At 38.7% G+C, this 72,089-nt stretch overlaps 2 protein-coding genes across 2 annotated transcripts; one reads left to right on the top strand and one right to left on the bottom strand.

Moving 5' to 3' along the window:
- Window positions 1-14,465: 14,465 nt before the first annotated feature.
- LOC107801942 (cytosolic sulfotransferase 12-like) lies at window positions 14,466-15,828 on the top strand. The gene has a single exon (XM_016625359.2). The coding sequence runs from the start codon at window positions 14,589-14,591 to the stop codon at window positions 15,642-15,644; it is 1,056 nt and encodes a 351-aa protein (XP_016480845.1). The 5' UTR covers window positions 14,466-14,588; the 3' UTR covers window positions 15,645-15,828.
- Window positions 15,829-37,720: 21,892 nt separating this feature from the next.
- On the bottom strand, window positions 37,721-41,988 carry LOC107801943 (uncharacterized). The gene is made up of 6 exons (XM_075255196.1): window positions 41,647-41,988; window positions 40,529-41,575; window positions 39,817-39,985; window positions 39,008-39,137; window positions 38,491-38,701; window positions 37,721-37,900 (listed from the first exon to the last, which is right to left on the bottom strand). The coding sequence occupies exons 1-6, from the start codon at window positions 41,986-41,988 to the stop codon at window positions 37,721-37,723; spliced, it is 2,079 nt and encodes a 692-aa protein (XP_075111297.1).
- Window positions 41,989-72,089: the final 30,101 nt, after the last annotated feature.

Below are 72,089 nucleotides of genomic sequence, written 5' to 3'. Positions count from 1 at the left end.
GATGTCTAGGCGAAGAACAGAACACATGAGATATGATTTTTTTATTTTATAAGCTCAGAAGTAATTGCCTTATCCATTTGCCTACTTATTCTAAGCATGTTAAAATCAGATCAACATTAAGTAACATAAACAGTTTCAGAGCTGCAGTATTTAAAAACGCCTTATAGGCTTGCCTACATGCTGAATAGTGGTGTCCTAAGAGCATGATAACTACGTTTGACATAGTAAAATAGTGGACAGATTTTAAAACAGACTCTTGAGTTCCTATAGGCATGCTTTATAATAGTGAATTAGGGAAATACTTGAAAGAATTCTTTTCAAGGAAAACAAACCACTAATTAGACCAGTTTCAAAGTAAACTAATCTTGAACTAGATTAACTTATTTAAACTAAACTGATTGTAGATGTATAGGCAGAATTTCTGACATTGTTCCCTATAGGCATGGTATCTAATTGTTAAGAGCTGATGTTAGGAACTTGTAGGCATGATAACAAATGAAAACACATGTAAATACTCATTATAACAGAAGTTGAACTAGATCATATCCTATAGGCATGGTATCTACTTGTGAAGTTGATTTTAAGACCTATAAATATGATTTCTATAATTGGAACCACTTGAGACCTATAGGCATGATTTCTAACATGGTAAGGCATAACTAATATAAAATCCTATAGACATGGTTTCTACCCATTTACCCCACAAATATGTAACTACCCACCCTTGTCCACTAGGCACCCTAATATTTATTTACAAATTATTACAAACCATATGAATGAATTAAATAAATAGATAAAAGAAAAGAAGACGTTACACTATAAGGATCCAGAAGCAGGCCCAAGTGATTTCTCAAGACATCCAATATGCTCAAATGCCAAATTCATAGACAATATCATTGTCTAAGTGCGTTAGAGTTCCCTAAGGATCTCAAGGATCCCGGGCAGTGCTCACACCTAGACATTGTAACCAAATTGAGTAAGTGTAGTGTGGAAGGCCCAGCCTCGGTGTGCCAGAGTTAAAAGGGTTCTCAAGAGGATCCCAAGGTAGTACACACACTGGAGGGGGGATAACCTAGTGACTTAGGAGTAGAGTGAGATTGCTTAACACAATTTGAAAGGTTTCAGTATGAAAACAGTGTTAAAAAAAGAATTTTGTTTGAAATAGTTTTGTAAGAAAACACATAGGGAGTTATTAAATAAGAAAATTCAAAAAGGTAAGGTGACTAACAATCAATCAAACCAAATACAGAACCAGAAGAAGTTCATCAGCAGTTCAATACATGTAGTCAAATAGGTGCACACATCCACTTAGGGGTAATAGGGATTTTGGGTAAGCATAGGGCACATAGTAAGCACAGATGCATATAGGTACAGAATCAGAGGAACCTTAAAAGGGGTCAAGGCTTTTAAAGTATAACATGAACTGTAGAGTTAATACATAATCAATAGGCTTAGGATATCCAATTACTTCATACAGGAAGGTGCATGCCAGGGATCAGAGAAACATAGTCACATTGGGTCATACTAGAAAGGATCCATGAGCAGGCTAATTCTAAGGGTTATATTCAAAAGCATGCAGTAAAGAAGACACTGAAGTAGGCATGTTAATTACAGGTTGACCAATAAAACCATAGATAGAAGCATATTAGAAATATGACAAATTGAATTAATAAGAGAAGCATATTGTTTTAGGACTCGTATTGAAATTATAACATACCAGTAAAGGGAAAGTAAACACAAAGTGAAAGAGAACCCGGTAGTTAGCCTTGGCTTGCTGCCGGCTGACATTAGACAGTAGTAAGTAACATAAAAGAGAGCACAAATATTTTATTGTGAAAGAGAGAGTTTTTGAACCAATGTGTTCGTGTCTGTGTTAATGAGAGAGTGTGTATATATAGTAGTTCGAAACTAGGTAAAATAAGGCAAGAATAACAATAGTATAGTAATTATGGAACTCAGAATCAATTAGAGCAAAATCAGTACATGCACTCCCATAAGTTAAGGGAATTAGTTCAAACAGTAAGAACAAATAACAAATAAGAAAAGAAATCAATGTATGACCAATAAGGAAAGATTTCAGATTCAGTAAGTATAGGGTAAACAATTAGGGCTAAGTTCAGAAAACTCTAATTAAGCAGATAGTCAGTAAGAATAAAGTACTAAAGCAGACAAGGTAGGTGAATCAATCAATTTGAATAGAAAGGGTAGGAATCGAAGGTTTAAAGGAAGGTCTTCCAATCAAACCATGAAACAGTGAATCCACAATCAATTAAAGAGAAGGTCACGGGTAAGTGTTTAGCATATACATAGAGTAAGATAAGAATAACAAGGCATAGCAAGCAAAGAGGCAAGTTTTGAACAGTCAAGATGAATAGAAGCATATAGAGCTGATGTAAGTTAGGCTAAAGAACTCAGTAGAAACATATTCGAGGCAAGATAATCACAGAAACTCAAACGAGAACCGGCCAGTTACAAAATCAAACGAAGAAACCTAGAAAATTAGGGATTTCAACATAGAAGAGTTAAAGGTGTAGTAAAATCAAAGAATAAACCAAAATATGCAAGAAATAGATGTTTAAACACAAAGAATCAGTTAAACAAGGTTTTAAAAGAAACTTCAAAACCCTAATTTTTAGAAGAAGGTGAAAAACACTTAAAATCATCAATTCTTGAAAAAAGTTCCAAGGATAGAGTAAAACATCAAAGAAAAAAAATCACATCATCCTAGATCGGTACAGATATAGGAGATATAGGAAGAAATTAGGGTTTCAAAAGAAACCCATACAGAGATGAAAGAACCTGTCTAGAATCCCAAAGATTGTAACAGATAAAGCATGATCTTGCTCGAAATCACACTGGTGCAGCCAAGAATAGACAAGTGACAAACCTTATATGCAAGTCGGCATGGCACTGGGCCCTTGAAGACCTTAGACAAGGCAGGCATAGCATGAGAGAAGCCATTGGAGGCTTACGAGATGATGCGAGGTCACCTGAGATGACTGGAGAAGAGAGGTCAGCAGATGAAGGGCTAGGGTTTGGTTGAGAGTTACCGAGAGAGAAGAGGATCTTAGGGTGGCGGATTCTGGGAAATGATTAGGGTTGGGGTGGTTTAGGATTAAAAAAGGCAAGAATCAATACAGGCCGTTGATCTTTCAGATCAACGACCATGATTTAATTGGTTCTAGGTCAGCTAGGTGTGTTTTAGGGTTTGGGTCGAGTAATTCGATTAGAAATTGGGCTGGGGTTGGGTTAAAATTGAGGCTAAAATTGAAATGCAATCTGGCTATGTTTTAAATAGCCAATTTAATCTCATATAATTTATAATAAATAGTAAATAATTTCTACAAAATAATTTCGTGTACTAAAATGATTTAAAATAGATATTTAACATTTTAAAAATATAGAAGATCAATTTTATGCATATAAATGTAATTATACATTAATAGAGCTAATATTACAATTATATACAAATAAGATATAAAAATGCAAAATGCAATTACAAAAATGAACTAAAAATATTTTAACAATATTTTGGCATAAATATAGAATTTAGATGACTAAATTACCACAAAAATAATTTGAGGGATAATTATTGGGGATTTTATGAGTAAAAGGGGGAGTAAATAAATTAATTTAAAATCTTTAAAATTATAGAAAAATTGTAAAAACCTTGGGCATGCTTATATATGCACATATATGCTATTTTGAAAGTATTTATGCATATTAAAAATATATAGGGAAAATTGGGTATCAACACCACCTCACCTACTCTCTCAAGAATCTCAATGGGTGTGATATACCTAGGGCTTAACTTGTCCGTCTTTCCAAACCTCATCACACCCTTCATGGGTGAAACCTGGAGCAATACCATCTCTCCAATCATGAATCGACATTACGAACTCTACGGTTGGCATAACTCTTCTGCCTAAACTGAGTGGTGCAAAGTCGATACTAAATAATCATGACTTTATCCAAGGCATCCTGAACCAAATTGGTACCCAACAACCGAGCCTCTCCCGGCTTGAACCATCGAACTGGAGAACGGCATTGCTTCCCATATATTTCCTCATAGGGAGCCATCTGAATGGTCGACTAGTAGTTGTTGTAGTAGGTAAACTCTACAAGTGGCAAGAATTGATCCTAAGAACCCTCAAAATCCATATTATAAGCGCGAAACATATCCTCCAAAATTTGAATAGTGAGTTTGGACTACCCGTCTATCTGAGGGTGAATGATGTACTCAACTCAACCTCTAATGGCCTGACCACCACCGCTAGCTGCCTGAACCCTGCCTCTAGCTAGCTGAGTGGGTAGTGGAGAAACGACTGCCTGGACCACGGCACAATAACTCTGTTGTGGCATGCTGCCCAGAAATCTCATATAGAACCTCCTAATGTGACCAGTACCTCTAAACTAAAAAACACATCCTACTAATGTGGCTGCTAAAGCTGAAGCTGAAGCTAACTCAAACGGATCAAATAACCACGATGATAGCTCTTAATCGGAGGCACACTAATAAGAGTTGATGATGCACTGTAGGCTGGCTTCCGAGAATGAGGCACATAAGGCCCACGACTTCTTAAAGCACTTTAAATGCCTGAAGTGCTGACTGAAATGGCCAGGGAGGCGGCCTCTGCATTTCTGAAACCATCGAAATGACGAGGCCTATTATCAAACACTTGCCCCCTCTCCTAAGCACGAACTATCTCGATCCGTCTAGCAATATCTATAGCCTTCTTGAAGGTAATATCATCTCTAGTCTCCTTGGCCATTTGTAGCCTAATAGTGAAAGTGAGCCCATCAATAAATCCCCTCACTCTCTCCCTCTCAGTAGGAAACAAGAAAATGACATGGGGATCTAGGTCCATAAATCGAGTCTCGTACTGGCCAATAGTCATACTACCCTGCTGAAGACGCTTAAATTGCCTGTGGTAATCCTCTCTCAAAGTGACAGGGATGAACATCTCTAGAAATAACTGTGAAAACTGATCCCAGGTAAGTCAGGAGAACCAGCTGGTCTAGTCAACATATAACCTCTCCACCATCTCTTGGCAGAACTAGTCATCTAAAACACTACAAAATCGACCCCATTGGTCTTAACTATACCCATGTTTCGCAGCACCTCATGGCAACAGTCAAGATAATCATGTGGGTCCTCAGAAGGTGCACCACTAAAATGAATAGGGAAGATCTTGGTAAACTTATCCAACCTCAACAAAGCCTTTGTAGACATACTAGGCTTATCATCGGCCTATGTCGTAACAACCGGCTGAACCACCCCAACTGGCTGGGCTGCTAGAGTCTGATACTAGGGAGCCACCTGCTCCGGTGTATGAGTAGTGGGAGTCTCTGCTCCTCCCCCAGCCTGAGAGATGGATGGTACCACCAAGAATGTGCCGGTATGGGCCACACTTTCCATAAGGCCCACCAAACGGACTAGAGCGTCCTGAAGCACTACAGTGGCTATGAACCCCTCTAGGACCTGAGCTGGTCTGACGGGTATAGTTTGAGTTGGAACCTCCTCTTTGGAATCTACTTGATGCTCCACTACGGGTGCTGTTGATCGAGACCTAGGTTGAGATCTACCTCTGCCTTGGCCTCTGGCGCGACCTCAGCCTCGACCTATTACCTTGCTAGTAGCTTCCATAGGGGGCTCTGGCTCCTATACAGCTGTAAATGCAGTATGTGCTCTCGCCGTCTGCGATAGAACAAGAATAGAAGGGTTAAATTATCAATTATAGAATAAAAACACACGATAAAGAAGGAAATAAGTGAAATTTTTCCTAAACTCCATATCCTCTAAGTACAGACGTTTCCGCGCCAATCCTCTACACTGTACTAAGCTTGCTCATGACTCATGAGACCTAGGCAACCTAGTGTTCTGATACCAACTTATCACGACCTAGAATTCCTACCCTCGGGGCCGTTATGGCACCTAACATTTCTAACCATTTAAAAAACCAATTAAATGAGACAAAGAGACAAAAATAAACTAAAATAAAACTAAAATTGAGTGAATAAGCTAAAATATCATCGACATCTAGCTACAATCCCAGAACTTGTGTTACAAGTACACGAGCGACTAGAATAATACAAATAATGATTTGAAAGGAAATAAAACTTTCTAGAATGAAATAAACAGCTAGGATTAGGTACAATGGGACATAAGGGCTTTGAATGTCGTGCAGTTGTACCTCAAGTCTGCAAAATCTACACAAGAAGTGCAGAGTGTATTTTGAGTACAACCGACCTCATGTACTCTATATGTGCCGAGCCTAACCTCGACGAAGTAGTGACGAGGTTAAAGCGGGTCACCTGCAATAACTTGTACGTAGTATAGTAATAATAACACGAAAGAACCACAAATAAAGTAAGGCAGTTAAATAATGAAAACAACTCAATCTTTGAAATTAGTAAAACTAGAAACATCGTTCCTCAGAACCTCGCATGAAAACACTGAAAGCTAACACAATGCAAAATTGGATACAAAATACACAATCCATTGTGGCACGCAACCCGATCCCACCGTAGAAATATAATCCTCCTTTATTTCATGATATCCAATATCAGGAATAACATGTAAAATCCTTTGTGGCGCGCAACCCGATCCCACCATATAATCAGAGTCAATATCATAATCCTCCCTTATTTCACCATATCAAGTTCACATATAAAATCAGTTGCGACGTGCAACCCAATCCCAGCAATTTAAACATCAATCCTCCCTAATTCCACATGCTTCGGCGTGCAACCCGATCCATAAACAAAATCAATAAAAGTAATCAATTCACAAGAATATCAATAAAATCAATGGGTGTTGATGGAAATGGAAGAAAATAAATTAAAGTACACTAACCTATGAATTGGTGATAAATTTTCTGTTCAAAATCGCCTTAGGCCGAGCTCTAATGAGAAAATGGTAAAAATGGTAGAAATCCCATTTTTGGGATATTTAATTGATTGGGCATCAGGCCTTCTTCGCGTTCGCGAAGCACAGCAGCTAGAATGGCCTATACGTTTGCGAGGTTCCTCATGCGTTCACGAAGGCTTCTCCCTCCAGTCCTTCGCATTCACGAGCCAGTGCTCGCGTTCGCATAGAGTAACAGCGACGCCCCCTTCCCAAGCCCATAACCCTACTTGTTCGTGGGAGGCTAGTTGCATTCGCAAAGGGTAAATCCCCCAATGCTCCGCGTTCGCGACCTAGCTGTCGCATTTGTGATGAAAAAAACCACCCCATCCCTAGTTTCCCCTTCGCGATGGCGAAGCACAAAGCATCAGGGGACAACAACAGTGAAAAACCAACAATGGCCTAAGTCCAAAAATCACCCGTAGCATTTCCGGAACGCACCCGAACCCCTAAGGCTGCAAACAAACATGTAGCAAAGTGTAATAATATCATACGAACTAGCTCGTGTGATTAAAATATCAAAATAATACCTAGAACCACGAATCGGATAACAAAACAATTGAAATTCTCAATGAAACTCAAGAACATAAAATTTTATAACTGAACATTCGAATCACGTCAAATCAACTCCGTTTTGCACCAAAAAGTTGCAGACAAGTCATAAAAACTGAAATGAACCTATACCAAGTTCCGAAACCAAAATTCGAACCCGGTAGCAACAAACACAACCTATGGTCAAACTTAGGAATTCTTTAAACCTTTAAATTACTAGATTTCAACAAATCACGTTAAATCAAGTTAAGGACTTTAGAATTCGATTAGAGGCATACGCCTAAGTCCCAAATCATGATACGGATTCATCGGGACCTTCAAAATACTGATACGGGTCCGTTTACCGAAAATGTTGACCGTAGTCAACTTAAATGAGTTTCTAAGGCTAAATTTCACTTTTTCATATATTTTTCACATAATACAATTCCGAAAAAAGACATGGACTGCGCACGGAATCGAGGAAGGTCAAACTAATCTATTTGAGGTCTAGGAATACATAAATGAAGGGTAAAACTATAAATGACCTGTCGGGTCATCATAGGACCGCTCATAAAACCCCATGCTTTCTAAGGCTAAACTCTTTGTCATTTTCCTCAAGTTCAAACTATAATCCCATTATATCTGAATCACATCCAAGGCCCCTTGGACCCCATCGAAATATACCAACAAGTCGTAAAACAAGATATGAACTTAGTCGAGGTACCAAATCATATAAAATAACATCAAAAACTTGAATCACACTCCAATTCAAGCCTATTGAAACTAATGGATTTCCAACTTCTACAATCAATTCCGAAACCTCTCTAACCAACTTCGATTGACCTTAATTTTTGAACAAAAATCATAAGTGACGAAATGGACATATTCTGACTTCAAGAACCAAAACCCGAGCATAGTAACAACAAAGTCAACTTTCGATCAAACTTCTCAACTTTCCAAACTTCAAATTTTCCATCTTTCGCCAATTCAAGCCAAAACGACCTCCGAATCAGTACCCGGACATGCTCCCAAGTTCAAAATTACCATACAGAGCTATCGAAGCCATCAAAATACTATTTCCGATTCATTTACACAAATGTCAATATCTGGTCAACTCTTCCAACTTAGGCTTCTAACCTTTGCCTAAGTATTCCAACTCATTTTAAAACATCGTTGAACCAAACTGTGATGACCCAAAAGGTCATTACTGTCCGGAATGCTTTTATGTGGAAATTTGATAAAAATGCCAATTATGCCTATAAAATTGAATATAAGTTGAATTTGGTCAACATTTTACATAAACGGACTCGGACCCATGATTTGACGGTCCCGGAGGGTACGTAGAAAAATATGGAACTTGGTCGTTTTCCCGGAATCAAATTACAAGGTCCCAAGCCCGACAAATTAATTTTTGAAGAAAATTATTTAACTGAAAGTTTAAGTGTTTTTGGAAATTTAAATGTATTTGAAATTTTATGGTATCGGGCCTGTATTTTGGTTTCAGAGCCTGGTACAGGTCTTATATGGTATTTAGGTTGAGCCTATAAAATTTGGTAAGAAACGGACTTGATATGACGTGAATTGGACCCTCGGTTGTTAAAATTTGAACTTAAGAGTTATGGAGATTTTTCATTGATTTTGAGGCTAAACTCGTAGTTTGAGGTGTTATTTTGGCAATTTGATTGCACGAATAAGTCAGTATAATGTTTTTAGGTTAGTGTGCATGCTTGGTTTGGAGCACCGAGGGCTTGGGTGAGTTTCGGATAGGCCACGAGATGTTTTTACAATTGGGAAAAGTTGCAGATTTGCTGCTCCTAATGCACACACCTTTTGTGAATTGCGATCGCGTAGTAACTCTCTCGATAGCGAAAGAGAAATTGGGACTGGGGTGGATTTGTTCTACGCAAACGCGTAACATAGACCGTGAAAGTGGAGCACTGGGAGGGCTGCTCTACGTGAACGTGACCTATTGCACACGGACGCGTATTATAAATTAGAGATGGGCTGGGAATTTGTCGTTCTTCTACATGAACGTGTACGCAGGTCCGCGAACGCGAAGGTCAAGGGGGACAACCCTTCATGAACGCGTAGCAGAACTCGTGATCATGTAAGTCCTCAACTGGCAGCCTTTTGCGAACGCGGCAGGCCCATCGCGAATGCGATGAAGGCCTTCCTAGTCTTTTAAAACAGTAGCAAAAACAGGCAAAACCCATATACTCCATATTTTCGAACTCCCAAGACCTAGAGGTGATTTTATTCACACAAATTCATCCCCAAAGTGTTGGTAATCAATTCTAAACCTTACTCTTTCAATTACCCAACTATTTTCATCACTTTTTAATCAAAAATCAAGAATCTTCATGGTAGAAATTAGGAAATTGGGTAGAGTTGGGGCTTTTTGAATAATTGGAATTTAGACATCGTTTTGTGGTCGGATTTCAAAACTAATTATATATTTGGACTCGTGGGTGAATGGGTGATCGAATTTTGGTTCGAACCTCAAGTTTTGACCAAGCGGGCCCGGGGTTGATTTTTAAATTTTAGGGAAAAATCATAGAAAATCTATAATTAAGCATTGGGTGTGAATTCTTTAGCATTTATTTATGTTGTTAAAATCATTTGGGCTAGATACAATTGAATTGGAGGCGAATTCTAAAGGAAAAGCGGTGTTTTAGGCTTGAATTGGCCATGGAAGATCGAGGTAAGTGTTTGGTCTAACTTTAGCTTGAGGGAGTAGGTATTGTGCTTTATTTGCTATGTGCTAGTGTAGTGTACGACGTATAGGTATGGTGACGAGTATCTATACGTCGGCGTCAAGCATGCTCGTGAGTCTTAAATTATAATCGTTGTGTTTCTTAATAAGTACTACAATTGCCTAAATTGTTGATTCTCCGTGTTGAGCAAGACCTATGATTATCTTGTGGTATTTGTTTATTGTTGAGCATTGGCTCCAGTTGAGGTTTTGTTTGTGAAGTTAAGTGTTGGTACAAGTTTTGTTATAGCTGATTCCCTTGCCGGGACGTACTTATTTCTTACTGTTGATTCCTATGCCGGGACGTACTTATTTCTTACTGTTGATTCCCTTGCCGGGATGTGTCTATTCTTGTTGTTGATTCCTTTACCGGGGTGTTGCTGTTGCTATTGTTTAGGTGAGGAAAGAGAGATAAAGCACGAAGGGTGATAACGTGCACATTCATATTTAAGCATATCGTGAGGAAAGAGTTATAAAGCACGAAGGGTGATGCCGTGTACATTTTTATTGATATTGATGGATATGGCAAGGAAGAGAGATAAAGCACGAAGGGTGATGCTGTGCACATTTCTAATATTTACATGGTGAATAAGAGAGATAAAGCACGAAGGGTGATGTCGTGCATATTTTCATTACTTGATTACATTGGTGACGATTGAGAGTAAAATCATGAAGGGTGATGTCGTGGACTTATTGCCTGTTCATTTTCATTTCTTGTTGTTTTCGGTTCAATTACCTTAATTGTCTTATTCCACTATTACTGTGATTTTTCACGTTGGCACTTTTCCCCCATAGCATGTTACCCATCCCCCGTTACTTTTGAATTGCTTCTATTATTGTTATTCTGCTAGGTACTGTTTAACTACAGGTTATGTTAATTGTTGTGTCCTAGCGTCGTCACTACTTTGCCGAGGTTAGGCTCGACACTTACCAGCACATGGGGTCGGTTGTGCTGATACTACACTCTGCACTATGTGCAGATCCCGGTGCTGGAGCTTTTGGACCACAGTGAGGTTGCTGATTTTAGTCCAGCGACGGAGACCCGAGGTAGTCCTGCAGACGTCCACAGGCCTTGGCATCCCCTCCCTATCTAGTTTTCTTATGTTCTTTACTATTTCAGAGACAGACATGTATTTATTTTGTTCGGACCCTATTGGTAGTATTCTTAGATAGTCCGTGAGTTTATGACACTAGTTCTAGGTGGTTATGTTTATGGATTCATTTTGGTATTAGCTTAAATTGTTAAATTTCCTTCTTCCGCATTAATATTTTTCCCTGATTATGATATGTTGACTTAAAATTGTTAAGAGGTTTAAAATAAGAAGGGTAAAAAAATTGGAATAGTTGGCTTGCCTAGCTTTCACTAGTAGGCGCCATCACGACTCCCGAGGGTGAAAATCCAGGTCGTGACACAAACCAACTACCTCAACAAGTTAAATAACAACAAATGAATATAGAATAAGAAATAAATGTAGAAACGCAATTTTAATACTCAAAATGACCGGCCGGGTTATTACATTTACCACGGCAAGTTAAACCAACCTTCTGGCACAGGCTTTTCTCTAGAAATCTCCTCCAACTGGCTCAAATCTAACCTAATAATACTTAAGGCCAAATAAATCCATAAGAATCGATTCCACATAATAAAGCTTGAATAGTTAATTTATTCTCAAAAATCCAGTAAAAGTAAACTTGGCACCACAGGGTCAAAATCCGAGTTTAGGGATAGATTTCGTTTACCAATAACTCTACGCCCAATTATATGCTTAGTTTTTAAATCCAAGTCAAAATCGATGCTCAAAACCTCAATTTATACTCTCTTAAGTTGTAGAGAAAATTCCAAAATATCACTATAAAATTTTATGTTTTAAATGTAAAAATACATAAGGAATCAAGGTATATGATCAAATCCAAGTAAAAATTACTTGCCCTCAAGATTTTAGTCAAATCGCTCTTTAAATACTCCTCTCATTCTCCAAAACTTATAAATGTGAAAATGGGTTAACTCTCAAAATTTAGCTTAAAATACCCTACCAGCGCTACCCTTTGCGATTATGGTAATAGCCCTGCAATCGCGAATCACAATCAGCCACCGCCTGTCCTCTTTTGCGATAGCAGGCAGCCCCTCACAATCGTGAAAGTTTGCCTAACTTCCCTACGCTCCCCCGCGAACACAATACCAGCGACCTCCAGCCTTCGCGAAAAGAAACTCCCCTTCTGCGAAGGCGAAACACAATAGCACTCAGCTCAATCCTTCAGTGCGATCGCGAGAATTGCTCCACGATCGCGTAGTTGACCATACACCGGCAAAACCAACAATCTCAAAGAGTTCGGGGTGGTCCGAAACTCACTCGAGTCTTCCCGGACCCGGTCCAAATATTTCAACAAGTTAATAAATACAATCCGGACCTATTTGTGGTCTCAAAACATATGCGAAATTACTACATCTAAGAATCAAGGACCAAACCGCATGTTGAATTCTTGTAAGTTCATAAGTTCTAAACTTCTAACCAAGCATCGGATCGTGCCTAAACATCTTGTATCTTAACCAAACTTCACACCCAAGATTCATTCAATAACACAACCTTGTCCTCAATACTGGAACAATAATTGGATCCCGATAATATCATCGTCAACTATCAATCAAACTTATGAACTCTCCAATTCTACAAATTGCTAATTTTTAGAAAATAAAACCAAAATCTCCTAGGAACATCCAAAACCAAATTCGATCATACGCCCAAGTTCAAATCACCATATGAACCTATTGGAACCTTCAAATTCAATATGGGATCATTTTCACCAAAGCCAAACTTACGTCAGCTCTTCCAGTTTTAAACCTCAAACTAGGAACAAAGTATTCTAAATCACACCAGAACCTCACGAAAATCAAACCACCATCCCCACGGCTCGTATAATTTCAAATGAACTTACGGAAAGCATCAAATAGCAAATGGGGTTCTAGAATTCAAACAACCGGTCGGATTGTTATAGTATTGTTTAATAAAGTATATTGCGAAGTTGAAATTTAACTTTGTTCAAACTTTTCCAAATATATTCCAAATGATCATAAATTTAAAATAAAAAAAATTAAAACATCCCACTTCCTTCCTTCCCTGTTTATAATGCCTGTCGTCTCGTTATTATAATATGCTATCATCTAGTATTTTATGTTATGACGCTTTAACGATGCAACAAAGCATTGACATATCTAATATCACCATGTCATCTTTATCAAGATCCGCTTGTGACATAATTATCTTCATATGTAATGTTATTAGTTAACATTAAGAAATAACTAGAACTAGTATTATCTTAATACTATTTTTATTTAGCCACGGGCCAGCCCGATCCATCCTCGTTCAAATCTCACGGGCCGCATAATTGGAACGGGCTGAAAAGCCTCGTTTTTAGGTAGGTTATAAATTTTTTAACACAACTCATAATTTTCTAGGACTAAGTCCATATTAACGGTTCTACTCTTGAGGTAGAAAAATTTACTTTTACTATTTTTCCAAAATACATATTTTATACTGAAAGTAGGCCACTAGACAGTTTTGTGCCAATTTTTTAAAGCCTAATGATTGTTAATTGTAGTTTTCACTTAGATATTGGCAGTTTTTAACTCATTTCTGTGTTTTTAAGCAAAAGCATATCCACGCACTCAAAATTGTCTATAACTTTCGACGAATAAATTATTTATTCTACTAAACTCAATTAATCTTGTTTAGGTACGTACGCACAACTCATGATTAGTACTCATTTTTTTACTACTCCTAATAATGGGAACATAACAAACCCGAAAATCCACTAATTGTATACTAATTTAATTAAGAACTATATGCTAAATCAACACGTTCTTCACGAAATTTGCAACTCTTTATACCCTACCAAATACCAACTAGTGCTCTTTCGACCGAGTGATTTTACTGTGTGACTCACATGGCTGATATTAGTTGTGTGAGCCTTTTTTTTATCACACACATTTGTGGACTCATATCTTATACATTTGGGTCCACAAAATTTTCGGACCATAAAGTTGTAACACAAAAAAAAGGCCTCACACAACTAGCGTCTAGCGTGAGACACAAAATAAAAAAAATCGCAACCACCCAATGCCGGAACTGTCCAAACACCTTTATATGTTAAACATACACACACATAATATTCATCAAATGATAAATTTTAAAATTCATAATTGTAAAAGTGCAGTGGCTTTAATGGTAAAATTAAACCCATCATTAAATCTTAGTCTTTGCCCAATCCCCTATATATATGAATTAGAAGATCCCTCTATATTGCATGAGAAAAATCCAACCTTGCCTTCTCCAAAACCTTCATCCAAAGTAGTCCTTTCTTCCAAGCTTTTGCAGTTTGTTTGATCCAAAAAAACAAACAATGGTTACCAATGTTTTGAAAGAAAACTCTACCACCAGACAAACTAGAAAAAGAAGCAAACAAAGGCTTCAGACTTCAAACCTTGTATCAAAATGCTTGGAGGAAAATGGATTTTCTCAAACATTCAAAGACTTGTTATCTTCTCTACCCAAAGCAAAAGGTTGGCTCAGTCCTCATTTGTACAAATACCAAGGCTTTTGGCTCACAGCATTGCACTTACAAGGTACTCTTTCCTTTCAACACTGCTTCCAAGCTCAAGACTTTGATATTCTCCTCATCACAAGTCCCAAATCTGGCACCATTTGGTTGAAGGCTATGGTATTCACTTTAATCAATAGAATGTCACACCCTATCCTTTCCCAAGAACACCCTTTGCTCACTACTAATCCTCATGATTTAGTTCCATTCTTGGAATTAAATTATGCACAAGAAAAGAATCCCATTTCACCAAATTCTTCTTTAACATCACCAAGGCTTTATTCTACTCATTTACCATATGTTTCTTTGCCAGAATCAGTCAAGAACACAAAGTGCAAAATAATCTATATGTGTAGGAATCCAAGAGACACTTTTGTATCACTTTGGCATTACATAAGCAAGCTAAGGAGTCAAGACACAAAAATGATACCGTTTGAAGAAGCTTTCGATATGTTCTGTAATGGATTAACTATGGCAGGACCTTTTTGGGACCATGTTTTAAATTATTGGGAAAAAAGCTTGGAAATGCCTCAAAAGGTATTGTTTTTGAAGTATGAAGATGTGAAAGAGAAACCTTTTTTACATTTGAGACGTTTGGCTGAATTTTTGGAGTGTCCATTTTCTTTAGAGGAAGAAGAATCAGGATTGGTTGATGAAATAATTAAGCTGTGTAGCTTTGAAAATTTGAGCAATTTGGAGGTGAACAAGAGTGGTAAGACATTGTTTGGCAATGATAATAGAGTTTTCTTCAGGAAAGGTGAAGTGGGAGATTGGAAGAATCATTTGACTACTGAAATGGTGGAAAGGCTTAATCAAATTACAGAAGACAAGTTCAATGGTTCGGGATTGACGTTATAAATGGATGCTTGAATATAATTAAGTATTTCATTATTTGCAAATAATTAAGTAGAATATAGGCAAATTGCAAAATACTCATATGACTGGTGAAATATCTCAATAAACATGTCTGAAGAGTAATTCAAGTGAAATATGATTTTCACTGCAACTTATTTTCATGCAAATGTAACAACTTTCAAATATACTCTGTTTGACTTAACTTCGAATAATCTTTGTTTTTCATATTCTACCAAATATTGTCCAAATGCCTATGCATCTTCTTGTTTTGTGGTTTTTCCATTCTTAAGTCATGCAATATTTGTCTCAAACAGGATCTGGTGCGGCTTCAGATTTTCGAGAACATGGTTCTTGATAGGAAGTTATGGTGGGCGAACATTAAGGTTGTAGGTTAGGAAGTAGGAGGCTAGCATGAGTTTTGTCTTAGGTTGTTAGTGGCTTCAATTGTGTCCATTTCTTTCTTTGTAAATACCCATGTGCACCCAATTGCTTTCTTTCCCTTCGGGAGATTGGCAATCTCTATATATGATTCTGATGAAGGGACTGTATTTCATCATTCATGGCAATCCTCCACTTATCTTCTTCTTAATTTTGGACAGCGTCTTTATAAGTGGTAGGAACATCATCAGCTACAATTGAGGTTGCACAAGCAACAGTCTCTATGAGACGAACAAGTTTCGTTATTGTTCTTTTTGGCCTACTGGTTGTTATTGATTCAAGTTGTTGTTGAGGTTCCTGAGTTGGAATCTCCTCTACTGGATCTCCTTCCAGAGGGTAATCTTCATTTGTTTCCTCCTCTGCTTCTTGTGTAGGAAAAATAAATTTTCCCTCAAACTCCACCTGCTTAGAAGCACCTTCATTTTGTTTGGTATCTTCTGTTACCTTATTTACCATAGCAGATTCATCAAAGGTAACATCCCTGCTGAATATTACTTTCTTTGTCATAGGACACCATAAGCGATATCCTTTGACTCCAGAAGTAATTCCCATAAAAATAGCCTTCTTTGCCCTTGGATCCAATTTTGACTCTGTCACATGATAATATGCAGTTGAGCCAAACACGTGCAAAGAGTTATAATCTACAGCAGACTTTCCATACCATTTTTCAAATGGTGTCTTGCCATCAATAGCAGCAGATGGTAGATGATTAATGAGGTGGCATGCATATGTAATTGCCTCAGCCCAAAATTCTTTGCCCAAGCCAGCATTGGACAACATACACCGTACCTTCTCCAGCAAGGTCCGGTTCATACGTTCTGCCACTCCATTCTGTTGTGGTGTATGTCTAACAGTGAAGTGTCGGACGATGCCATCATTTTCATAGACCTTATTGAAATGATCATTTTTATATTCACCTCCATTGTCTGTGCGAATACACTTGATCCTCCTACCTGTTTGATTCTCCACCATCGTCTTCCATTTGAGAAAAATTCCCAGCACTTCATCTTTGCTTTTCATTGTATACACCCACACTCTTCGGGAAAAATCATCAACAAAAGTTACAAAATAGTGCTTCCCACCCAATGAAGGTGTTTTGGAAGGACCCCAAACATCAGAGTGTACATAATCCAAAATGCCTTTAGTATTATGGATTACTGGACCAAATTTAACCCTTGTCTGTTTCCCTTTGACACAATGCTCACAAAACTCCAAGTTGCAAGCCTTTACTCCTTTTAACAATCCTTGATCTGATAGAGTTTTCAAGGATTTTCCTGCAGCATGTCCCAAGTGCATGTGCCATAGCTTGGTTGCTTCTGCCTCTTTGTCGTCACTGGATGTCACTATCGCTGTCCCAATAACTGTACTGCCACGATAGCGGTACATATTATTATTCTTCCGATTAGCCTTCATTACCACTAGTGCACCGGAGCATACTCTCATCACTCCATTTTCTGCAATGATTTTGAACCCTTTTGATTCTAGGGCTCCTACAGAGATGAGATTCTTCTTCAAATCCGGTACAAATCGAACATCTGTTAATGTTTTGATCATTCCATCATGGTTCTTTAATCGTATTGAACCAATGCCATATGAGGTAAGAGGGCTGTTATCCGCTGTGTGGATGACTCCATATTCTCCTTCTTGAAAATCCATGAACCAGTCCCTGTTGGGACACATATGATAGCTACAACCGAGTCCATCAACCATATGTTTGATGATGTTGATGACTCTGTTGTAACTAATGAGAAGTTTGAATCATCACAATCAGCTACATTTGAATCCATAATGGCCTTTCCATTGTTATGTTTGGCCTTATTCTTCAACTTCAGACAATCTTTCTTCCAGTGCCCTTTTTCTCGACAAAAGGCACATTCATCTTTGCTGGGTCTGGATCTTGACTTGTATCTTCCCTTCTTTGTCCTCGTTTGTTTTTGAGGACGACCCCTCACAAATAGTGCTTCTCCTTCTCCGCCCTTCTGTTTTTCTCGCTTTCTTTGTTCATAGCTGTACAAAGCCGAACAAACTTCTCTGAGAGAAACTTCGTCATTTCCATGGAGTAGAGTAGTTTCAAGGTGCTCGTACTTATCAGGAAGTGACGCCAACAACATCAAGGCCAAGTCACCATCATCATAAGTTGTATCCATATTTTGCAAATCTGTGACCAACTTATTGAAACTGGTGATATGTTCATTCATCGTGGTACCAGGAACATAGGTGAAGTGAAACAGTCTCTTCTTCATGTCCAATTTATTTTGACTATTTTTCTTCAAAAATTTATCCTCCAGTATTTTCCATAATTTACTTGCAAAAGTTTCCTTTGTGTATGGATATTTCTGCTCTCTAGTAAGGAAGGATCGAATGGTACCGCAAGCAACACGGTTGATAATTTTCCAATCTTCTTCTCCAATAATATCTGGTCTCTTTTCTTCAATGGCAAGATCTAGCCCTTGTTGAAAAAGGACATCTAGAACCTCGTCTTGCCACATCCCAAAATGCCCGGACCCGTCAAATATTTCTACCGCAAATTTCGCATTTGACACAATTCTTGTCATAAGCGAAGATGTCAATGATGACGTATTGTTGACACTTGATGTAGATTCTTCTTGTTTATTGTCTCCCATCTTTGACCAAAATATTATTTAATAGCCGACGACACAATTCAAGATTATTTCCTTTCTGGTGTGGAAGGTCAGACTAAGCTACAACCACAGAGCATACTCAGACAGAACCTTGACTCAATTACCAAGATAAATCTTTTCTGATGTGGAAGATCAGACTATGCTGCAACCACAGAGGATACTTAGACAGTACCTTGGCTCTGATACCAATTGTTGCGGAAGCCAAATGTATATAGTGTGAATAAGTCACAACTACTATACCAAAAATTATGACAGCCACCAAATAATAAATAAGACAATAAAGCAACAATAAAGGGAACACCAGAATTTACGAGGTTCGGCTAATTTTGCCTACTCCTCGGACACAACCAATATTTTATTCCACTCCAAAAATACAAGTGAAATAATACTAAAGAGAGAAGATACAAATGCCTTAAACAGATGAGAAGGCAAATGAGAGGTGTGTTTAAATCCTAAACATTATGCCTTCTTTTATAGGGGGAAAATCCCCCTCAAACTCAAGAGCCCACCGATGTGGGACAAAGAATTTGCCAAACTTCAACAATTACGTTACTGATGTTATCTTTCTTTCTTGCTTCCTCTGATATTACTGCGCCATTGTCTCTTCTTATCTTCTTGAGCCGAGAGTTTATCGGAAACAACATCTCTACTCCTTTAGGGTAGGGTAAGGTCTCCGTACACTACCCTCCCTAGATCCCATTTGTGGGATTCGAGTGAATTTTTGTTGTTGTAAACAGTATTATCACAGCGTCAAACCAAATCTAGTGTTAACTTTGTTTACTTTATTTTGTGGTTTAAAGGTAACATAATCGACAAGACAAAATTGGAAAGAATAATTGCATTAAACTTTGAGTTTCCGAAAGAATTTAGGTTCAATCACCTAGTGAACGTAAAAAGAAAATTATATTTCAGATCACACAGTAAGCTGATTAATGCACACATTTTCATGTAGAAGAACATGCAGTCATTCACAGATTTCACTTAAGTTAGGGTAAATGGCTTTGTAACCTTCGTTGAAACTTTTTTGAAAACTTTATTTGCTCTTACTTTCTTCTTTCCCAAAATAAAAGTCCATGCTTTAATATCTGAAAGGTAAAGTAATTTAGCATAATATAAATTGAGTTAGCAAAAAATCTAAAAGATGTTAAAAAGTAAAAAAGAAACTGAGAAGAAGGAAAACGTGAATTATAAGCTACAGTAATGATTTAAACCTATCTCTATTGCGTTCAACTTCCTTTTCGTTGAAAATTATTTATCAAGTGTGACCATTAAAAATAAGCATTATTATCCAGAAGTGCAATTAATGGGTTAATACTATTTTATACAACTTCGTACATACAACATTATAGAAACAAACAAAGTATAGCTGTTAAAGTGTACCAGATTTTGGATCAAAATAAAATATATAATGCTTCAAAAGTTTTACATTATGTACGACATATATAAAATTAAACGAAATATAGCTGTTCATGAAAGAATTATCTGATATTAAATCATTTGAAATTTGGAGGCACTCTAGATCCAGCGATATTTTATTTCTGTCGCGATAGCAGAGAACGAATCTCTATACTGAGTAGGTGACATTAATCCACAGCTTTGCACACCAACATTTGTTTACTGAATTAATATGAATTGTTATAGTAATAATTTTGAGGGGATTAAAAATATTATAGTTTCCTAATTTAGCAATTTACACCATGTGTTAGCAATTTTGTAGCACCGTCAAAATATCAAAATGTCTTAATACGTTTTGGAGAATCATGAGAAGAATTACCCGACCCATGACTTGAAGTTAAAGGCAATTGTTTTTGCACTAAAGATTTAGAGGCATTACTTGTATGGTATGTCTTGTGAGATTTACACTAATCGTCGTAGTCTTCAACACCTATTAGCGAAAGGATTCAAATTGAGGCAAAATGGTTTGAGTTGCTTAAGTGCTATGATATAACTGTCTTGTATCATTTGAGAAAATCTAATGTGGTGGTAGATTGCTTGAGCGGAAAGGTGGAGAGTATGAGTAGTTTCACATACATTCCAGTTGAGGAGCATTCAATGGTGATAGATGTTCAAGATTTGGCTAATAGGTGTGTATGATTGGATATTTCTGATCCTAGTAAGGTTCTTGTTTGTGTAGTTGGACACAACACACCCATCCTTGTATGAGTGGATTAAGTCTCGCCATTATGATGATCTCTATTTACTTGTACTTAAGCATATGGTGTAGTGAAGCGGTGCCAAGAAGGTTGTCATAGGTGATGATGGTGTTGTGCGACTTCAGGGTCCACTTTGTGCGTGAAATGCTTATGGCTTAAGGGAGTTGATACACTAGGAGCCTCACAATTCGCGATATTCTACTCATTGAGGAGGGGTTACAGAGATGTATCGTCACTTGAAATAATACTATTGATGACATATGATGAAGAAAGATATTATTGGAAATGTTTTACGGTGTTTGAATTGCAACCATGTCAAGTATGAGCATAAAATCGAATGATTTGACTCAAAAGATAGTTATAGGGGAGAAAAATTGGGAGCACGTCACTATGGAATTTATGGTAGGCTTGCCACATACTACAAGGAAGTTCGATTCAATTTGGGTTATTATTGATAGGTTGACTAAATTCCGTGTATTTTATACTAGTCTCGACTACTTACTCTTTGGAGATGTTGGCACAGATTCATATTTGTAAGATAATTCGATTGCATGAGATACCTATTTCAATCATATCAGATCATGATCACTGTTCACGTTTCACTTTTGTAAAGTGGTACAACGTCATTTGGGAACGCATGTTGAGCTTAGCCACCTTTTACATTGTAGCATGTTGGTCAATCCGTACGGAAAATTTAGATCCTTTAGGACATGTTGGGAGCATGTGTGATTTATGTTTGGTGTCATTGGGATTAGTTTTTTCCTTTGTTGGAATTTGCATATAATAACAATTACTAATTTATCATTGAGAATGCACCATATGAGGCTTTATATAGTTGGTGGTATCCTTATCTTATATGTTATTTTGAGCACGTGGAAGCTAAATTATTGGGGGTGCGGATTAGGTACGATATGCCTTAGAGAAGGTCAAGTTGATTCAGGAACGTTTCACATAACTCAAAGTATGCAAAAGAGTTATGTAGAATGGAAGGCTCATGATATTGTGTTACATAAAAGATGAGAAGGTGCTTTTGAGAGTCTTGCCTATGAAGGGTATGATGAAGTTTGGGAAGAAGAGAAAATTGAGTCTGAGGTTCATTGGCCATTTGAGGTCTTAGAGGGAGTTCGTGAGGTAACATATATGCTTGCTTTGCCTTCTAGCCTATCAGGGTTACAATAGTATTTATATTTCTACACTTCAAAAGTAAAATAAAGGATAAGTTGCATGTTTTATAATCCAGCATGGTACAACTGGATGAGAATTGGCCTATGAAGAAGATGCGGCGGCTATTTTAGACAAATGGATCCAGAAGCTAAGGTCAAAGGAGATTGATATGGTGAAAATGCTATGGCGGGGCCAACCAAGTGAATAGGGTACTTGGAAGATCGAGTCATAGAGTTGCGGAGCAGATTACACACTTTTTTGACAATTTAGGTATTTTAAAATGGGTTCAAGGACGAACATTTATTTAAGAGATAGAGAACATAACGATCTAACCAACCGTTTTGAGTTTTAGCACTCTGATAGTGATAAGAGACTGAACTTAAAATCTGAAACATATAATGCATCTCTCTAAATTAGGTTTGTTAGTATAGTTGTCTTCCAATGTGAGTACTTTGATATCTATTCCCCGTAGGTATTTGTGCCCATTAGCTCTTAATTATTAATTCTTTTTAGATCATTTAATACCTCCTTATGATGAGTAATATGATGTGTTGCTCCTGAATCTTTTATCCAATCACAATCAAATGCATTGGATAAAAGGGTAGTTATACATGCCAAATTGGAATAGCATTCACTTGTTGCTGGAGGGTTTTTCACCAATGTCAACAATTGATTATATTGATCCTTTACAGAGAATGCCTCTGTGAATCTCAGCAAAATTTCTTGGTTCAGCACTTGCTGCATTGACATATGTTTTGACACCTTCAGGTTGAGTTTTCTTCTTGCTTTTGAAATCAGAAGAAGAACCTATAATTTTGTAGCAATTTTTCTTCACAAAGCCCTTGCATCCACAATGATCACAAATTAAATTATGTTTCTTCCCTTTTACACCTTGATCTATTCCTGCTAACATAGTCAATGACTCTTTATTTATATCTATCAAACCAAGGACTCATTGACTTTCCTCTTTTATTACTAGAGCATACTCCTGGTTTACTGTTAAAACTAGAGTTTTTCAACAGCACTTGGCTTAGCACATGAACATAATTCTCATTCACCCCACAAGAAATTGCAACAAACACTATTGATGAAAGAGACCAAATAAAGGTTTTGACTACTAATAATTACAGCCTCGGTGAAGTACAACTAGATAATCCATCTCATCTAATAAGTCTTTCATTCTGGTATAATATATTGTAATAAAATTAATATCTTGTGTTAGAGTTCCTATTTCTCTCCATAGATTATAAATTTAGGTTAAGTTTGATTTATCAAATCATTCCTTGAATTCACACTACACTTTCGACGAGCCACAAACATAGACAATACTCAACATCAATTCTTATGACATGGTTCGCCTGATCCACAAAAAGACTATTGTATTGCATTGCTCCCATTGAGCTACTAGGTCTCCATTAAGTGAACTCTTCACACATGTACTTTCTACAAAACGTAATGACCCGACCGAACATTTTAAGAGTTGTAGCCCCATTTCCTCATTTATCGTTCATCCCCTGCTTATTGTTGTTATATCACTAGCAAGGGTAGTTGGCTCAGGTCCGGAGAGGTTTCGGAATGAATTGAGACACTTAGTCTCAAGGTTGAAAAGGTTGATCGGATGTTGAGTTATGCGTAGACAACTTCAAAATGGAGTTTTGATGGTTCTGTTAGCTCTTTTGGGTGATTTTGGACTTAGGAGTGTGTACGGATTGTGAATTGGATGTCTATAGTTGAATTAGGCTTAAAATGGCAAAAATCGAAAATTTAAAAGTTTGACCGAGAGTGGACTTTGTGGATACCAGGCTCGTAAAGGGTTTCGAGAGTTAGAGTAGGTACGTGGTGTCATTAGTGACTTACGTGAAAAATTTGAGTTCAATCGGACGTGATTTGATAGGTTCGGCATGGTTTGTAAAAGTTTGAACTCCTTAGTTTTCATTAGACTTAAATTTGGGTGTGATTCCTATTTTTGATGTTGTTTGATGTGATTTGTGGACTCGACTAAGTTCACCTCATATTTTAGGACTTGTTGGTATGCTTAGTGGAGGTCCCGGGGGCCTCGGGTGGAGTTCGTATGGTTCACGGATCGATTTTTGAGTTTGAAAGATTGCTGAAGTTGGGAGTCTTCTGGTGCAATCGCACCTGCGGAGCTTTGGTCGTAGGTGTAAGCTGGGGAGCGCAAGTGTGGACAGGAGTGAGGAAGGTTGGGGTCGTGGGTGCGAAAGATTTTTCACACCTACATAGTGGCATATGTGGAGAGGTTAGGCGCAGAAGCAGAGGCCAACGCAGTTGTGGGAAAGAGGGTCGCACCTACGTTTGTGCAGGAGTGGAGCATGGATCGTAAGTGCGAAGGCCCGGATCAAGTGGTTCATAGCATAAGCGGAAGGATTGTTGCTTCTATGATGCCGCAAAAGCGGGCATGTTACTGTAGGTGCGAGAAGGCCTGGGCGATGTATTAAAAATGACGTTGTTTTCTTCATTTTGAACATTTCAAGCTCGAGGTTAGGCTATTTTTAAGAGGATTTTCGAGGGGTTTCTTGAGGTAAGTCACTTGTGGTTAGATTTATGCAATAATTATGCTTCCCCATTGATTTTCCCGCGGCTACGGATTTGGAGACTTTAAATTGGGGATTTGGGTGTCGATTTGGTATTGGATTTTGGTAAATTTAGTATGGTTGGACTCATAGGGGAATGGGCTTTTGTCTTTTGTGATTTTATTGGATTCTGAGACATGGGCCTGGGGGCAGGCTTTTGAGTCGACTTTTTGACTTTTGATTAATAACTTAGTATTTTCTTATGGAATTGATTCCTTTATCCAATGTTGATTGTATCGAACTGTTTGTGACTAGATTCAAGGCATTTGGAGGCCGATTCACGTGGCAAGGACGTGTTGGAGTAGGGATTTGCATGGCTTGAGCTATGTAACAGTTCTAAACTTGGTTCTGACGGTATGAAACCCCGAATTTCATGCCATGTGATTAGCGATGAGGTGATGCATATGCAAGGTGACAGGCGTGTGGGTGTACAACACAGTAATTATGACTCAGTCAATTTCATGGAACTGCATAGTTGAATAATCTGTTGTTAACCATATATTGTCCATGTATTATAGAAATTCAACTGCAAATCATATTATAAATTATGCTTAGGCTATGTGTTGATACTATAGGGACCCACATAGGTCGTGTTACATGTTAAATTACTTGTTAATGCCATTTTGTACTCCATCATAGTTCTTACTTGCATATTATATCTTTGTCTCTATTGTTCTTTATTGATACGTAATATCATCGTTGTTTGGGTGATTATCATGATTATTGGGAGTTGTAGAGACTGGAGAGATTGATGACTGAGTATGGTCGAGGGCCTGGTTGTGTGGATATTTATTGGGATCCAGCTGCACGTCACAGCATGTTTTATTTATTAATGGCATAATTGGTTTAGTATAGCGCTTGGGCATAAGGAGCCCCCCGGAGTCTTCACACCCATAGTGAGCGCAGGTACCTACTGAGTGTGAGTGAGAGTGCCGTCCACGAGTGCCGAGCATTTGGGAGAATTAAGAGACTGTGAGGGATGAGTGACTGTGAGCTTGGAGTGAATGGGAGGACTGAGTGACTGTTACTCTGAGAATATGCACTTGATTTCATTACCGTGTGCTTCAGTCGGCATATATCATTGTCATGTAGTTTCTAAGAGATACTATATCGTGTTTTAATTGAACCTGACATGAATTAACTGTTCTGGCTTTAAATGTCGAACTTAAAAGCATGCCTATTTTCCTGTATTGTATTTTCTTTAACTGAACTATCTCCATGAAGCTAGTCACTACTTTCAGTCCAATAGTTAGTCTTGTTACTTACTGAGTTGGTTGTACTCACACTACACCCTCCACTTTATGTGCAGATCTAGGTGTTTTCGAACACGGCGGGTGCTGATTATCTAAGAAGCTTCATCATTCGAGATTTCAAGTTAGCTTGCCGGAGTTCACAAACCTTGACTCTCCCTCACTATTCTTTAGCTTTATATAATTAGTTTCAGCTTTTCATAGACAATATTTTCAGACATGTGTTGTATAGATGATGTCGTCCAAACTCACACCACGATTATATGTAGTAAGGCTGTTAAAGCAATAATAAAACCCAACGCGAGTCGGGGTCGAATTCGCAGGGAGTTAGAAATGGGATTAGGTATACACCTAGTGTAATTGTATAATGTGTCTCAAATTGTACTTTCACATTCTTGTTTATTGTTTCTATTTCTACTTTAAGCTATTGATTGCAAATAGCAAACTAGAAGACAATGTTTTAGGTTTTGGCTGTTTTTCAAATGATAAAGGATCTAGGGTCATGATTGTTGATACCCAATTCTTCCCTATAATATTTTTAAAGTGCATACATACTTTCAAAACTATGCATTAGCATCAATTGGTATTTTTTCACAATTTCTATATATTTTAAATTAATTTATCTCATTATTTTATTCATATAAATATTTACAAAATTGCATTATTGATGATATTAAAACATTTCTTTATTTAATATTACAATTTATGGTCCTATTAAGTTCCAATTATTTCACAAATGGCCAGATTTATACCTTTTGGTTACAATTGCAATAATTTTGCAATTATAGCCCATGCATACATTACTGCATTATTTTACCATAAATTAGCCCATTATATTTTTAAAATATTAAATAATTATTATAAAGCACCGCTGTGAATGAAATTTATTTTTTTTCATTTGTTAATTATTTTATAAAATAATATTTATTCAAATACACGGGTATTTAACAAATAGCCCTCGTATTTTTGGATTTAGCCTAATTGAACAACTCAATTTCAACCCCTAACCCACTAATACCAGGACCAAATCGGTCAAACCAAACCCCAATTAAATTTAAACCTGACTCAGACCCCCTAATCCTGGTTGTTGATCTCTGAGATCAACGACCCGTATTTGTTCTTACCATTTTAATTCCAAATGACTCCCCCTCTAACCTAATTCATTCCTACCATCTCTGCCGCCCTCCGGTCCCTTCTATCTCAAACGCTCTCTACCTAAACCCTAATCCTTAGGCGCCATCACCGGCTTAGCCCTCCGTTCTATGATGTTTCTTTGTCATCTCAGGACTATAATGGCCTCCTGCTTGCTATGGTTCATCAGTTTCCTAGACCCTTGAGAATATTTTAAGGGACCTAGGCGGTCTGGTTTGCACCTTTTGATTTCTTTGCCTATTTCAGGCCGTTTGGTTGACCATGAGTAAGAAACCTCTCTTATTTTGCTACGAATCCGTGGTTTTCTAAGCCTATATTCTCGTCTCTGTTGTACTTTCTAAAAACCCTAATTTTTATCTCCGATCTTCTCAGATCTGTATAGATCTGAGACGAATCAAACATAGCTAACATGTTTTCATTGGAAGTTTTCTTGTTTTCAACTGATTTTCTCGTTTTTCCTAAACTAGGGTTTACCCTAAGTCATCTTCTCAAAAGGTTTTCTGATTTTTTGAATACTTAATCGTTTAAGTTCATGACTGATTTATGCAAAGGTTGCTCAAATCCTAGTCGATTTATGTGAAAACTCTAACTTTCTGATATTTTGCTTCGATTCTGAGTTTTCAATGTTACCAGCTGTATTGATCAACTTTGTATCTTTAACATACACGATTTTCCTTAGTCAAATGCATTGCTCTGTGATTTTTGCCCTAATTAATCTCTATTAGGGTTTCTGAATCAATTTTCCGTCTAACTTTTATGTGTTTATAAAGTTTTACTCAGTTTATTCTATTTATAAGGATCGATATATTCTTTCTAGCATTATTGTTAATCTGGTTGATTGATTTGCTGTTAAGAATCTGTATGCATGAATCCTGCCTGTTTCTATGATTACGACCCTAATTAGTTGTTCTTGCCTTATTTGATTGTTGTGTATTTACTGATTCCTTTACATGATTTTTTAATTTAATTAAACCTCTAATTATTTTATTCTAAAGTTTTTATTTGGGTTGATTTGAACTCATTTCCTTAATTAGACCTCTGATTCTTTATTCCTTTGTTTAGTCTGATTTGAATCTCTTGCCTTAATTAGTTCCTGTCATTATCGTTCGCTAATTGCCTTAATTAAGGGAAGACTACGCGGAAATCTTTGTATGATTATATTTTAAGATCCCTTAATTTTTGATTATTGATTCCTTTACCTTATTTGCTCTACTCTTGGATTACTATATAAACTCTCTTATTTTACTTTTTGACACGAACACAAGTTCAAAGAACACACACTCACACTCAAACTCTCTTTTCTTTCTCTGCTACTTGTGATAACTCTTTATCTAGCAGGTTTTAAGCCAAGGCTAGATATTGGAACTACACCTGCTTTATATTCTGCACTCTTTTCTTCAACTGGTATGTCTCGGTTAAATTTTTGAAACCTAAACTCTATGTGTTTCATTACAGTACTAGCTCATTAGTTGTGAGTTCAATCCTTATTTTTGTTTACCGACTTGCTTACCATGTCTAATCCTGATTTGTTCAATATGCAATTAGCATGTACAAGCTATAGTTGTCCATTTGATGTTTGTCCAAGCATGTTTATTCACCCTCGTCTATTCTCATTCACTGAGGAAATCATGTCAGTTACCTAATCTTAGTGCATGTTATTAACCCTACTTGTATGTCTGATTCTGTCCACTACATCCTTGCTCCATGTCTTGATTGTCTATTATCTTGGATAACCTGTTAATTCTATAAGCCCATAAATGTTCTATGCATTTTGTTGTCTATATGCCTCCTTGAGCCCTATCATGTGAATTCTATGTGTCCCCTATCCATTAACCCCTGTGTGAAATCTGTTTGTTGAGTGTTTCTAAATCTAGGTGTTCTATGACCAATTGATTGTTTGCTAATTTCAAAAGTGATTTGGTACGCTTCTCAAACTGTTTTCCATTACCAAACATGTTTCTATTTCTGAAAACATTTTTCACTCATAGAGTCGTCTCTATACTATTTTCCACTAAGTCTTTCAAATTATGTCAAGCACTCTCACTTTACTCCTAGATTATTAGGTTCTACCCCTCTGGTATGTGTACTACTTAGGGATCTTTGAGATCAGTTTGAACTCTTGCATACAATGGCTGGCCCTTCCCCACTACACATAATCAATCCCTATTTTGAGAAAAGTCTTGGTGTGAGCACTGTCCGGTATCCTTGAGGTCCTTAGGGAACTCTGACACGCCTGGACACAAATTGTCTATGAGATTTCTAGGCATTTGAGACTACATTGAAGGCCTGGAACTCCCAGGTTTATTTTGGGCATGCTTCAGGCTCCATTTAGTTTAGTTTACATCTCATTTATGTAATTTATGTAATCTTGGTCCGTAATAATTCTTTGTAAATAGATATTGGGGCGACTAGTAAAAAGGGAGGGTAGCTATATGATTTTGTAGGGTAAACTGGGTAGAAACCATGTTTTAGATTTTACATTATTTTGAGTTGCTGTAGAAATCATATTCTAGGTTGGTGTGATGCATCAAATATCATGCTTTAGGATTTCTATGCTTATTCGCATTAAACCATGCTAAATCTGTGCATTAGATACCCTGTTTTAGGACAATCATGTTTACTGCTTCTGCATATTACATGTTATAGTTAATCGCTTCACTTCTGATTCTGCATAAGTCACTATCACTTAGAAATCGTGCTCTTAATTTAATAATACTGCTTAATAAAACGAACATCTTTATGTGCTTTAGAAATCCTGCCTCAAGACTCTGTTTGCATCTGTTTTAGATCATGTCTATATAGCCTAAATAAACAACTGTCTGTAAAAGGGCTTAAAAATAGTCCTAACACAAAGATATCACGTCCTACTGTCAACATGCCTAAATCAATTTTTGTCACTTAGATCAACATAACTATAGGGCTAAATAACTGCCATATTATGAGTACATATAGACACACGCCTAGGCAAGCTTTTGGCCATTAAATAACTGTGAAATCACATTCTATTTATGTGTAAAATTGTCCAGGGTTAGCAGGCTATAAAACCAGTAGGCAGGCTGGTTAGGATTTGGCCACTTTCCCTTAAAACAAATGTTGCATATTCTGTATCTGTAATGTTGTTCTAGACATCATGTTCTAAGGCTTTTTGAATTTCTTTAAAATCAGTTGTTTGAGATGTGTTATATATCTGTTTATGTGTGGAGGCAAACATGAGCCCTTAACTGCTTTCATATTTGACATTCCTATGTGTTCTTTGTTGTCGCTTATATTTTACCTTTTAAGTACCTTAGGAGTGACTAGAACTTCCTAAGTATAGGGGTCATAAACGCCTCCAGGACCACAAGGAAGGGACGGGTAAAAGCACGCTTAAGGTTCATTAATTAAACTCGATTATATAAATTTACATATTGATCCGGACATTGTACAGATTGATCCTATAGGCTAATCAACTTAGGACTTCTCTTTCCAATTTACATATATGTACTTAAATTGCCTAAACTTCTTTGGTTTATATATTCTTCGACTGTTCAAACCTCCCTAATTTATATGTGCTTAGACCATCTAAACCTTATTGTTTGTATATGTATTTAGATTGTGTTTAGACTACCTTTATTTGCAAGTGTATGCTTACACCGCTTACTTGTTAAATGACTAATTCACATAACTAAGTTTAGCCGGGACCCACCGTTGTGGACCGCTAGGGGTGCCTAATTCCTTCCCCTCAAGGTTATTTCGAGCCCTTACCCTAAGCTCTGGTAATGCAAATTGGTTACCTGAGTAAATCACTCTAGGTGCCCTAATGAACTTTAATCCGTTAGATGGTGACTCTTTAAATACCCAATTCCCAAAAGAAAATGAGTTGTTCCCAATGAATGTCGAAACCCAGACTCCCGCAAAGGAAAAAGGGGGCACGACAGTATGGCAACTCTGCTGGGGACTTATTAGGCTCTTACCATAACGAACCTATTTTGTGAATTAGTTTCGAGCATGCCTTATCCCTTACACCCTCCCCCTTATTTGGATTTAACTGCCTATTTTCAAGCATTTATGATTTCCTTTATTTCCTGAAACTGACTTGTCTCTTTGTTTTTTTTCGTAACTGTCTTTCAATTATTTAAATACTGCATTTATCAATTTTTAACGTGCAAATACTTGGCAACATGTTATTTATTGCTACATAAATCATGCTCAACATCATATTCCACTCATGCGTAATCAATACTGCAGCAACGCTTGATGAGTGCTTGTGCTCTTCCTATATATCACCCTTTTAAATTTAGAAAGGCATATTTACGGTAAAACTAGTCAATTAGCGGTGCGTTCGACGGTTCCATGCCTTTCCCCTTCAAGTTGTCCGCTTGAGGGTCCCAGTCTAGACCTCTATAGAAACCTTACTTTTATTAATTGTATATGCATCATGGTCAAACCTAGCCAGGTCAATATGTTGTCCACCTAATAACTCTTTAAGACAAACCTCACCAAAAATTCCATCGGATTTTCCATAATTCCAACGAACGCAACTACGATTGTGTGCATTAATTTGGAGAAATAGGGGTCAATATTCTAATCATTGCTGTATAAATAGACGAAACTAGAGGGGGAAAGGGCATAACTATCTTTTGTTTTGCAGAAAAATGAGGCACGAAGTCCCCAGATTTTGTATGGTCGGTAGCATACCCTCACTTTTGCTAGATTGGTGGAGGGATTTTCCTTAATGTGACCAAAATCATGTGAAACGAGTCTTAGGAAACTTGCCTTCTCCATTGGATCTTCAGCCAAACAAAATATTAATTGAGGCTGCCACTATATTTTGGGAAAAGGAAAGGGCTGTGTTCTGCTTTGGGTACATAGAAATGACTCCCCTTCTAGAAGAAATAGGAGGATTTGGTGGGTTTCCTTGGGATAGCCCTGGTCTGTTAGCACCTAAAAATCGCACCGCTAGGGGATTTTTGAAAATGATGGGGTTAAAAAAGAATTACAACTTGAAATGTCTAAAGGACTCCTACATACCTTTTGACTTCCTTTATGAATTATACGGTCACAGTCGCTCTTACCGTATTTTTGATGATAAGTTCTCAATCACTTCCTTGGGTTAGATTCATCGTAGGCTCTTCGTGTTTATTGTGTGTTTCTTGGGGATGCTAGTGTTCCCGATCCAAGGGGACAGAATCCACACAGGGCTGGTCATGGTGGCCAAAATTTTAATGGATGGGATCGAGGGACAGACATACACCATTGTCCCTATGATCATTGCGGACATGTACCGGGCTTTGGAACAATGTCAGAAGGGGTTCAATTTCTTCGAGTGTTGTAATTTGTTGTTATATTTTTGGTAGTTGGAACACCTCCAGAAGGGAAAATACCGTCAGGAATTTCCGCAAAGGCCGTGGAATGATTACATAGCCTTCCATCATCCCAAAAGAATGACCTATATCCCAGACATGTTTGCTCAGCTGTAGGACTAGGTTCAATGGATGTTCGAGTGGTTCCCTACCGACGAGTTCATCATTAGATCCAGGGATTTTCCACACTTGGTGTTGATTGGGTTAAGGGGCATATACCCTTACGCTCCTCTCAGGGTTATGAGACAAGTAGGCAGGAGACAGGTCATACCACGAGTCGCCAAGATGAGTTACTTTGATAACGCCCAACTATGCCTTTTAAAGGACAAAGTGGTCACTGCAAATATAATTCGATTTTAAGTCCGGAATCGAATCCTCAGGGAAATAACCTATCTATTACACTCTTCGGCAATGTTATTATCAACTTAATCAATCTCTAGATGCAAGATATTTGATCAATAAAGATTGGGTTTTTGTTTAACTACTTCAACTACTATTAAAAACAACAGTAAGCTAAAACAAAGATAATTCAATGGTAAAAAGGTCTAGGGTAGTGATTTCCCCAATTGCTAGCTTAGGTCTTGACTCTTCCGCTATAATCTCGCCGTAATACTCTATGAGGATTAAGAGTTATGTGTTATTGTAATTTTCTCTCGATCAACTACAATAATTTACTAGAGCATTCTCTCGAACTACTCTACCTGACAAGAGTTATGCAACTCTAAATTATCCCACAAAAGTTTTGTTATCTCTAAACCGTCTTTTAAGTTCAAGTAATGAATCTCTTCAATTACCCAAAAGTGGTGTTGTTCAACAGCTATCTAACCTAATATTCTTTCTCAAGCAATATAAGGTAATTAGACACGGTTAATCAAGGGCCCATTCAATTAATCACCATACAAAACGTAGTTGAACAATCATATCATAAATCCGGCTCGATTATAACAACATGAGTCAAAACTTCAACCAACAATTGGTTCCACCAACCCTAGATAAGTATTTATATACTCATAACAAAATAAGAGAAAACTACTAAATTGTTCATAATGTAAAATTGTAAGAATTAAAAGGAGATAGAAAAACTCGAATGTTTGGTTAATCTTCTCACTCTTGTTCTTTCCTTCAAAAGTAGTCTAAAATCAGCTTAGCACCATCTTGGGCGAGTTTCTAAAGCATATAAGGGTTTTACAAAAGTTTCCTTGATTTTACACTTTGGTCTCAAACTTTCCAGCAGTGTGAACAGTGCACCGCGGTGTTAATCTAATGTTTGGTGAATGCTGACCTTTCTCCCTTACGTTGTTAATCTACCGCGGTGCCACCGTGGTCGTGGTGGCCTTCTTGCCCAGGCCATTTATGCTTCTTTGTGTTTGGGTACTTTTCGAGTGGGCGTTTTTCTTCACATTATCGCCTCCAAAACACTCCATGTTTCTTCCTCTCATATAATATTCCTTGCTAAACAAAAGAACACTATTTAGAGCATTTTGTTGGCAATTTATCTATAAAACAACAACAAAGTATGGTCATATTAAGGTGTAAATATAAACTATATAGCCTACTATCAATACCCCACACTTAAATCATTGCTAGTCCTCGAGCAATCCACCACACTCCATCAAAATTCCTTCCCTAAGCTTTTCCCTTACGACTTACACCATAAACATTTTACAAATGTTGTACCTAGTAGTGAACAACCTTTACCTCAAGAGTCAAACCTTTTATGCCATGCAACATCAGCACTTACTCAAACTACTCTATACAAGTGTCAAGACTTACCTTTCCTTCGTGAATCACATTTCTCGCATCACACAAGAGAGTAGTTCCACATATGATGATAATTAGATCAAGTAGGAACTAAGATAGACAATATTCGCTCACTCTCAGAAAGAACGTTCACATGCCACAAAGATATACCATAGGCTTGCCCGTAGTGTAATACTTTACTAATTGAGCCCATTCAGTATAAGATCAATAGGACGTTACTTGGCTGTAATGTAGGCTAAGGGACGGGTAGGATATATTTAGATGTAGTGACTAACCTCCCTAAGTACTTTTAATACAATTACATTAAACTTAAAGATCATAGTTGTGCCAACCAAACACTCCACCTCATTTGTTTAAAACATCCCCATCCATTAGGTGCAATTTGTACAAGCTACCACTTATCAACCATTATAATTATTTATAACTCATATTTTTTTTACTTTTTTTTCGTGGTGCTTTTTCTTTTATGCTTCAAAATTCCACACCTTTTCTCTATCTCAATGTTTCCACTCAAAAACCAAACCACCACCCCACACTTTTGCTTTTGCATATTTCCACTACCATTCAAGTGCTTATTGGGAGGTAAGAGGGTTCAAACGACAAGCTATTCAAATAATTGGGTAAGATTCGCAATGTGGTTGCCAAAGAAATAAGCTTATAGGCTCAACGAGTTTAACTAAGATGTATTGCATTCAGGTGAGTTTACTTTATATGTCTGGCTCAGCAAAGAAATGCCTATATCACTTCTGAAACTGAAAGAACTACTGTTTTGCTTTGCAAACACATAGGGAAAGTTCTAGGCATCAAATATGAAACATGGAACACAGTAAAACTCACACACACATGACACATTACTCACTCTGGATTGGGTTATCAAGAGATACAAAAGTACAATTTTAAGGCACTCTAACAAGATTCAACCAATGAAGCTAGGTGTTATAATCTAGTGTCTATTGTGCTCAGGTGTATCAATGCTAAGGGTTTTCCTTCGAATTTAGCTCGCAGTCCATTAGTCCTACTCTAAAAACTAAAAAAAACAAAAATAAATAAAAACTACATATACCCAGTTCAAGCTAAACCCTTGGAAAAGAACTGTGGCCCAAAGAAAAACCAAGGTGGAGTTAATACACTACCTAAAATTAAAATAAAAAATTCTTTTTTGGTCTTTTCTCTAGGCTAACTTCCCTCAAGAAAATTGTCTAAAGGACCCGTCATCATATTCTATTTTTTTCGACTTAGTCCCTTAAGAACCCCGCCAAAAGAGATCCATCGTCGGGACAAGTCACTTACTATTTTAACTTTCCTAATGAACTATTACTCTAACATCAGAACAATCAAAGCAAGACAAAACAAACAAAATCAAACAGTCAATTGCTACAATTACAAACATACAATGAAGTATCCCCCACCCCACACTTAAAATGAAGACATGTCCCCATGGGTTAAAAATTTAAAGAACAGTGAGGTTAAGGAACTTCCCTGAAGGCTCACTCCTGATCGGAGACAGTGTCTGGGTTCACGTTGCACGCACGTCCCAGCACTCTCAACCAACCCAAGAATTTCTTCTCCGACTTCACTTGCCTCTCAGCCACCGCATCAACACATGCACCCAAATCAGTGACCGAGGTACGCAACCCAGCCATATCCTGCTCCAAAGCTGTCATACGGGTGCTCCGGCGTGGCTGTGATGGGCCTGCCACATCAACTCTAGGAGGAGGAGGAACCGCAGCTACCTCAGCCTCATCATCATCATCAGCTGAATCATCATCAGAGTCATCAACATTCACCACCGCCTCTCGTCCAATTCTAATTTTTCTTGCCCGGAACGGGGCTTTTAGTGGCAATCTCCCATCAACCCGAGGGTCTTCAGGGACTCGAGCATTACGGCACAGCCGGGTGATCAGTGAAGGGAAGTAGTGGCCCTTGGTTAGCTCAGGTGATATAATGAACATCTCTTCATGGATGAGCCGAGCCACATCAAAATCACTATGGGATATGAAATAATTGATTGCGGACGCCTGTGGTAGATTAACATCTGTCGTGTTGCTGGATGGCAACAATCGACTGTTGACAATGGTGAGCCAACACTTAGCCTCCCAATTCAGACAGTGGGAGTTGAGAGTAATCCTGTGCTTGATCCCTAGGTGTTCTCCGTCCGGCACATAGATAGTATCGAGAAGAGTTCCACACAAGGCCCGTGTACCACTAAAAGTAAGATAAGGATCAAATTCACCCCTAAACATTGGCAGCCTGTATACCATGTGGATGGTGTCGAGGGATGCATTTACCGGGGTGTTGCGCACCGTCACAACCCCATTCTCATGTTCTGGCAAGTTCGCATAGAACTCCCTTACTAGTTAAACATTATCCTCATCCGGTACCTCGAAGAAGATGTCCAGCTGACACCACCTCAACTCATTAAACATATTGGGGAATTCCACCTCCAAATCCGTTCGATCAATGTGCACCTTAGGTTGCAACTTCTTAGCTTCTTTCTGGTTGTACCTATCCTCTGCGGATTTGGATACAAACCGAGTGCTATCGAACTGAGGTGCACTGGCTTAGCTCCTAGCTCGTGAGGAGCCTCCCGGTCCGCTAGTGGAGGGTCCGGTGTTTTGTCTCTTCCTGGAAGAACTCATTGTACCTGTCATACAACGAAACGCCTATTAGTGAGTGCGCAAAATATGTGATTATGGATGGTTACTCAGACTTCATCATAACCATGTCACAATAGCTCCTTATATCTCAATTGGGGCAATTTCCCAAACACCTTGTGAGAAGGGCACTATCCAAACACATATAGCCCTCATGGGTACGTCAAAGCTCCTCTCCAATCAAGTATACTACCACACCAACACACCCCACACTCACTTCATTCAATCAACCACCAATAAACACCGTTCCAAATATTAATTACACATCCCCTTCACCAATCATGGTCAAAAACGAAATTTAATATAAAAACAAAAAGAAACTACAAAAATCGACCAACAATTACAACAACATATCAACATAAAACTACATAAGCTACAACACAATACAACGCATGACCAGAGAAAAGAGAGGAGAGATAAGTACATACCTTAGTTGAGGAATGGGTGAGAGGAACGGCGGTGGGGGATGTTAGTATGAGTGAAGAAGAAGGGATTTTAGGGTTAGGGTTGTGAAGAGAGGGATATGAAGAATTAGAATGAGGGGGGGGGGGGTCGGTTGTTTTGATATTTGGGGGAGGGGGTTTTGGTTATAGTAGGGGGTTATTAAATTAAAAGAAGAGGAAAAGAATAAGTAAAACAATTTTTTTTAATAATACTTGGTAACCCCCGCGGTCGACCGCGGTGGGTTTAAAATCTTGAGGCATAAAGTTTACTCCTCACCGCGGTTTACCGCGGTCCACAGCGGTCATGGTGAGATGAATAATTTGAGGCAGAATGTTTGCCGTCCATTGCGGTTTACCGCTGTTCACCGCAGTCGCGGTGCTGGCGTTGTTTATTTAATTTTTTTATGAACACACTAACAACAACACTCGTGGGTTTCCTCCCATGCAGTGCCTGATTTAACATCGCGGCACGATGCAAACATTTTATCATCACTCCTCATTCGCGTACTGGGGCTCTTCCAAAGTGATTACCACTCTATCCCCTTTTTCTTCAGCCATTCCCAGGTAATGTTTCAACCTTTGCCCATTTACTGTGAACTTATTTGTCCCATCTTCTAATTCAATCTCGACAGCTCCACTTAAAGAACAATTGCACCCCTCTGAAGGGTCCTGACCATCGGGACATTAACTTACCTGGGAAAAATCTCAATCTTGAGTTATATAACAACACTAGATCTCCGGGTTTGAAGTTTCGATCCAATATGTGCTTATCATGCATTAATTTCATCCTTTCTTTGTATAATCTAGCACTTTTAAAGGCCTGGAACCTGAATTCCTTGAGCTCATGTAACCCAGTGATTATGTTAGTACCTGTTGTCCCCATGTCTAAGTTTAACTGCCGTAATGCCCAAAGTTCTTTATGCTCTAGCTCAACTGGGAGGTGGCATGCCTTGCCAAACACCAACTTGTACTGTGACATACTAATTGGGGTTTTGAAGGCTCTGCGGTATGCCCACAATGCATCATCCAATTTCTTTGCCCAGTCAGTCCTTGTTGCATTCACTGTATTTGTGAGGACACTTTTTATCTCCCTATTGGACACTTCAACTTGCCCGCTCGATTGTAGGTGGTACGGGGTGGTGACTTTATGACGACCTCCATATTTTTCCAACAGCCGTGCGAATGCTCTATTGCTGAAATGGGTTCCGCCATCACTTACCAAAACGTGTGAAAATGTTCTTCTTTAGAAAGCCTAGTACCCCTTTAGCATCATTGGTCGGAAGAGCCACTGCTTCGACCCACTTGGTGACATAGTCAACTGCTACCAATATGTACTTGTTACCATACAAGCTGACGAATGGTGCCGTGAAGTCAATCCCATACAGGTCAAAAATCTCCATCTCTTGAATTGTGGTCATTGGCATCTCGTGTCTACGAGATATGTTTCCAGTTCTTTGGCATTCATTGCAGCTTTTAATCCAAGTATGGGCATCCTTGAACAGAGTAGGCTAGTACAAGACTGACTCCAACACCTTAGCTGTTGTCCGAATTCCTCCAAAGTGTCCACCATATGGTGAAGCATGGCAAGCCTGCAAAACAGAATGTTGATATTTCTCGGGGATACACCGCCGGATCATGTTATCTACACATATTTTAAACAATAGAAGTTCATCCCAATAATAATACCGACAATTACGAAAGAACTTTTTCTTCTGTATTGAGGAGAGTTCATAAGGTATAATACCATTTGCTAAATAATTAGCAATATCAGCATACCATGATGCCTCCTCCATTGTCATTGCCAGTAACTGTTCATCCGGGAATGTCTCTGTTATATCCTCAACCTCTACCTTCCTTTTAGCTCCTTCCAACCTTGAAAGGTGGTCAGCTACTTGGTTCTCTATCCCTTTTCGTTCACGTATTTCCAAATCGAATTCTTGTCACAGAAGAACCCAACTAATCAAGCGTGGCTTTGACTCCTTCTTTTCTATCAGGTACCTAATTGTTGCATGGTCAGTGTAACCAATAACTTTCGAGCCAATCAAGTATGACCTGAATTTGTTGAATGCAAAAACAACAGCCAACATTTCCTTTTCCGTCACGGTGTAATTGAGTTGTGCACGGCTTAGCGTTCTGCTTGCATAGTAAATCGGGTGCATTAGTTTATCCTTTCGCTGCCCCAAGACTGCTCCTATGGCATAGTCACTTGCGTCGCACATAATCTCAAATGGCTGCTCCCAGTTGGGTGCAACAATGATGGGTGTAGTCACCAATCACTTCTTCAGCTCCTCAAATGCCAACCTACAATCATTAGAAAACACAAAGGGGTGATCCTTTTCAAGGAGTTTGCATAATGGGTTAGCAATTTTGGAGAAAATCTTTTATAAATCGCCTGTAGAACCCGGCGTACCCAAGGAAACTTCTCACCGCCTTGACTGAAGTGGGCGGGGGAAGTTTTTCAATCACATCAACCTTAGCATGGTCGAACTCAATTCCTTTACTAGACACTCGATGCCCCAGGAATATCCCTTCTTGTACCATAAAATGGCACTTCTCCCAGTTCAACACTAAATTTGTCTCCACACATCTTTTAAGCACTCTTCTTAAGTTGTGAAGATAGTCCTTGAATGAATCTCCCACCACGGAGAAATCATCCTTAAAGACCTCCATAATATCCTCCACCATGTCTGTGAAAATGGCTAACATGCACCGTTGAAATGTCGTTGGTGCATTGCAAAGCCCAAAAGGCATTCTCTGAAAGGCGAAAATGCCATAAGGACAAGTGAAAGATGTTTTCTCTCTATCTTTGGGGCTATTGATATCTGATTATACCCTGAATATCCATCCAAGAAATAGAAGTGCGATCGCCTGGCTAGCCTGTCCAACATTTGGTCAATGAAAGGCAAGGGGAAGTGGTCCTTCCAGGTGGCTGTGTTCAATTTTTGGTAATCCATGCAAATCCACCATCCCATGACTGTACGAGTTGAGATCAACTCATTGTTCTCACTTTGCACAGTAGTCATTCCTCCCTTTTTCGGAACACATTGGACATGGATGACCCAATTGCTATCAGAGATAGGGAAGATGATTCCCGGCATCTAACCATTTGATCACTTCCTTCTTTACTACCTCTTTCATATTCGGGTTCAGCCTTCGTTGATGTCCTCTGGAAGGTTTGTGCCCTTCTTCCAAGAGAATCTTGTGCATACAGAAGGCTGGGCTGATACCCTTTATGTCTGCCATGGTCCAATGAATGACAGTTTTACTTTCCTGCAGTACGTGTAAGAGCTATTCTACCTGCGCAATTAGCAAACTGGATGATATAATAATAGGCAAAGTAGAATCAGGGCCTAAGAAAACGTACCTGAGGTGAGCTAGGAGCGGCTTCAACTCCAGCTTGTGTGGTTTCTCTACTGATGGTGTTGCTGGACGTGTAGCCCTTTTTTCTAACTCATGGGACTCGAACTGAGGTTCCCTTTTCCAGAATCCTTGGCCTTCAAGTGCCATGACCCACTTAGCTAACCCTTCACCATCTATCTCTTCTAAATTTGTCAGATATGCCTCCAATGGATCTTTAGTAGTCAGGGTCACATCATCTTCTTGCAGTATCACATCCACTGCCTCCACTAGAGAGCAATTAGTATATTCACTGGGTCTCCTCATAGATTGCTGAACATTGAATATGACTTCTTCATCGTTCAGTCTCATTTTTAATTCCCCAGTCTTACAATCGATTAGTGCTCTCCCAGTGGCTAAAAATGGCCTACCTAAAATGATAGGTATCTCCTCATCTACCTGACAGTCCAGAATAACAAAGTTTGCAGGGAACACAAACTTCCCTACTTGCACCAACACATCATCAAGAACCCTAGTAGGCCTTTTTACTGTGCGGTCAGCCAGCAGCAGCAACATCAAAGTCGGTCTAGCTCTGCCAATGCCCAGTTTGGTGTATACAGCCAGAGGCATCAAATTTATGATGGCTCCTAAATCACATAATGCCGCTGCAAAGGCATAACTCCCAATCGTGCATGGAATAGTGAAGCTACCTGGGTCTGACATCTTTTGAGCCATCGGTTTGGTCACTACTGTGCTGCAGGTCTGCGTTAGAGTCACTGTGGATAGGTCCTGAAAATCAAACTTCCATGACATTGGGTCTTTCATCATCTTCGCATAACCTGGCATCTCCCTCAAGGCATCCATCAAAGGAATATTCAACTGAATTTGACGCAGCACCTCCATGAATTTCTTGTATTGATCTTCCTTCTTTTGTTTTACCAGTCTTTGAGGGAATGGTGCAGGTATTACCCTTTGTGCACTATTTGTCGGCTTCTCTCTGTTAGGGTTCTGTGGCACAAGAGGCACCACCTGTTCTGCAGCTTGTTCATTTACCTTAGCCTAACCCTTTTCATATTGACCTGTTCACCCACCACTTCAGTCAGATTTGATGGTTCATCTACCTCTAGTGGAATTGGAGTGGCTGGCGTAGTCTCTTTGCTGGCTTGTGCAACCTCCTGCTCTTTGTCTAAATCTCTCCCATTCCGGAGACTTACTGCCATCAGCTGATTCGGGTTTTGCTCCTTGGGGTTAATATTTGTGTCCGCTGGCAATGTTCCCTGGGGGCGGTTGTTTAAAGCCATAGACAACTGCCCTAACTGAGTTTTAATGTTCTTCATAGCTGAATCATATACTGCCAACTTTTCTTGCATCTTACCATTTGTCCCAATGAGTTGCTGGAGCATCCCCCTGATCTCTACCATGTTTTTATCTTACTGCTGAGGAGGTGGCTGATATGTCAACTGTTGCTGGTTCTGCTGTGGGTAGCCCTGTTGTCTCTAGTGGTATGGCACCATTTGGCCTTGAACTTGCATGCCCCCAGGCTGAGGCATATTAGGTCTATATTGCTGATTTGGTGCCAGTCTCCACTGTTGTCCTCCTTGTCTCTGACCCCCAAAGTTGTTAACATAATTCATATCTTCCCTTGCCCCTTTATTTTCACCTTCTCCGCTCCATGAACACACATAAGACTGATTAACACAGGGTACACACAGTCCTTCATTTGTCGTGTCCACAATATGCACCTGTTTGTTACCCATCTCATCTATCTTCTTTGTCAAAATACTCATCTGAGTCATGAGTGTGGCCATGTTCTCTGCATGCGAATTATTTTGTTCAAGAGGAACTGAATGCACTATGAGTGCCAGTGTTGTACCTCTAGTCATCCACCCCCGGTGAATGTCTTACTCAAAAATGCACCTCCAGCTGAAGCATCCACATTGGCCTTTAGATTGTCAGCTAACCCCATGTAGAATCTCTAGCCAAGTATCTGGTCTGGAATGCCATGGTGAGGACACTTCGCCAGCATCCCTTTAAATCTTTCCCAAGTTTCTTGCAAGGTCTCAGTCGGCTGCTACTTGTACTACAATATATCATCAATCTGCCTTGCAGTCTTGTTTGGCGGGTAGAACCTATTCAGGAACTCCTTTACTAATTCCTACCAAGTGACAATGGAATTGATTGGGAGCGAATTCAGCCAAGTCTGAGCTTCCCCAGTCACAGAGAACGGGAATAGTAATAGTTTGATAGCTTCTGGGGTCATATTTGGCTGCCATTGAGTTACACAAATTGACAGAAAAGTTTTCAAATGTTGCTGAGGGTCTTCAATGTGTGACCCAGAGAACAATCCTTTATTCTGTAGCAGATGCATCATGTTGTTGGTGATCTGAAATGTCTCCGCTTGCGGGCACAACTATGGCACTTGCCAGGTTGTCAGCTGTGGGTTGAGCCCAATCATAATGTGTAGCTTCTGGAAGAAGAGGTTCTACCACTCTGACATTTGGGTCAGCTGGCTCATCCCTGATGTTTCTGTTGACCTTCTCTACGTCACCCATGTCAATTTGAAGCTGGTGTGGTTGTTGTGATTGTTGGATCCTCTTGTTGGCACAGTTCAATGCCCTGAATGTTTTCTCGGGGTCTGAAAGTCCTTCAAGAAGTTCTCCAGTCCTCGAAGAATTTCTAGGAATACACCTGAATTCCACAAGAGTTCAAACGTTAGAATTTCAATGAAAATTGTTTAACACCTTTGGAAATTGATTTGAACTAATAATTTTAACACTACTTCTAAGTTATAATAAATTACACCGTTAGTTCCCTGGTAACGACGCCAAAATTTGACAATGCCCAACTATGACTTTTAAAGTACAAAGCGGTTGCTACAAATAAAATCCGGTTTTATGTCCGGGATCGAATCCTTAGGGAACTAACCTATCTATTACACTCTTCGGCAATGTTATTATCAACTCAATCAATCTCTAGATGCAAGATTTTTGATCAATAAAGATTGGGTTTTTGTTTAACTACTTCAACTACTATTAAAAACAACAGTAAGCTAAAACAAAGATAATTCAATGGTAAAAAGGTCTAGGGCAGTGATTTCCCCAATTGCTAGCTTAGGTCTTGACTCTTCCGCTATAATCTCGCCGTAATACTCTATGAAGATTAAGAGTTATGGGTTATCGTAATTATTTCTCGATCAACTACAATAATTTACTAGAGAATTCTCGCGAACTACTCTAGCAGACAAGAGTTATGCAACTCTAAATTATCCCACCAAAGTTTTATTATCTCTAAACCCACTTTTAAGTTCAAGTAATGAATCTCGTCAATTACCCAAAAGTGGTGTTGTTCAACAGCTATCCAACCTAATATTCTTTGTCAAGCAATATAAGGTAATTCGACATGATTAATCAAGGGCCCATTCAATTAATAACCATACAAAACGTAGTTGAACAATCATATCATAAATCCAGCTCGATTATAACAACTTGAGTCAAAACTTCAACCAACAATTGGTTCCACCAACCCTAGATATGTATTTAGCTACTCATAACAAAATAAGAGAAGACTACTAAATTGTTCATAATGTGAAATTGCAAGAATTGAAAGGAGATAGAAAAACTCTAATGTTTGGTTGATCTTCTCACTCTTGTTCTTGCCTCCAAAAGTAGTCTAAAATCAGCTTAGCACCATCTTGGGCGAGTTTCTAAAGCATATAAGGGTTTTACAAAAGTTTCCCCGATTTTACACTTTGGTCCTCAAACTTTCTAGCAGCGTGAACAGTGCACCGTGGTCGCGGCCAACCGCGGTCGACCGCGGTGAATACTAACCTTTTTTCCTTACGTTGTTAATCTACCGCGGTGCCACCGCGATCGCGGTGGCCTTCTTTCCCAGGCCATTTATGCTTCTTTGTGTTTGGGTACTTCTCGAGTGGGTGTTTTTTTTCAAATTATCGCATCCACAACACTCCATGTTGCTTCCTCTCATATAATATTCCCTGCTAAATAAAAGAACACTTTTAGAGCATTTTGTTGGCAATTTATCTATAAAACAACAACGAAGTATGGTCATATTAAGGTGTAAATATCAACTATATAGTCTACTATCAACACCCCATAGCTGATTTTCAGGGTGACTCCATCCCATATAAGAATGAGGCACAACATATGTGGACCTCAAAGATTATTGTGGAAAAGGATACCATCGAGCCGGACCGATATCATGTGGGTCACTCATGCTTTTACCCTTCGTGCTTGGAGGACAACATAGCCGGGATCTTCGAGCCAAGGGTTGGTCCAGGAAACAGGATTATAGACGAGGTTGCTGAAGCAGAGGTGAAGTATAACAAGCTGCACAAATGAGTTCGTGAGTTTAAAGCTGAGCATATGGAGCAGCATAAGGCCGACATGAAGATGATCAATGAATGGAAAGAGAGGGCTACTAAATCTAACGAAAGGCTGGAATATATGGAGTATAGTCTAATGGACATGGAAGGGAAGATGAGAAAAAGGGTCACCGACTACCAAAACGCTGAGGAAAATGAAGGGGAACATTTGGAAAGAGCATCCAGTCCGGAGAGGGTCCTTCTGGGACCAAGTAGATTAGGTTTACTTGTTTTTATTTTAAATGTTACAAGGCCAAGTGCCATTATTAACATTATCTTATTTCGTGTCATTTTGGGGCGTTTATTTTTACATTAATGAAATGAGGCAATTGTTAGCACTGAATTTCTCCAAATCTATTTGTCTCTAGGCCTACCTCAGGCATAACAAGGCTCCCAAATTAGGATGCAAATTTACATTCCCGCAATATGTGTTTAAATAATGCAAACATTTCAGAATCCTTAGTGACGGGTTTACCTTTTTGTTTTTCTTTATTCTTTGTTATTCCTATCCACTAAGGTTGGTTCGCACATACTGGCATCATCAGCATATCACACCAGATCTATAGGCCTTCCACCAGATCTCTAAGTAATACGAGAAGCACATGGAAGGGTAAAATGGACGAATTAAGTGGTATTCGATTGGAAAATACTAAGAATGCAGAAACTTCAGATGGCCGGAGTACTCCGGCACCAAATGATTTGGTTTTACGGATGGAACAAAAGATACTAGAACTAGAGGGAGAATTTGAGCAGGTCCGTAACTTTGCAAACCTATCCCTCACCCTGAATGTCCCCGATATCAACCTATAAAACGCCAAAAACCCAGCAGCTCCACAAAACATACCAAACCAGCATCCACAAAACCCTCCCACGCCACATCAATACTCAACTCCACCTCAAAATCTCAATCCCTTACCGATACCAACTCTTCCACAGCACCACCATCAACCAATCCAGTACCCACCAACTACTACTTATCATATTCCCCAAAACACAACACAACCCATTCCCGATCCTCTAAATTGAACCAATGATCACCACTACACCCAAGTCCCTGGCACTCACCAAAACAACCCTATATATGTGGAAATTGTACCTCACTCTACCCAATTAATCTCCTATACACCAAAATCCACTAAGAAGGACCTGCTCATCAAGAACATGGCTGAGGAACTCAAGAAATTAACAAGTCGAGTTCAAGGTGTCGAAGGAGGCAAAGGGATAGAAGGTTTAAATTATGAGGATCTATACATACAGCCAGTTGTAGAACTGCCAAGGGGTTACAAACCTCCCATGTTTGAGATGTTTGACGGCACAGGTAATCTTATGGTTCATCTAAGAACCTATTGTGACAAGCTTGTCAGGGTCGGAAAGGATGAAAAGATCTGGATGAAGCTTTTCATGAGGAGTCTAGCGAGAGATGCTTTGTCCTGATACATCAGCCAGAATCCTAAGAAATGGTCCAACTAGGTGACTACGACATCTGATTTCATGGACCGATTCAGGTTCAACAGAGAAAATGCACCGAACGTTTTCTACATTCAGAACCTCAGAAAGAATCCCACCGAGACTTTCCGCGAGTATGCTACTCGATAGAGGTCGGAAGCGGCCGAGGTCAGGACAGAATTGGACGAGGAATAGATGAACAAGCTCTTCGTCAGAGCACATGATCCACAATACTATATATGGTTGATGGTTATTAAAAACCATAAATTCTTTGATATCATCAAACTTGGTGAAAAGATCGAAGAGGGCATCAAAAGCGGGATGGTAACAAACTTTGAGGCACTACAGACCACAAACAAAGCATTGCAATCAGGAAGCTTATCAAAGAAGAAAGATGTGGGGGCATAATGGTGGCTCAAGGCCCAAAATCTCCGCTAATATACCAAACACCTCCACTCACATACCAAGCACCTCTGCCCACATACCAAACACCTCCACCTACATATCAACTCTCACCTCCCAGATATTCCAAACCAGCCAATATCTATCACAACTATAATTCCCAACCATCTCATTTCCAGTCACCTCCAACTCGCCAAAAGTATCCAAGACCATGACCCAATTTTGACCGCAAACCACCTAGACAATATACTGCTATTGCTGAACCCATTAACCGACTGTATGGAAGGTTGAAGTACGCTGGTTACGTCACTCCTATTCCCACTATAGCAATGGGGAATCCTTCTTAATGGGTCAACCCAAATAAAACTTGTGCATATCACTCCTGTATGAAGGGGAACACCATTGACGAGTGCCAAACATTAAAAGAAAAAATCTAGACATTGATTGACAACAAGGTCATACAGGCGAAAGAAGCTACACCCGGTGTCCTTAACAATCCTCTCCCGGATCATAGGGACGGTGGAATACATGTGATAGAGATGGATGAATAATGGGATCCCCGGGGGCCAATCAGTCTTATTCGAGAAGGCAGTGACTTTAAACCTACAGTCACACTCACTCCTATTGTAGTACAGATGCAGTCACCAATCGAGGTTGAGGTAGCCGCATCTGTTCCATTTGAGGTAGAGGTAGATCCACCTACGGCCATACCTATTCCATTTGAAGCAGAAGTGGCCACACCTTTCACAGTGATAATATCAACCACACCTCCTTTCGATTCAAAAGCAATACCTTGGGATTATGTTGTCGAAGCTAGGCAAAAAGGAAAGGCAAATATGAAGGAATCCGATGCTGCAAAAGGAATGACTAGGACCGAAAGAATCTATACACCCGAACACCTGGGAGGACCAAGTATGGACGCTACTACCAAGCAGCCGGTGATTGAAACAGTACCATATGACCTTTGGAGGAAAGTACAAGTAAGGGAATACTCTTTCATTGATCATTTGAACAGAACCCCAGCTCAGATATCCAACTTATCAATGTTGCAAAATTCAGAGGCGCAATAGAATGCTTTGATGAAGGTGTTGAGTGAAGCTTATGTACCCAACAATATCACCTGCGGAGAGATGGCCAACATGGTAGGGTAGGTGCTGGAAAGTCATAAATAATCTTCCATGAGGATGAACTACCACTTGAACGGTTGAATCATAACTGAGCATTGCATATCACGGTACAATTTGAAGACAAATTCATTGCCAGACTTCTAATCGATGGATGTTCAAGCCTCAACATTTGTCCATTGGATACTCTGAAAAGATTGGGCAAAGGATTCCATGAAATACGGGCAGGAAGCATGAACGTGAAAGCTTTTGATGGGTCTCAAGGGGCCACGATTGGGGAGATTAATCTTTATTTGCAGATGGGGCCAACTTGGTTCGACGTTGACTTCTAGGTGCTTGACATATCAGCTTCATACAATCTTCTATTGGGCCGACCATGGATACATGCCGCTGGGGCTATGGCTTCCACACTACATCAGGCCATGAAGTTCGAATGAAACTATTAGGAGGTGATCATTCACGGGAACGGGGATAATCCCATTTATACCAGTCAAACCATCCCGATCATCGGGAACAGAACAAGGCTGGAAGGGGAAACCTATCATCACATCAAACGTGTCAATGCCATTAAGAAAGACAAATGGTTGAGTAACAAAATAGAAAGCATACTAGCATGGTCTAGGTATGAACCCGACAAAGGGCTTGGGAAAAACCTAAAAGGCATCACCAAACCAATACAGCTGAAACATCATTGTACTACGTTCGGGCTCGGATACCAGTATACATGGAAAGAATATGATGATTGGTCACCTACATAGCATGGACCTTATTACCCTAGCAACCAGTTCCACATTTGGGACAGACTTTTCACCAAGCTGATACAATATGGGGAACTGCAGAAGAAGAATCATTCGCTAGGCTGAGAAATCTGTTCTTAGAAGACGGGGACATGGATTGTAGTGTGATAATTAAGGAGGAGGAGGCATAAGGCCTCATTATCTAGACTGTGGACAAGAGAGCTATTCTTAAGAACTGGATTGCCACACCATCCCGGGCCTGCTGAGTCACTGGGTAGCTTGGCAATCAATTTAATTTTATTTCTATAGCCATGCTAGGCATCTAAGATATTTAGTAGTTTGATTTTAAAGACTCACTTGTTTCAAAATAATTGCTCGATTAATCGAGCTGTAATTGTTTTGGATGCTTTTAGTTTTAATCAATTCATTACTATTTATTATTCATCATTATCTTCCATACTTTTCTTTTTACAGCATTATTATTACTTTTCCTGATGAACTGGTGACTGTGACAAGTAATGAGATAACGCAACATAAGGATAGTGACTTAGAGGAAGAGGATGAAATACACGAGGAAGTTTTCAGAGAGGTTGAGAATTTTAACAATAAGCCTAAGTTCAACCTGGACGAAACCGAAGCAGTAAATTTGAGAGACGCCAAAACCGTCAAGGAGACTCGCATTAGCATTCACCTATTACCAACAGAGATGAAGGATTGCATTTGCTTCTTGAAGGAGTATGAGGATATCTTTGCATGGTCATATGATGACATTACCGATTTGAGCACGTCCACAGTGGCTCACAAGTTGCCTACCAATCCTATGTGTCCGCCAATGAAGCAGAAACTCAGGAAATTAAAACCAGATATGAGCCTAAAAATCAAGGAGGAAGTTACTAAGCAGATCAGAGCCAAAGTTCTCATAGTGGTTGAGTACCCAACCTGTTTAGCCGACACTGTACCAGTTCCGAAGAAAGATGGGAAAGTCAGAGTATGTGTTGAGTATTGAGACTTATACAGAGGGAGTCGCAAGGATGACTTTCCACTACCAAATATACACATCCTATCGACAATTGCGCCAAGCATGAACTCCAATCCTTTGTAGATTACTTCACAGGTTATCACTAGATCTGGATGGATGAAGAAGACGAAGAGAAAATAGCTTTTATTACACCATGGGGGGTGTACTGCTACAAGATGATGCCATTTAGTCTAAAGAAAACTGGGGCTACTTACATGAGAGAAATGACAACCATCTTTCATGATATGATACATAAAGAAATAGAGGTGTATGTGGATGATGTCATTATCAAATCCAAGAGGGTCGCAGACCACATAACGCACTTGAGAAATTTCTTTGACAGGGTAAGGAGGTACAACTTAAAACTAAACATCGCAAAGTGTGCATTCGGGGTTCCCGCAGGAAAGTTATCGGGATTCATTGTCAGTCGTCAAGGGATCGAGCTGGACCTGTCTAAAGTTAAGGCTATTGAAGAGTTACCGCTGCCTAGAAGCAAAAACATCGTGATGAGCTTCTTGAGAAGGCTCAACTATATCTGTTGCTTCATCATACAGTCCACAATTATATGTGAACCCATCTTTAAGATGTTGAGGAAAGATGTTGAAACAAGTTAGACTGAAGATTGTCAGAGGGCTTTCGAGAAAATCAAAGAGTACCTGTCCACACCACTAGTCTTAGTCCCTCCAGAACTTGGGAGACCTTTACTATTCTATCTATTCGTATTGGATGGGGCTTTGGGATGTGTTTTGGAACAACACGATGAGACGCGTAGAAAGGAACAATCCATATACTACCTGAGTAAGAAATTCACACCTTATGAAGTATGATACTCTCTGCTGGAACGCACTTGTTGTACCTTGACCTGGACAGCTCAGAAATTGAGGGATTACTTTTTTGCCTACACCACATACCTTATATCCAGGATGGACCATCTGAAGTATATATTTCAGAAACCCATGCCGACTGGGATGTTGGCCAAGTGGCAGATACTATTAAGTGAGTTCAACATCGTCTATGTAACTCAGAAGGCGGTCAAAGAACAAGCATTGACAGACCATCTTGCTAAAAATCCTGTGGGAAGAGAATACAAACCCTTGAAAACATATTGTCCTAATGAAGAAGTGTCGTTTGTGGGAGAAGACATTACTGAAGCATACGACGGTTGGAGGATGTTCTTTGATGGAGCTGCGAATTTCAAAGGAGTAGGCATTGGAGCAGTTCTAGTATCAGGAACTGGCCAGCATTATCCGGTGTTTGCTAAACTCAAATTTCCCTACACCAACAACATGGAGAGTGTGAAGCTGCATACTAGGGCTCAACATGGCAATCGACATGAATATTTAGGTGTTGTTGGTAATCGTTGATTCAGATTTTCTTGTGCACCAGGTACAAGGAGAGTGGGCCACCAAGAATTCCAAGATATTGCCATATCTGCACCATATTCAGGAATTGAGAAAAAGGTTCACGAAGATATAGTTTTGGCATGTTCCTAGAATTCAGAATGAGTTTGCCGATGCTTCGGCCACTTGTCATGAATGATCAGATAAGAATTTCATTGATCCCATCCCAGTGAGAATCCATAATCAACCGGCCTACTGCGCTCATGTAGCCGAAGAGATGGATGGAAAACCTTGGTTCCATGACATAAGGAGTATTTGGAGAAAAGGAGAATACCCGGAGCATGCAAACCATACTAAAAAATGCACACTCCGGAGATTGTCCAATCATTTTTTTCACAGCAGAAGGAACTTGCACAGAAGAACTCCTCATTTTGGATTGCTACTGGAGGAGATACATACTGGGACCTATGGCCCTGTTACTTTTGGATGACTATGGAGACAGGTTGCGTCCAGTATGTACGCAAATGATACCAATGTCAAGTGCGTGCTGATATGATAAAAGTGCCGCCAAATGAGCTCAATGCAACAAGCTCACCTTGGCCATTCGCTGGCTGAGGGATGGACGTCATCGGTCCAATCGAGCCCACTGCTTCAAACGGGCACAAGTTTATTCTAGTAGCCATCGACTACTTTACAAAATGGGTAGAGGTTGCGTCCTACATGGCAGTAACAAAGAAAATTGTGGCAGATTTTGTTCGCAACCGGATTGTTTGTCAGTTTGGAGTTCCAGAATCAATCATCACTGATAATGCCGCCAATATCAACCGTGATTTGATGAAAGCCATGTGTGAAACTTTCAAAATAAAGCACAAGAACTCCACAGCATACAAACCTCCGATGAATGGAGCCGTAGAAGCCACCAACAAAAACATCAAGAAGATACTAAGGAAGATAGTATAAACCACAAACAATGGTATGCGAAACTACCCTTTGCTTTGTTGGGATACCTTACTACAGTTCGCACATCAACCGGGGCGACTCCCTACTTAATGGTTTATGGTACCGAAGATGCCATCCCAGCTGAGGTAGAGATTCCTTTTTTAAGGATCATACAGGAAGCCGAACTCAGCGATGCAGAATGGATAAGAGCCGTTATGAGCAATTGGACCTTATAGATGGAAAGATAATGAATGTAGTATGTCACGACCAACTTTATTTGAACACGATATCCAGAGCTTTCAACAAAAGGGTCAAGCCATGACAGTTTGTACCAGGACAGTTGGTACTAAAGAAGATCTTCCCACATCAAGATGAAGCCAAAGTGAAATACTATCTCAGCTGGAAAGGTCACTACATGGTTCATAGGGTGCTAACAAGAGGAGCGCTTGTACTTGTAGAAATGGACAGAGAAATCTGGCTAAAACCAATCAATTCAGATGCAGTCAAGAGATACTATGTTTAGACTATTTACTTTTATTCATTAGATGTAATTGAACTATGCTTAACCTGATTCCCGTTTAAGAGGGGATACGTAGGCATCCCTGTGGGTTTGGTGATATCATATTAAAATTTTCTTTTCCCCCCAAAACCAGAAACTGTGGCAGAATTTTGAGGAGGACCCTAAAAATTCTGGAGCAAGTCCAGCCAACGCCATTGCATTCCAGAAAGTCAGAAAATTGTTAAGAAACTGGGGCAAAATTTTGGGAAGGATTCTCAAAATTCCGAAGAAGGTTCAACAAGTTCGTTGCTCGCAAACGGCCAAAGGATCATCTACCAAACTGGGTGGAATTTTGAGGAGGACCCAAATTCTAACACGAGAAAGATGCAATGTCTCGGAAATGTGTTAAAGTCACTAGTTCATCTAAAATTATTTGATATTTCACCATGTTTCTAAAATAACTCTATTTTCATCAATAATTTCATATTTTTGAAATCTTTATTTCCGTAATAGCCAGGTGTAACCCATGGAAACTCAAAAAAGGCTTCCAGAACGAAGAAGCAAGGACAACAGACAAAGGAACAAACCAACCTCCCCTTATGAAACTTACAACTTTTCTTTGAGCGCAGGCACATCTGACATATCAGTAGCATTCCTGAATGTATATACACGAAGCAAAATCACTATCAAACGGGCCACCAGACACTGAACTCATCTCCAGCTAAGAAACATTCTACTCTTATTTGTTTTTCGTTCTTTGCATGGGACTAAGCCCTGTCCCGAATCTTGCATGAGGCTAAGTCCTGCATCCATATTTGCATAAGGCTAAGCTCTACCTTTCATTTGCATGGGACTAAGCATTGTCCCAAATCTTGTATAGGACTAAGCCCCGTCCGCATCTTGCATGAGGCTATGCCCTACCTCTATATCTACATAAGGCTAGGCTCTACCTTCTATCCATATGAGACTAAGCCTTGTCCCGCATCTTGCATAAGGTTAAGCTCTACCTCCACATCTGTATGGGGCTAAGAACTGTCTCCACATTTACATAAGGCTAATCTCTACCTTCATCTGCATGGGACTAATACGTATCCTGCATCCTGCATGACACTAATCTCTGTCTCTATCTGCATGAGGCTAAGCCTTACCTCCATATCTGCATAAGGCTAAGATCTGCCTTCGCTTGCATGGGGCTAAGCCCTGTCCCGCATCTTGCATATGGTTCAGCTCTACCTCAATTCTTGCATGAGGCTAAGCCTTGCCTTCATATTTGCATAAGGCTAAGCTCTACCTTCCATTTGCATGGGACTAAGCCCTGTCCCGTCTCCTGCATGAGACTAAGTTGTGTCTCCATATCTGCATAAGACTAAGCTCTACCTTCCATTTGTATGGGACGAAGCCTTGTCCCGCATCTTGCATGAGACTAAGCTCTGTCTCCATTCTGCATAAGGCTAAGCACTCCCTTCCATAGGACTAAGTGTTGATACCCAATTTCCCCCCAAAATATTTTAAAATTGCATATATACCTTCAAAATCATGCATTAATAGCAATTGGTATTTATCCACAATTTTCCTATATTTTTATTAATTTATCCAGCATTTTATTTCTAATAAATAATTACAGAATTGCATCACAAGTTATTTCAAAAGCATTTATTGATTTAATTTATTATTTATGGTCCTATTTAAACCAAATTATTCCATAATTAGCTAAATTGGAACCTTTTGGCTATAATTGCAATAACTCTGTAATTATATCCTAATCATATGATTTTTTACTATTTTTATCCAGAAATTAATCATGTGTATTTTTAATACTAAGTAATCATTTTTAAGTATTTTCTATACATTAAATTCATTTTGTACAATTATCAGCTATTTTTGAAAATGGTTTTATTTAATTTAATTAGGTATTTAACAAATAGCCAATTTCATTTCAATTTTAACCTAATTAAAATAACCCCAAAAACCCAATTAAATCAGTCCAATACCCCAAATCCCAATTCCTAAATTACCCGACCCAATCCCTGGTCCAATCTGGACCGTTGATCAATTCTAATCAACGGTCCAAATCCCCCATTCCTAATTTAACCTAATAGATTCCCCCTCAAACCCTTATTTTCTCTCTTTCACTCTGCTGTTACACTCTTTCATTCTCTCTCAAGCCCTTTGCATAACTGCGACTCCTACTCGCCAGTCGTTGGCTCGCCGTTATCAATGGTGGTTCCAACACCACCCCTAGCATCCATGGCTCCCCCACACGCCAGATTCTTGCCATCTCGAAGGTCCTCAAGGGACCAATGGCTGTTCACTCACACCTATGGTCTGATTCTTGCCGTTCTCCGGTCACCTTGGCCCGTCTAAGTAAGATTTTTCTATGTTTCGACTAGATCTATGGCATCTAAGCAGGAATCTCTCCATCTCTGGGTTATCTTTCTTTGAAACCCTAACTCATCTATTGACGTGTCAGATCTACCACAGATCTGAGTATATTTTGAGTTATCTTTACTGTTTTCCTGATAATCTTCCCGATTTTTCTATAATGCATCTTCATCTTCGAAACTAGGGTTTTTAACCCCTTTTCAAATGACGTTCCCTCTGATTTTCAGTATTATTCTATGATTTCTACCATGTTTAAGTGGTTTATTTAAGTTTTTCCTTTTATCTGATTCATTATGTTGAAAACCCTAATTATTTTGGTTTTAATCCAGGGTTCTGAAGTTGTCTTTGCTTATCTGATTTGTATGTATTCATGTTTCTCATGCATATGTTATGATTTTCTACCTCCTTGTTCTCGTTAGGGTTTCTAATTTTGCTTCTCCCGCCTATATTATGTTTACTTTGTTTGTTGACGGAAATTTGTGGTAATGTCCTCTAATCAGTACTATTTCTAGTTAAATCCCTGATCTCCTATGATTGATACCTTTTACTGATTTCCTGTGATTGATACCCTTTCTGATTTCCAACCTTTAAATAATTCTCTTGGATTATTACGTGATTGAGTATGCTGTTAATTGATTCTTATGCTATTTCCTTAAATAGAATCTTATGAACCTAGCCCTAATTGTTTACTCTATACCTACTGTATTTGAAGTCTGTCCTTATTGGTCGTACATTGATTTATTTTCGTATTTGTTATTTAACTCCTTAATTAAAGAGATGTACTTATACTTATTTGATTCTAATTAGTACGTAGTCCCATAAATATTGCTGAACAATGATTATTGCCTTACTCTCTACCTATTTTCAAACTATAAGTACCCTGCTCTTTCATTAACACAAGACACGAACACATTGGTTCAAAAACTCTCTCTCTCACACTCAAAACTTTTCGCTCTCTTTCTGTGTTACTTACTATTGTTCTAAGTTAGCCAGCTGCAAGCCAAAGCAAATTATTGTGCTCTCCTATTCTTCACTTTGTATTTACTATCTCTTTACTGGTATGTTATGATTTCAATTCGAGTCCCAAAACCAATATGTTTCTTTTACTGCTTCAGTTCATCATGTTTCTAATTTGTTTCTATCTATGGTTATGTTGTTCAATATGTAACTGACATATTTACATTACTGCTTCATCTAGCATGCTAGTCTAACCGTCTTAGGGTATTTAAAAAAAAGTTCTACTCATCTGGTAGTCTGTCTCAGTGTGACCCTACCCTATTTGGATGCTTATCTACTTGTTATCCAGTTTTAATATGCATGTACTTTGCAAACTGATTTATCACTTTAAACGTTTGATTCTATAATTGGTTCTGGAATTCATACTTTGTTGGTACCACTAGTTATCTCCCTAATCCCATAGACACCCACAAGAACTGCTATGCTCCTATATAATATGTGCTTTATGTGTCCCTAAATCCCATTACCCCTGTTTGTGGTTGCTCAACCTTCCTTGATTCAATGTTCTTTGGTTGTGTATGAACCTATTTTGGGTGCTGTGTTTGGACGACTATTTACTACTCTACTCTCTTTTCAAAACTACCTCTGTTGTCTTTTACAAAACTATTTCAAACAAGTCCCCTTTCAAACTATTTCACTGCTTAGATCTTTTCAAGCACTTTCACGTCTGCTATAAGGTTTTACTTTCTGCCCCTCTAATGTATGACTGCTTAGGGATCCCCATGAGATCCCTCTGAACTGTGATACATTAGGGCTGGCCCTTCGACACTGCACTTACTCGACTATGACTATGATATCTTGGTGTGAGCACTGCCCGAGATCCCTTGATGTCCTTAGGGAACTCTAACACACCCAGATTATGTGAAAGGCTGTGAGGCAATTTGGCATTGGAAACTCTGAAACTCTGGGCCTACTCCCAGGCTCCCTATAGTATAACTTCTTATTTTTCTTATCTACTTATGTATTTCATTCGATATTAGCCTGCAATAATTTGTTGTAAATAGATGCTGAGGATGGATAATGAAAATAGGAGGGTAGCTATACATGTTATAAAGGGGGTAAAAACCATACTTGAGGTTTACGTTTCCTATATGCGCAATAGAATCCATGTTTAGGACCAACATGTATAGAGAATATCATAGACCATGCTCCCTAGGTTTTTTTATTATGTATGTTGTTTCAGCATCTCATTTTGACATTCTTGCTATCACATAGAAATCCTGTTTCTAGGCATTAAAATGAAACTGCTACTCCTACACATTTGACAACATGTTCTACAATGTTGTAACCTTTTTATGCATTTAGAAATCCTACTTTAGGAAATTCTGCAAACATGTCATGCATATTAGAAATCATGCTTTAGGAATTATGCGTATCCTATCATGCTTTAGGATCTCATTCGTACTTGCTCAGTCACACCAAATCCAAAATATTGATTATGAAAGATGCAAAAACAATTTCACATTTGATTATCCTATTTTATATAAACTAGTAATTATCCCTGTATTTTGTAACACTTAGAACATCATGAATTTAGGGTAAAATAACTACATTGCTCTAATGGTTATGGTAACTACTGTGCACTATCCCACACCTAGGCAAGCCTTATGTAATCAACTCTTATAAACTAGAAACTGCCTCTTTGTGTTTACTGCTTAATGATTAACAGGCTTTAAAAATCAATAGGCAAACTGATTAGGGCCCCTGCTTCTGAGTTTATAAAATAAAACTGCATATCTTGTGCGTTCTGATATTTGCCTAGCCATCATGTCTTAGGATACTGTTTAACAATATTGCCTTATTTGTATTTGAGTCGTACTGCTTACATGCCTTATTTGTGGAGGTAAAATTGAACCTCTTATTTGCTCCTTCCTGCTTTTATTTGCTAAGAGTCCTATGTGTTCTTGCTGGTTGCCTTAGTATTCTCTCCTTTAAGCCTAAGGGTGGTCTATCTAGAACTGCCTATAGGTGGAGGTCTTAAATTCTTCCAGGACCATTAATAAGGGACGGGTAACAGCACGCAATAAAGATCGTTAAAAAACACTCGCTTTAATAACCACTAATGGGTGGGAATGGGTATATATGGATATGTTGACTACGTGCTAATGTCACGTGTTTCCCCTCATTGAGGAGTGTTTATTGGGCATTACGTGGGGTGATCATGTATGATAACCAACCTAGGACCCCTCCTTCCCAAATTCCCTTTGCCTAAAATTTTACCTTTATATATAACTTGATCAAAAACTTTGACTTATTATTTGAGTCATACATTATACAACATGCTTTATCTGCAATTATGTGTTTCAATTACTTGTTAAAGGACTAATTCATAAGTACAAGTTCGGCCTGCACAGTTGTGGACCGAGAGGGGCGCCTAACACCTTCCCTTCAAGGTTATTTCAAGCCCTTATCCTAAATCTCTGGTAATGCAAACCAATCTAAGAGTTAATCGCTCTAGGTACCCTAATGCACCATAATCCATTAGGCGGCGACTCTTCAAAATACCCAATTCCCAAAAGGAAATGAGTTATTACACCCATAAATGTCGAAACCCAGACCTTTCTTCCCCGTAAAAAGGGGAGTGAAAAACGGGGGCACGACAACATGGTGACTCTGCTGGGGATACCTTTAGGCTCTTACCATAACGAACTTATTTTTATGAATTAGTTCAAGCATGCTTTATCTCGTACCCTTTCCACTTGTTTTCATTTAACTGTCTGTTTTCTTTTAAGATGATTCTTTATCCCTAAAATTGAATTGCCTTTTTGTTTCTTTTTCCTATAACTGTCTTTCAATTATTTAAATACCGTATTTATTTTTCCTACGTGCAAATACTTGACTAAATGTTATTAGTTGTTGCATAAATCATACTTCACATCATATTCCACTTGTGCATGTCAAATCCTATAGCAACGCCTAATGAGTGGTTACGTTCTTCTTATTTATTACCCTTCAATTCGGAAGACTTATTTGCGGTAAAACCAGTCGATCAGCGGTGCAGTCGATAGTTCCGTGCCTTCCCCCTCAAGTTATCTGCTTAAGGGTACCAGTCTAAGACCCCATAATAGACTTACTCTGGTCAAAATTGTGCATGCATCATGGTCAAACCTAGTCGAATCCATACGTTGTCCACATAATGATCCTTTAAGATAACCCTTATCCAAAAGTCCATCAGGTTTTTCATAATCCCAACGGACACAACCATGTTATGTGCATTAATTTGGAGAACTAAATGCCTATATACTGATTGTAAATGTATAAATAGTCGAGTCTGGTGGGGGTAAGGCCTAACCCTTTTTCTTTATAGAAAATGAGGTATGAGGGCCCCAGTATCGGTATGGTTAGCACACCCTCACTCTTGATAGACTGGTGGAGGAATCTTCCATTAGATGACCAAATCAATGAATGGAAAGAGAGGGCCGCCAAATCTAGCGAGAAGCTAGAATATCTTGAATACAGCTTGTTGAAGTTGGAAGGAAAAGTGAGGAATAAAGTCATCGACTGCCAAAACGTTGAGGGAAATGAAGGAGGACATTTGGAAAAAGCATTCTTACTGGTGAACCTACGAGAACTAGAGGATTTGATCAACGAGGGCATTCAACTTTAGGAAGGTCTTTCTAAGATCAAATAGATTAGGTTTACTCACTTTCCAAATGTTATAAAGCCAAGTGCCAGTAGTGACTTATTTTTATTGTCTTAATGTCGTTTGGGATTCGTCTATTTTTATATTATGAAATGAAGCATTTATTGGCATTAAAAGTTTTCCAAATTTATTTGTCGCTAGGCCTACCTCGGGCACAACGAGGTTCCTAGAGTAGGACATGAGTTTACATTTCCGCAATATGTGTTTAAATACTGCAAATATTTCATGATCCCCACTGACTTGTTACCTTTTTGTTTTTGCTTATTTTTTATTATTATTCACATCCCCTTGGGTTGGTTCACTTATACTAGTCCTGTCAGCATACTACACCAGATCTAGAGGCCCTCCACCTCCTCCTCCTCTGAGCAACACAAAAAGCAGAGGAAAAGCAAAAATGGATGACTTAATTGGTATCCGAAAGGAGAATATTGAGAACGTAGAAACCTCAGATAGCCATAGTACTCTGGCCCCAAATGATCTAGTCTTGAGACTGGAACAAAAGATACTTGAACTGCAAGGTGAACTTGAGCAGGTTCGCAATTTGGCAAACTTTTCATTCACATTAAATGTCCCTGACATCCACCAACAAAACACAAAGAACCTAGCACCTCCTCAGAACACACAAAACCAAGATCCTCCCGCGCCAAATCAATACACAACTCCACCCCAAAACTCAATCCACTGCCAATACCAACTCTGCCACAACATCACCATCAACCAATTCAGTATCCACCAACCACCACTTACCACACTGCCCAAAACACACCACAACCCATTCCCAATCCCCAAAACTCCACCAATGACCATCACTATACCCAAGTCCCTCTCACCCATCAAAGCAACTCTATATATGTGGAACCGTACCTCACTATACCCAATGAATCTCCTATACACTAGGATCCTCCGAGAAAGACCTGCTCATTAAAAGCATGGCTGAAGAACTCAAGAAGTTAACAAGCTGAGTTCAAGGTATTGAAGGTGACAGAGGAATAGATGGTTTAAACTACGAAGACCTGTGCATACAACTAGATGTGGAACTGCCTGAGGAGTAAAAACCTCTCAAGATCAAGATATTTGACGGCATAGGTGATCCCAGGGCTCTTCTAAGGACCTATTGTGATAAGCTTGTCGGGTTCGGGAAAGATGAAAAGATTTGGATGAAGCTCTTTATGAGGAGTCTTATTGGGGATGCTTTGTCTTGGTATATCAGCCAGGATCCCAAGAAATGGTCTAATTGGGTAAATATGGCATTAGATTTCATGGACCAGTTTAGGTTATCATAGAGAACACACTAGATGTTTTATACATAATCTTAAAAAGAAACCTACTGAGACTTTCTGTGAGTATGCTACTCGTTGGAGGTCGAAAGCGGCCAAGGTCAGGCCATCTTTGAACAAAGAACAGATGAATGAATTCTTCGTCAGAGCACAGGATCTGCAATATTATGAAAGGTTGATGGTTATAAAAAATCACAAATTCTATGACATCATAAAACTTGGAGAAACAATCGAAGAAAGAATCTAGAGCTAGATGGTAACGAACTTCGAGGCACTACAAGCCACAAATAAGGCATTGCAGTTAGGCGGCATATGAAAGAGGAAAGATGTTGGAACAGTAATGGTGGCTCAAGGCCCAAAATCTACACTTATTTATCAAACCCCTCCAGCAACATACAAAACACCTCCACCTACTTACCTGTCGCGCCCAATTTTTCCCTCCCCTTTTTGGCGGGAAGAGGTCCAGGTTTCGACATTTAAGGGGTGTAATGACTCATTTCTTTTTGGGAATTGGGTATTTGAAGAGTCGCCACCTAACAGATTATGGTGCTTTAGGTCACCTAGAGTGATTAACTCTTGTGTTGGTTTGCATTACCAGAGATTAGGGTAAGGGCTCGAAGTAACCTCAAGGGGAAGGTTCTAGGCACCCTTTTTTGTCCACAACTGTGGGTCCCAGCTGAACTTATATTCATAAATTAGTCCATATAAATAGTCGAATCAAATAAATTGCAAGTAAAGCATGATAGATAACTAGAGTAACAAAATAAAGGTTTGGACAAGTTGTAAAGGTTTGGTTATCCTATAGGATCACCCCATATAATGTTCGGAAAACACTCCTCAATGAGGGGGTACATGTGACATTAATGCTAGTCATCACATCCTATGTCTACCCTTTCCATCCCCTTATTGGTCATGCAAGGCGAGTGTTTGGTCAATGGTTAATATTTGTGTGATGCTACCCGTTCCTTCTTAATGGTCTTGGAGGGAGTTAGGACCTCTACCTATAGGTAGTTCTAGACGTACCCCTGAGGTTTAGAAAGACGAAAATTCTAAGGCGATGGTCAAAACATTTAGAACTATTACATAATGGGAGCAATTAAGTGGCTCAAAGTTTCCTCCTCAAGCAAACACATAAGCATCATGACTCAAACACAGTTATGGTCTTTATTAGACAATGTCCTAAAGCAGGATATCTATGTGAATATGTAGAAATAGCCAAAACCTTTTTTAGACTCAGAAATTATACCCTAGTAGTTGCCAAGGGACTTTTTTTAAAAGCCTGTTAAAATCGGAAACGTTAAGCGACAGAGACAGTTTCAGAGAAATGCAATTGTTGAAAACGCCCTAAGGCTTGCCTATATGCAGAATACTGGTGTATGTGTTAATGCAGAAAACAAAAGGATTTTGAAATAGACTCCTTTAATACCTATAGGCATGATATATAATGAGGTTGAGGCAATTTGAAAGAGCTTGTTTCAGAAAACGCTTAATACTTAATTAGACAAGTTTAAAAATGAACTAGGCATAATGAAGTTGATTTGTTAGACTAAATTAAATTACCAGACAGTAACATAAATACTCATTAAAACTGAATCAGAATTGAGTCTTATAGGCATGGCATCTTTATTGAGCAGATTTAAGACATGATTGTTTGGAACCTATAAACATGGTTTCGAACATGTCAGAATGCAAAACCTTATAGACATGGTTTATACTTAATGTGAAAACAATCAGATTTCTATTAGGTGAAACAATCAGATTGAAGAGCAAACCTATGAGCATGTTTTCTATTTAGGAAAAGCAATCATATTAAAGAGTGAAACCGCATGAGCATGTTTTCTATTGAGTAAAGTAGACAGACTTTAAAAGTAAGATCCTAAGAGCAGGATTTCAACCCGTATTTATATCTACCCGTCCCTTTTACTAAATACCCCAAATATCTGTTTACAAATTATTACAGGCCAGTGAATGAATTACATAAGTAGAAATAGAAAATCAAGAAGCTATTCTATAGGGAGCCTTCAAGTAGGACCAGGTTTCCCAAAGCCTCCAATGGTCTCATAAGCCTCAGTTCTATAGATAAATGAGAGTCTAGGTGCATTAAAGTTCCCTAAGGGTCTCAAGGACCCCGGGCAATGCTTACACCTAGACTTAATAACAAAAGAATTGAACAAGTGAAGTGTGGAAAGGCCAACCTCAGTATGCCAGGGTTTAGAGGGCTATCAAAAGGATCCCAAGGTAGTATACATAGTAGAGGGGGCAGAACTTATTGACTAAGAGTAAAGTGAAAGTGAAGGACACAAGTTAAAAAAGGTTCAGTAAATGACTATATTAGAAAGTTTGTCTTGAAAGTAATTTAGTAAGCAATAGATATTATTTGGAAAAGAGATTGGAGCGGTCAACAAAGTTCAAACCCCTTAGGATAGGATCATACCCAGCTAGTTCACAGAACCAAGTAAATTCAGTAGTCACACAGGGGTCAAGGGGTTTGGGACACATAGAACATTTGGCTGCAAACACATAACCCAACAAAGGTTTTAGGACTGGTTTAGACAAGCTCAGAAATAGCTAACACTGGCATAGTCACATAACTAGTCATGAAGAAGACAAACACCTAGAGGGGTGATAGGGATTTGGGGATCCACGGGATATAGAATGGTAAGTACACAACAAGTAACAGATAAATGGTAAGGCATGCTCAGAAACACACATAAGGGGAATGTACTAAACTAAAGGAAGGGGAAGACATAATAACATGCTGATAATGTAACTCTTAACTACATATTTCCCAATAGAACCACAAATAGAAGCAAACCAAAAACAAGAGAAACTGAAATAATAGGAGAATCATGCTGTTGTTGGAACTTTAAATTGAAACTAGGACATACTAGTGAAGAGGAGAGTAAGCAGAATGAAATAGCCAGAGAGCACAAATGGTTAACCTTGGCATACAGCCGTATAACAGTAGCAGATAGCACAGGAGAGAGAGTAGAGATTTTTAGTAAGAGAGATAGTTTTTGAAACCAAGTGTTCGTGTTTATGCTAATGAAAGACTAGAGTATTTATAGTTGAAAACAGGTAGTAAAATAAGGTAAGAATCATAGTAGCATGGTAATTCAGGAACTCAGAATAAGTCAGTCAGAAATCAAGGCAAGTACTCCTTAAGTTAAGGGAGTTAACTCAAATGGTAAGAAGCAATATATAAGGCAAGAAAGATTAGTACATGATTAATAGGGAAAAGATCAAAATTTAGTAAGCATAGAGTAGTCAATTAGGACTAAGTTCAGCAAATTCCAATTAAAGAAAGGATTCAGTTAGAATAAAATACCACAACAAATAAGGTAGGGAATTAGTCAATTTAAACATACGAGGTAGAATTTTAGGATTTTAAAAAAAAAATCTTTCAACAAACCATCAATTAAGGAAATCAGAATCAATCAAGAGGGAGTCATGATTCTATTTTTAACATATAAATAGAGAAGAATAAACAGACGTAGCAAATGGGCAAGGTTAGACATATCTACAGAAAGAAGCAAAAGATGAACAATCAAGATGAATACAATCACACAGAGGTGATACAAGTAGGCTAAAGACTGAGTAGAAAACCCATTCGAAGCATGGTAACCACAGAAACTTAACAAAAATCAAGTAGTCATGCTAACACATAGAAAAAAACAAAGAAGATCTAAGAAATTAAGGCTTTTAACAAAATCGAGTTGAAAAAGCATTAATAACATAAAATCAGTCAAGATATGCGAGGAAAGAGGTTTAAACATAAAGAAAAATCTGTTTAAACAAGTGTAGAAGGAACTCCGAGAAACCCTAATTTTAAAGATAGTAAAACGGTTTAAAGTTGATAATTTTTCAGAAGAAGTTTGAGAATAGTGCAAAACATAGAAAGAAACAGACTTAAATCGTTAGAAAGAGCACATATCTGAGAGATATAAACGAAAGTTAGGGTTTCGAAGGAAACCCAAATTAAAACGGAAGAACCTGTTTTAAGCTTCAAAGATCGTAACATATATGGTGTGATTTTGCCCAAAATGACACCGGAGAAGCTGTGAACAACTAAACAGAACCCATAGATACAAATCGGCATGGCCAAGGGCCCTTGAAGGCCTCAAAGATTATGGCAAGGCGATGGATCACCCCACGTAATGTCCGGTAAACACTCCTCAATGAGGGGCTACACGTGATATTAACGCATAGTCATCATATCCCATGTCTACCCTTCCCAGACCCTTATTAGTCATGCAAAGCGAATGTTTGGTCAATGGTTTCTATTGCATGCGGCTACCCGTCCCTTCTTAATGGTCCCGGAGGGAGTTAGGATCTCTACCTATAGGTAGTTCTATATGTACCCCAAAGGTTTAGAAAGGCAAAAATTCTAAGACGACAGTCAAAATATTTAGGACTTTCACATAATGGGAGAAATTAAAAGGCTCAAAGTTTCAACCTCAAACAAATACATAAACAGCACGACTCAAACACAGTTAAGGTCTTTATTAGAAAATGTCCTAAAGCGGAATATCTAAGTGAATATGCAGAAACAACCAAAAACTTTTTTAGACTTAGAAATTATACTCTAGTATTTGCCTAGGGACTCATTTTAAAAGCCTGTTAGAATCAAAAACATTAAGCGATAGAGACCGTTTTAGAGACATGCAATTGTTGAAAATGCCCTAAGGCTTGCCTATATGCAGAATACTGGTATCTATGTTAATGCATATAACAAATAGATTTTGAATTAGACTCCTTTAATACCTATAGGTATGATATCTAATGAGGTTGAGTCAATTTGAAAGAGCTTGTTTCAGAAAACACTTAATACTTAATAAGACCAGTTTAAAAATGAACTAGGCGTAATGAAGTTGATTTGTTAGGCAAAATTAAATTATCAGACAGTATTGCGAGTAGACATCCCTAGAGGAATAATATCTAGCTGGATTACTGATTTTAATTGATTTGCAGCAACATAGAAAAATACTCATTATAACTGAATCGGAATTGAGTCCTATAGGCATGACATCTATTATTGAAATAATTTAAGACATGATTGTTTGGAACCTATAAAGATGGTTTCTAACATGTGAGAATGCAAAACCTTATAGACATGGTTTTTACTTGATGAAAACAAACACAAAAGTGAAATCCTATGGATATGATTTCTATTAGGCGAAGTAATCATATTGAAGAGGAAACCTATGAGCATGTTTTCTATTTAGGCAAAGCAATCAGATAATAGAGTGAAACCCTATGAGCATTTTTTCTATTGAGTAAAGTAGACTGACTTTAAAAGTAGAATCTTAAGAGCAGGATTTCTACCCGTATTACCCCATAAAGTATACATCTACCCATCCCTTTTACTAAATACCTCAAATATCTGTTTACAAACTATTAAAGGCCAGTGAATGAATTACATAAGTAGAAATAGAAAATGAAGAAGCAATTTTATAGGGAGGCTTCAAGTAGGCCCAGGTTTCTCAAAGCCTCCAATGGTCTCATAATCCTCAATTCCATAGACAAATGAGAGTCTAGGTGCATCAAAGTTCCCTAAGGGTCTCAAGGACCCCGAGCAATGCTTACACCTAGACTAATAACCAAAGAATTGAACAAGTGCAGTGTGGAAAGGCCAGCCTTGGTATGCCAGAGTTCAGAGGGCTGTCAAAATGATCCCAAGGCAGTACACATGCTAGAGGGGGCAAAACTTATTGATTAAGAGTAAAGTGAAAGTGAAGGACACAAGTTAAAAAAGGTTCAGTAAAAGACTGTATTAGATAGTCTGTCTTGAAAGTAATTTAGTAAAGCAACAGGGGTTGTTTGGAAAAGAGATTGGAGCAGTCAACAAAGTTCAAACCCCTTAGGATAGGATCATATACAGCTAGTTCACAAAACTAAGTGAATTCAGTAGCCACACATGGGTTAAGGGGTTTGGGACACATAGAGCATTTGGCTGCGAACACATAACCCAGCAAAGGTTTTAGAACTGGTTTAGACATGCTCAGAAATAGCTGACACTGGCATAGTCACAGAACTAGTCATGAAGAACACAAACACATAGATGAGTGATAGGGATTTGGGGATCCTTGGGATATAAAATGGTAAGTACACAACAAGTAAGAGATAAATGGTAAGGCATGCTCAGAAACACACATAAGGGGAATGTACTAATCTAAAGGAAGGGGAAGACATAATAACATACTGATAATGTAACTCTTAACTACAAATTTCCCAACAGAACCACAAATAGAAGCAAACCAAAAACAAGAGAAACTGAAACAATAGGAGAAACATGTTGTTGTTGGAACTTTAAATTGAAACTAGGACCTACTAGTGAAGAGGAGAGTAAGAAGAATGAAAGGACAAGAGAGCACAAATGGTTATCCTTGGCTTGCAGCCGGATAACAGTAGCAGATAGAACAAGTGATAAAGTAGAGATTTTAAGTTAGAGAGATAGTTTTTTAAACCAAGTGTTCGTGTTTATGCTAATGAAAGACTAGAGTATTTATAGTTGAAAACATGTAGTAAAATAAGGTAAGAATCATAGTATCATGGTAATTAAGGAACTAAGAATCAGTCAGTTAGAAATCAAGGTAAGTACTCCTTAAGTTAAGGGAGTTAACTCAAACGATAAGAACCAGTATATAAGGAAAGAAAGATCAGTACATGATTAAAAGGGAAGGATCAAAATTCAGTAAGGATAGAGTAGTCAATTGGGACTAAGTTCAGCAAATTCCAATTAAGAAAAGGATTTAGTCAGAATAAAATACTCAGCAAATAAGGTAGGGAATCAGTCAATTTAAACAGATGAGGTAGAATTTTAGGGTTTTAAAAGTAAATATTTCAATCAAACCATCAATTAAGGAAATCAAAATCAATCAAGAGGGAGTTATGATTCTATATTTTAACATATAAATAGAGAAGAATAAACAGACGCTGCAAACGGGCAAGGTCATCCATATCGACAGAAAGAAGCAAGTGATACACAATCAAGATGAATACAATCACACAGAGGTGATACAAGTAGGCTAAAGACTCAGTAGAAAGCCCATTTGAAGCATGGTAACCACAGAAACTTAACAAAAATCAAGTAGTCATGCTAACACACAGAACAAAACAAAGAAGATCTAAGAAATTAGGGATTTTAATCGAGTCTAGTTGAAAAAGCATTAAGAACATAAAATCAGTCAAGATATGCGAGGAAAGAGGTTTGAACATAAAGAAAAATCGGTTTAAACAAGTATAGACGGAACACCGAGAAACCCTAACTTTAATGAAAGTAAAATTGTTTAAAGTTGAGGATTTTTCAGAAGAAGTTTGAGAATAGTGTAAAACATAGAAAGAAACAGACCTAAATCGATAGAAAGAGCACAGATCTGAGAGATATAAACGAATGTTAGGGTTTCTAAGGAAACCCAAATAGAAACGGAAGAACTTGTTATAGGCTTCATAGATCGTAACATATATGGTGTGATTTTGCCCAAAATCACCCCGGAGAAGTCGTGAACAACCAAACCAGAAACCCTATATACAAACGGCATGGCCCAGGGCCCTTTAAGGCCTCAAAGATGATGAGCAAGGCGATGAAGGGACCATTGGAGGCTTGGGGTTGTTAGGTGGTCGCCAGAGATGGCCGAAGAGGGAGGAAGTGGTTGAATAAAGATTAGGGTTAGGTTGAGAGAGAAGAGAGAGATGAGAGCATCTCAAGGCGACAGATTTGGGAAATGACCTAGAGTTAAGGGGTTGTATGAATTAAAAAAGGTAAGAAGTTATATGGGCCGTTTATCTTGGAGATCAACGGCTAAGATTTAATCGGGTAAATGGGTTCCGGGTTGATTGGGTGGGAAATTGGGCTGGGGATTGGGTCCAATTTGGCTAAAATTGAAAGCTAAATTTGGCTATAAATTAAATAGCCAATTTTTCCATATTTTAATTATAATAAATAATAAATAGTTTTCTGAAAATACTTTTTCTATACCAAAATGATTTAAAATATGTAACTATCATTTTAAAAATATATGGGCAATTTTACACATATAAAATATAATTATTCATTAAAATGGGCCAACATTACAATTATGTACAATTTAGCTTAAAAATACTAAATTTAATTATAAAAATGCATACAAAATATATTAGCCATATTTTGGCATATGTATAGAAATTAGATGAATAAATCATCATAACAATAATTTGGAAATAATTCAGAATGACTTTGCTGTTTTGATATCAGAAACGGGTCAGTATTATCTTTGATATCAAATATATTAGCCATATTTGGAAACAATAATTTGGAATAATTCAGAATAATTTGGAGCAGTTTTGATATCAGAAACGGGTCAGTATTATCCGGTATCTACTCAACTCAGATTTCTCTACACCAACAACATGGTAGAATATGAAGCCTACATACTAGGACTCAACATGGCAGTCGACATGAACGTTCAGGAGCTGCTGGTGATCGGTGATTCAGATTTACTTGTGCACCAGGTACAAGGAGAATGGGCCACAAAGAATTCCAAGATATTGCCATATCTGCATCATGTGTAGGAATTGAGAAAGAGGTTCACGAAGATAGAATTCCGTCATGTGCCCAGAATATTCAGAATGACTTTGCCGATGCATTGGCCACTTTGTCATCTATGATACAACATCAGGACAAGAATTACATTGGTCCCATTCCGGTGAGGATCCATAATCAACCGGCATATTGTGCTCATGTTGAAAAAGAAACGGATGGAAGGCGTTGGTTCCATGACATCAAGAAGTACTTATTGAAAGGTGAACACTTGGAGCATGCAAATCACACTCAGAAACGCACACTCCGGAGATTGTCAAATCACTTCTTCCACAACGGAGGGAACTTGTACAGAAGAATTCCTGATTTGGGTTTACTAAGGTGTGTCGACACAAATGAATCTTCTAAACTTTTTGAGAACGTGCATGCCGGGACCCGTGGCCCACACATGAATGGTTTCATCTTAGCTAAGAAGATAGTCAGGGTAGATTACTTTTGGATGACTATGGAGATAGATTTCATTCAATATGTCCACAAATGCTTTCAATGTCATGTGCATGCCGATATGATAAAAGTGCCGCCAAATGAGCTCAATGCAACAAGCTTACCTTTGCCATTCACCACCTAGGGAATGTATGTTATAGGTCATATGGAGGCCACTGCTTCAAACGGACACAGGTTTATTCTGGTAGACATTGATTACTTCACAAAATGGGTAGAGCCTGTATGTTACAGATCTATAACCAAGAAAGTCTTCGTAGATTTTGTCAAAGATCGAATTGTTTGCCGATTCGGTGTTCCCGAATCCATTATTACTAATAATGCCGCCAATCTCAATAGTAATTTGATGAAAGCTATGTGTGAAACTTTCAAAATCAAGTAAAATAATTCCACGGCCTACATACCTCAGATGAATGGAGCCGTAGAAGCCGCCAACAAAAACATCAAGAAGATACTACGAAAAATGATAGAGAACCACAAACAATGGCATGAGAAGTTAACTTTTGCTTTACTGGGATTCCACATCATGGTTTGCACATCAACCGGGGCAACTTCCTACATGCTGGTTCATGGCACCAAGGCTTTCATCCCAGGAGAGGCGGAGATTCCTTCCTTAAGAATCATAAAGGAAGAGGAACTCAGCGACGTAGAGTGGATAAGAAGTCGCTATGAACAATTAGCCCTTATCGACAGAAAGAGGATGAATGCAGTATGTCATTGCCAACTTTATCATAATAGAATGTCCAGATATTTCAACAAAAGGGTCAAACCAACGCAGTTCGCACCAGGGCAGCTGGTATTGAAGAAAATCTAACCACATCAAAATGAAGCCAAAGGGAAATTCTCTTCCAACTAGCAAGGTTCATTCACGGTTCGTAGGGTACTAACAGGAGGAGCATTCACAATTGCAGAAATGGACGGAGAAGTCTGGCCAAAACCAATCAATTCAGACACAGTCAAGAGATACTATGCTTAGATTATTCACATTTCCTAATTTTATGTAATTGAAGTACGCTTGACCTAATTCCCGTTCAAAAGGGGATACGTAGGCATCCTTATGGGTTTGGTCATATCATAATAAAATTTCCATTTCTCTCAAGATCAGAAGCTAGGAGAGAATTTTGGAGGGGACCCTCAAAATTCCGGAGCAAGTCCAGCTGATGCCAGCGCATGCCAGAAAATCAAAAATTGGTTAAGAAGGTTTAGCAAGGCCTATTATCCGCAAACAGCCAAAGGATCATATATCAAACTAGGGCAAAATTTTGAGAAGGACCCTAAAAATTACAATACAAGTGAGTTGCAGTGCCTTTGAGATGTGTTACAGTCACTAGTTCATAAAAAATTACTTGATATATCAATACGTTTCTAAAAGAACTTTATTTTTATCAATAATTGCAAATTTTCAAAAACTCTATTTCCATAACAGTCAGGCGTCACCCAGGGGAATTTGAAAAGGCTTTCAAAACGGAGCAAAGTAAGGCTAGCAGACGAAGCACGAACCAACCTCCCCTCACAGATTGCACGTAGCAAATTTATGCACGTAGCAAGATTACTATCAATCAGGCCATTAGACACAGAGTATACATCTCCAGCTAAGACATATGCTACTCTTACTTACTACTTGCTCTGCATGAGGCTAATCCTTGCCTACCTACTTGCACAGGGCTAATCCTTGCCTCCCTATTTGCACGAGGCTAATCTTTGCCTCCCTATTTGTATGAGGCTAATCCTTGCATCCCTATTCGTATGAGGCTAATCCTTGCCTCCATACCTGCGTGAGGCTAATACCTGCCTCCCTATTTGTATCAGGCTAATCCCTGCATCCCGATCTGCATGAGGCTAATCCTTGCCTCCCTATTTGCATGAGGCTAATCCCTACCACCCTATCTGCATGAGGCTAATCCTTGTCTTCGTATTTGCATGAGGCTAATCCCTGCCTCCATACTTGCATGAGGCTAATCGTTGCCTCCATACTTCAAGGAGGCTAATCCTTGCCTCCTTATTTGCATGAGGTCAATCCTTGCCTCCTTATTTGCATGAGGTCAATCCTTGCCTCCTTATTTGCATGTCACTAATCCTTGCCTCCATACCCGCATGAGGCTAATACTTGCCACCATAGCTGCTTGAGGCTAATCCTTGCCTCCATATTTGAATGAGGCTAATCCCTGCCTCACTAGTTACATGAGGCTAATTCCTGTCTCCCCATTTGCATGGAACTAAGTGCTGTCTCTTTTTGCGCGAATATTGCTTTATTTTTTTAGTACTATTTATTTGTTTTTTGTTCGGGCTAAGCACTAC

Source organism: Nicotiana tabacum, chromosome 6 (genome assembly GCF_000715075.1).
Source record: "Nicotiana tabacum cultivar K326 chromosome 6, ASM71507v2, whole genome shotgun sequence".
In the NCBI taxonomy this organism is placed as follows: domain Eukaryota; kingdom Viridiplantae; phylum Streptophyta; class Magnoliopsida; order Solanales; family Solanaceae; genus Nicotiana; species Nicotiana tabacum.
Note: the sequence above shows the minus strand (reverse complement) of the source record. Positions and strands in the feature narration are given on the sequence as shown.

Bases quoted from the DNA above. Each gene is read 5' to 3' on its own strand.
- LOC107801943 (XM_075255196.1), bottom strand. From the start codon at position 41,988: ATGGTAGAGATCAGGGGGATGCTCCAGCAACTCATTGGGACAAATGGT. The intron at 39,138-39,816 runs GTGTGGAGACAA...GTGAACGAAAAG, and splicing joins AAGAAGAGTGCTTAAAAGAT to GGATAGAGAACCAAGTAGCT. The intron at 37,901-38,490 runs GTACTAGGCTTT...CCCGATGGTCAG, and splicing joins CGACCAATGATGCTAAAGGG to GACCCTTCAGAGGGGTGCAA.
- LOC107801942 (XM_016625359.2), top strand. From the start codon at position 14,589: ATGGTTACCAATGTTTTGAAAGAAAACTCTACCACCAGACAAACTAGA.